Genomic DNA, 72,089 nt, shown 5'->3' on the forward strand with positions numbered 1-72,089 from the left:
GGCAACTCTGGTGTGGACGCCGATTATTTGACTATGATCGTCGTAAATCTGATAGTGGACGACGGTGAGTATCGATGAAGGACGATCAATGAGTATCGACGGAGAACGATGAGCGAAATGAAGAAACGCTGGAACGCATTCGTGGAGTTGATTGATTCGACTCGTCGGAAAGCATCCGATATGGAAATAGAGGATGTGCGACGAGGGTAGGGGAACATCCGATATGGATATGGAAATAGGGAAACGAAGAAACTCCGAGGTTGACTGTTTGGCTTCGCAGTTTAACTGGCCGACGAGGGTAGGGGAAAAGTCTACTTCAAATTCTTAGAAATAATGTTAAGTTAGAGTTTTAATTTATCTTTATTAAACAAATTAATTATTAGTTATATTTAATGATCATTAATAAATGTCATCAATTGATGACATTTTAAAACTGTCACAAATTATAAGAAATCCAAAAACTTCCGCTTTTTCCCGCCAAAAATGCGAATTTTCACATTTATGAAACTTTTCCCTTTTCCCTTTCTCCCTCTCAAATTTACTATACAAATATGTTATGATAGATCAAATTTCTTGTAGTGTTAGCCACACCAACATATAGATTAATAAAGTATAAGATAACATATATATATATATATATATAATGTATTAAATTAATTTAACTTGTCAAATATTCGAAATTAACTTAATGAATAAATATACTCAATGTCTCATATCTTTTAGTTAATTAAAAAAAGAAAGTAATTTGACTCCAAATACATAGGCATCATCAATGGATAACGTACATATCCTGAATAGAAAGCAACCAGAAGGAACTGTACAAAAAAACATCCTCAGTTTATTATTATTATTATTATTATTATTATTATTATGAAAATGAGAGAAGGTTGACCAATGAATAACGTGATAAATTGGAAGAGAAAAGTTAAAAGGAAGACGAGGGTACCGGCCACGGGTATCCACTTCCAACTTCAACTTCCACCGACATCCTTCATTTTATTTATATCAATATATTTTATATCACCAATTACTATTTTTTTCCTTATAATATTTGCTTTCTTTCTTTAAATTCTAAGCAATGTTCAAAATATTGAAGTTTCGATTCTATTAAAATGTCCAACGAAATATTAAAAAAATATCGATATTGATAAATATTTTAAACAGCTTATTAAAAGAAGAGTATTGTTTTAAATAATAAAACTATCCGAAAATATATTAGAGAAAATATTTTCTAATATAGTAAAATGTCGTTGTCTATCAGTGATAGATAATTATAGACATCGATAGACATTTATTAGTGTCAGTGATAAATACTGATAGACAGTGACATTTTGCTATATTGGTAACTAAGTTGGCTCATTTTTCTACATTTGAAAACAATCCAAAAAAATTGAAAAAAAAATATATAAGTTAGTAAATAAATAATTTATATGGTTTTAAATAAGGTAAAATGTTCACCATTTATATTATTCACATTAATAATATATTTTTTTATTTTTTATTTTATTAATTTTTAATGATGTAATGAAAATATTGATTAATCTCTTGTATTGATGTTGAGCTCATAGAAATATGAAAATTTCAATAGTATTTTATGTCTCTAAAACCCATTAGATTTTGTTCTTCCATTCTAAAGTGTCTATTTTAGTTCTTAAAAATTTAATGTCTATTTTATTTTGTATATTCAAACTTTCCCGATAACTTCCGATTGTTTATTTAGTGTCTAAATTTAAAAGAACCATTTTAATTATTGTCATTGTTCCCACCATTGTATATACTCCTATCATATAATAACAATGATTAAAATAATTTTTTTTCTATATATATAAATATAAAGTTTAAAGATATACTAAATATTAAATAGTATATTAATTTTAGAGACTAACGAAAATATTTAATAAATGAAGAATAAAGTTAAAATTAGTCGAAGATAAACTTTAAACATTGTTAACATAAATTATGACTTGTGGTTATGAGTCCTAATTCTCCTGATTAGTATTTTCTTTCTGGTACTTTTTTTTTCCTGCTATCTTTCTTTCTTGTATTATTGATGTTTGTTTATTTTTCCATTCACTTATGTAAAGATGTGTTGATTATGTTTGATTATTCAATAATATACATAAAACAACAAACATATTCTTAATTAAACACATAAAATGTGAATAATCCATATTTACAACAAAAATGGAAGTATATATACACTAAAATCAACTGTACTTCATCATTCCTTCACTTACTAAAAGTGCACATTTAAAAAAAAAAAAAAATAAACCATATAGAAAATTTGATCATTTAATTAAACTAAACATAGTTTTGAAGAAGAAGAGTTGTGTCATTTTCATATCCTTAACATTTATTTTTTATTTTCCAAGTAACTCTTGTTTTACCCTAATGGCTAGTTGTTTAGTAAAGATCTATATTAATGTTGAATTTTTTTTATTTTTTTTTTTTTGAATAAAACCTAAATTTAAATGAGTGGTAATCTATTGTAGGGGTGGAGGTATTCTATTTGAAAGTAATTAATGCTTTGGGATGATGGTATAGGTTTAAATCGTTGTCGATGACATTTGAACTTTAAATCGATCGAGAAATTATTTTAGAATTTTTTTTTTTATCCTCGACATTATAATTTTAATCATGTTGCTCATGGTATAGCTCGTGTCATGTACAAAGAATCATCATCTCCAATGTCAAGCTATTGAAGATCACCTTCCATATATTGATATATTATTGTAAATAGTAATTCGATAACTCTTTAGTGCTTTGTTCGGATTTTATATTATTAGGAAAAAAAAAAAAAAGATGATGCAGTAATTTCTTTCTTAAAAAAAAAAAGGATCATATGACTTTTGAAGGGATTGGAAGAGTAATGAGATTAGGTATTTATGGTGAAGCAAACGAAATAATAGATGCATCATTAAATCATATTAATTTAAAAGGGTCGGCATCTAATCTCATTAATTATGATTACGACTCCTCCAAATTTCTCTGTTTTTTGTTCAATTAAATTATACGTACAGTTTTTTGTTTGAAATCTATGCAAATCTTTTTCTTACACATTTTTGTTTGAAATCTATGTAAATCTTTTTCTAATTAATTAATTTGCATTTACTATCATACGGTTTTATTTTCGTACACATTGTAGAAAAATTTCAGATAGTACATATTCCTTTCCTTTATCGTTTATTATTATTATTATTGCATGTTTAGAAATGATTATGAAATTATTAAAATTATTTTTACGATATTCAAAATCACTTCAAACAACATATTTGATCACCTAATGATTTTTTTTTAGAAGTGATTTGTATTATTATAAGGCCTCTTATTAATGATTTTAAATATTAAATTTTACAGTTTTTAAATATAATTTTTATATCATTAAAATTATGTCGAATGATTAAGAACATGTTTTAGAGTGATTTAAAAATAATAAAAATGATTTTAACTATTTTAAAATCACTTCTAAATATGGCCTAAGCATTGAAAAGTAATATTTATAAGGTAAAATATAATGTGAATAAAAAATGATATTATGATAGTAAGAGAAAAATTTCTTACATGATAGACTTTGCAATTACTAATAGAATATCCATTGATAATTGATATGTATTTTTTTCTTTAAATTTGATATTCAAATCTACATACCCCACATTTGTAATGAAAAAGAAAAAAGTTACGATTTAGCACTTTATATTCCTTTTCTAAATTTTTAACTCAAAAGGAAAGACACTCTCCAAAAAAGAGGAAAAAAAACTAATCTTTGGTTAAAATCCATTTTGATTTCTATACTTTGAAGTTTGTTTAATCCTAGTAATTGTACCTTCAGTTATCCAATTTTAGTCCCCGTTGCTATTTTATTGTTGATTTTTCTTAAAACTTTTTGTTATCTATTAACATTTTTACTATAAATTTTGAAACATATTCACATATTGTATATTCTAAAATTTGAAAACATATTCATATAATACATCTTATGAAAAATATAATTCGGACTAAAATTAAACAACTAAAAATAGGGACTAAAATTGAGTAAACTTTAACCTATGGGGACTAGAAATGATATTCTGACCTTAATATTTTCATCACATCCATTTAGTTTTTGTTATTTTCTATATTTCTATTTTAGTAGAAAAAAACAGAAAAAACTCATCAACTAATTAGAATTAACCCAATCTCACAAGCATGAATGCCAAATGAAATTGAGGAATATTAAAGAAGTATAAAAAATACTTTGGTTAAAAGGAGAGCTAAAAGTTAAAATGAAATAGGATATCTATATAACAACAATTTGTCCCTAATCAAAGCTTCAGCTAAAGGAGTTGTGAAAATAAAATTAATATAATTCCCTTTTCTTTTTTGTTTTTTTTTTTTTTTTTTTTTGGGTACACACAAGTGCTCGATAGAAGTATAATAGTATTTGGTTAGTCAAATCACTCATTATATTTAAAAGTTGATTTGCTAGTAATTCAACTAGTATAAAGCTTACATTATCAAATTCAAGATTAGATGTTCAAATCCCACACTTTACATATTGGAAAAATAAATTGATTTATTGAAATGTCAAATTTAGCTCATGCTTTAAGGAAAAGATCTATATACTTCTAGTATTAAATTTTCATCGACATTTTTATCAACATTTCTATATTTTTATAGGTGCTGCATCGATTTGAGAGGTGTGACATTTTTGTTATATCGTGAAAAAATCCATAAAACATAAAAAAAACAAACAACAAAATATTATTTATATATATATATATATATATATATATATATAATAGAAATAATAATCATGTTAACTTGTTTAAAAATAAACTGTTTTTAAATATAGAAAAATAAGTCAACTTATTTACAAATATAGCTTGACACTGATAAATGTCTATCAGTATCTTATAGACAATGATATTTTATTATATTTGAAAATATTTCTAATAGTTTTGCTATTTAAAAAAGTTACTCTTTTAAAAACATAGGTTCTCTATCAACTTCAATATTTTCTTAATTTTTTGTTTTGATATTTTTTTTAGAAAAATCTATCGAAACCTACATTTTCGTAAAATTAAGACATTGAAATTTGCATCGACACCAACATTTTAAATCTCGCTCTCACTTAATGTTAATCAATTTTGTTTATTATTATTATTATTTTGCCGTGTTGAAATTCTTTTGTCCATAATTTTTTTTCTACATTTTCTTATCATGTCTCATTACATCTTTGTATCCATGATTTGTCCTACTTTTTCTTAAAATCAATGGCTTCCCACCAAACTCAAAAACACCCTCATTCTTTATCACTTATTTTAGTCAACTATCCGATGAAAAATGCATTAAAAAATGTGAATATAGTCTCATAGCTCTATTTAATAACATTTTTTTAAGAACTAAAAACATGAATATATTTTATAAATATTTTTATTTTTTGTTTTCTGAAAAAAATCGAAATAAAAAAAATGTAGAGATTAACCAAATTTATAGCTTAAAATTCAATGGATAACATTTTTAGAGATGATAAATAAGTATATAACCATATTTTAAAAAATTGCAAATATAGTAAAATCTATAAATGATAGATTCTCATATCACTAATAGACTATCTAAATTTTGTTATATTTGTAACATTTTACATTGTGTTATATCGGCTAATACTTTAGGTCTGATTGTTATATTTCTAATAATAAAAGTCAAACATCTCCATTAATATAGTATAGAATCCAAAAAATAAATTGCCCATAAGAGCTAAGATTTAAAAATAGTTAGCGAGTACAGTCGTATGACAAATATGAAGACACTCGACTATTATTGTTGGATATTGGTTGGATGCGATCATTTCCACTCGACGTGGTTAGATGACACGTCAGCACATAATATTTTTATAATTCCACCTATAACCCTACCAACAACTACACAATTCAAAAAGAAGAATTCAAAGCATTCAATGAAGAAAGTCAATGAAAGAGAGTGAGAGGAAAAATGATTGGGCAACAAGAGTGGCCTCAACCCTAATGCATGCCTCTGCCTCCCACAGTTGAATATAAACTTTGAGACAGTGTGGGGCCAATTCCCTGCACCTTCAAAAATAACATCCCTTTTTTACCCCCCAAAACTTCAAGATTTTCTTCATAATTAACCTCTCGATTCGGGGCCACAAAATCCACTTTTATTGATTTTTTTATTTAAAAAAATTATGCTTAATATTATATTTTTTAAATTATGTGTTGAATTGCAACAACTATATAGTTCGAAGATTTCATTCGTAATAATATTTGAACGAAAATAATTTGTACAATCTAAAAAGTTCGATCGTGAAATATGAAGGATATGTTGGTAAATGAGCATATCTCGAGTCTCAACTAACCATAAGGTATATATACCTCCAACCAATAGAACAAAAATTGTTTGTTCAAAATTTCTCTTCAAATATTTCATATTTCAAAATCACTTTTGATTGTATAAAAACAACAGAGTGAATCAGGACATGTTTCACAGGAATTTTAAATATGGTAAAAAGTAAATGTTGTAATCTTAATTTTAAATTTAAAAATGTTTTGCAATTAATTTTTTTTCCTTTCACAATATTCTTCCTAAAAATTGTTAGAAAAAAAATTGAATTTTAATTTGCATTCAACCAACTACAAAGCTCTTAAATTACTGATGAACTAAAAATCTTATAAGTAAAGTAAATTTAATTTTGTATCATATAACAAAAACGTAATATAGTTTGAAATTGATATAATTTTAAAGAAAGATACATATGTATTAGCTAATTTTTATAAAATTATAAATTTTGATAAAATTACTCAAAATTTAATTTTTACCTTAAGGAAATCGTTCGAATCTTGATATAATTAAAATTAGTGAGTTTATAGAGATTATTTACACTACATTATGTAAAAATTTAGTCGGTATGAATTGGCAAAATTTGAATAGAAGGTAGGTTGAAGACCTCACATTAGAAAAATAAAAAAAAAGTCATAATATTTATAAGATAGATGGGCTATATCTTTCATTCATCACTCTCTGTCCCTCTGAAAAAATTTCTAGTACTAGGTTAGTATAGAAAATTTACCATACTACATTTATTTATTATTTGCCACAATGATAACATTTAAAAATTAAGTGGAATCCACTAGGGGTGTACATCAAACCAACCCGATTGTTCAAAATCGACCAAAATAAGGTTGGTCGATCGGGGCTAGGAGTCGGTTGGTTGGTTTTTGGTTTTCCTGGAAAAAATTTGAAGACCAACTGACCGATATATATATTATTTTAAAAAAAAAAAAGTATAAAAGCATGTCCATTACTGCCAACCCAAGCCCAAGACTACTATTTTATTATTGGTTTATTATTATTTTTTATGTTGCCTAATTTTCAAAACAATTACATGATTTATTTAAATTTTTTCATAAAAAAATGATTGATTTAAAATTAAAAATGTAATTTTATTAATCTAACAATAACACATTATCAATTATCTTTTCATTCACCTTGACTTCTCTTAAAAAAAAAAAGGAAAAAAAGGAAAAGAAAAGACCAAACCAACAGACCGACCCGACCGATGGTCGAGCGAATTTCACTCTCTTTTTTTGGTCAGTTTTGGGATCGACCGACCGATGTACAGCCCTAGAATCCACAAAATAAATAAATAATGTGTCAAATAATGAATGAAAGGAATTGGTATTACGGTAGTATTAGATTCTTTTTCCTGGTCCCTCTCCTATTTTCTGCCTGAACGGAGAAATTCCATTTTGAGAAAATAGATATCTCTACCCAAAATACTGTTTAAAATATAAAATTGTGAGCGACTTTGTGATGAGTTAAAGCTATGATAATAGTGGATTGCAAAACGCAGTGCCAGTAATCCCGTTTCCCCGTAGCACGCAACCAGCCATGTGAACAATCAATAATGAAAAAGCCGCTGCCAAATCCGAATCAAAAGAAAGATTCACACAAAGAGAAAGAGACCTAATAATTTTCCTTTAGGGACCAACACCAAATCCCCTTTGCTTTGTCTTATGGCTTCCAAATTGCTACTGTGAATTTTAGTATCTTTTGGTAATAATAACCACCAAAATTGTCACTACAAACCATTTCCAGTTTTCATAAGATCCCATAATCTCATCATGTTCATTTCAGATCCAAATCCAATAATCCAATCCAACCCTCTGTTTTTCCTCTCCCATTCCTTTTTTCTTTTGCTTCTCCTCAAAGAAAACTTGGCTCATTTCTGTCCCCAAATGGATGCCAACTGGTTGCTCCACTTTTCCAATCCATACACATATCTAATGCCTTAAAATGCTTTCAAGGTGTTTGTGAAAAGTCCTCAATGAAAAGTCTACTCTTCAATCTCATGCATGATTGCCCACATGGCTGCAACAACAGAAAGTAAGACATGTCTCATGCTCAAATTGCACTCTTTTTTTTTTCTCTCTTTTCAAGATTTGTTTGTTAATTATTAGTGTTATCTTACCAAACTCAGCTTTTAATGTTATCTTACCAAACTCAGCTTTTAATCTTTTGGTATTTGGTATAGATTTGTGTAGTGAAGTCATTTGATTGAATGATAATGCTATGATTTGTAGGCGTTAAATCTACAGTTTTGCTTCCTTAAATCCCACAAATTTTAGTTTTTTTTTTTTTCTTGGTTGGTATCTTCTTCTTTGAAGATCTATTAATCCTTGTGTTCTGTTGCATAATCATTAGCTAAATCTTAATCTATTGTGAAATCAATTAATCCACTCCCCTTGATAATAGAGAGGTCATTTAGTATGATTATGTTGTTGAGTTTAAATTAAGCATGTTCTAATTTATAACAGTAATGAGAGAAGATGAGAAATAATTTTATATAGTAAAGGAGCTTTGGATAATTCTTATGGATTTTGGAATGGACTGAGGAACGCTACTAATTCAATGACGTTGTTTGATAACTATTTGACATTTATTTTTTAAAATTAAGCTATAACAACTACTTTCACCATAAGTTTGTATACTTTATTATTCACTTTTTACTTATGTAGTTATGTTTCCAAAAACAAAGTTTAAGGGTGTGTTCGGGCCAAGAACTATCCTAAGACCATAATTGTAACAACCCGACATTTTTTAGTACTCTGATAAGGGTCGTTACTCATAATTACACCTTTACATTCAAAACATTTTGACCATTGAGGAGATTAAATTTTATTAAAATAATAAAGACAGTTTTCCAAAATAAATAACAAATAAGTAAAACTTTTGTTCGGGGTCCTAAAATAATGAAGAAAAAAAATCTTAAACATATAAAATTTTGACCAACATCGAGTTTCAAATCAAAACTTTTAAATAGCTTGAAAACGTGAAACGAGCGGAAGCGATTTAGATGTCCCATATGGCATGATCACAAGTTCCTCTCGTCACCTGCCGGTCCGTTCCTATCCTTTCCTGAAAAACATAAATTAAGAAATGTTGAGTATAAAAAATACTTAGTAAGTGATCCCATTAACGGGATCAGGCTATGCATCCACGTGATGGCCCGTGGCTCAAACAACTACATCAGTTTTAGATGATGAAAAGAAATCAAAAGACGTACTGTCTTGCCCAAGGTTTTTCTCAAGATTCCGACAAAGATCAGGCAAGTAGCGGCTAATGGTACATCGCCTCATGGCTACCATAGATAGGCTGTGGATATTGTTGTCGGACGACATAAATTGTTTAGGCTAGCGGCTAGTAGTGAGGGTCTTGCGAGAGTGAGAGAGAAGGAAATTTCTAGTTTTACAGATTTTAGATTACGAACAAACCAAAACTTTAGACAATGATCCAACCGTTCAAAATAAAACTCTATATGTCTCGAACAAACTGACCAAATTTAAGCACGATCCAATGGTTCAAACTCCGGAAATTGACAATTTTGTGAAAGCTGTCGCTAAAAAACCGAAGTACTTTCTCCCTAATTTTTTTTCCTCTTTTCACTCTCATTTAATTTCGAAAAAAATCTCAATTCTTTTATTTTTTTTCAAATTTTTAAAAGATAAATAAAATAATTATCTTAATTTAGGCTTCAAAAACCAAAATTAAAGGTATACTTTTTGATACAAATTAAATCTTCCAAATATTTAAACCAATTCAAAACCGCATTAAATTAATTATCTCTTAATTTTCTTTTTAAGTTGGCCCTAAAATCCAAATCAAACAGAAGCAAAATTCAATATTTTCAATATTTAGAATATCTAATCAATTAAATTCAATTTAACCAATAAATTTTTTTCAATTATTTCAATTTAATCACAATTTTTCAAATGAAAGAAAAATTTAAACTCAATAATTTTAGATAATTAACTTAAATTTTCCTGAAATTCGGGTTGTTACAATAATTACCACCCCTTGCTATACAGTAAATATTATTTTGTATTTTCCAATTGGCTACAATAACACTATTTTAAAATCCCTATTTATAACCGAACTAAAATAATCCATACTCAAACCCAAACTATTATAACTCAACCATAATATAATTTATGACTATAATAACCAACTATTATTAAAAAAAATTGATTAAGAATTTGAGTATTTCTTTATAATTGAAAACCAAAATAGAAAAATTGAGAAAAGCTAGCAAAATTTTTAAAAACATAAAATTAAAAACAAAATTGTTATCGAATAGGGTATAAATAATTCAATGCCCATGAAAAATCAACCCAACCAAACAAATCTAGTTGAATAAATTTATTTAGACCACGAATGATAACTATTTGATATTTTAGTTTTAGTTTTAGTTTTTGAAGATGGTGTTTATTTCCTTACAATCTCTTTACAACATGTAACTTATAATGAAATTCTAAAAACTAGATTAAATTAATTCAATATTTAACTTTTACACTTTTAAATGTAATTTTCAGATTTTTTTTAAACAATATTTTTTTTAATAAATAATGACAAAAATGGAATTAGGAGAAATATTTTAAAAAATAGGTGTTTTGGAAAAGTATTGACAGATTTAGGGTAGTGAAATCGTGTACCCGATACATGATTTCCATGTGGCATACTTGTGTACCAGGTACACGAGTCCATTTAATCCAGTCAGCTGACCACGTCAGCTGACTAGTTGACCGGTCAAGCGAATTCGTGTACCTGGTACACGAGTTCACTTATAAATTTTTTTTTTGTTTAAAGTATAAAAATTACTTTTGAATTGGGAAGCCCTTAGATTCTTATGATTTATGTTTGTATTATTTAGAAGAATGAGTTTTAGAAGGTTTGCATAATTTACAAGCTTGAAATTTGTAAATATTTGAATCTATCTTTGAGATGAGTTTTGAATACTTTTGTACTTCTATTATTTCAAATGACTAGTTTAAGTAAAACACAAAATTATATTTGGCTTACAAAACTAAAATTCATGAATGAAAATTTTGTAATCCAAATGTTTTAATTTATGTATTGGACAAACAATGCTAAAATTAGTATAACTCAACGAACATAAAATTTGTACTTTTGACTCTGTTGATATTAAATAATATTTACAATTAGTTATTTTGAGTTTTGCAATTTGAAAATGATACAATGTGGGACTTAAAAACGACCCACTGGCCCTTACTCCTCATGGGGTTATCTTCGTGTCCTTCTAAATTAGGTTCACCCCGTTGTCGCACTCGTCTACAACGAATACGTCTTCGATCGGTGTTAGCAACATTGAGTCGTCTTGTTTGTTGAATAATACTTTCTACGTTCATCAATGTTTGCTGACACATTGAACCCAATTATGGATAAAAAAAAAATATTAAACAATATTCATATTATATATATGGAAAATGTCTAATTTGAAATATCTTATCATGCAGTAATAGTAAGCGCCGTCTGGTGAGATAAATCGCCTCGTGATCAAATTGTACCAGGGAAAGTAGTCGTCTGATACAGCTGGCCCATGCCAGTAGGATAAATACTCCGCATGGATTTGACGCCAGTCTTGGTCATACTTACCCCTTAAATCGATCTGGTGTAGTTTTGGGAGTGTAAAGGACAACGAAGGTATCATTTGTCGTATCCCGAACTGTCTTATAAGATGGCTATCAGTCAACTAGATGTCTTCACCGGTATATGACTTAGGGCACAATTTCCTTAGTGCATGACTGCCATGCCAGATTGGGCGTGCCAGGTGGCTAGGGAATCGTGTACCCGGTACACGATTTAGGCCTTATCGTATATCCGATACACGATTTAAACACTTATTTTTTGGAATACTTTCCCCCAACTCTATTTTTGTCTTTATATTTATTTAAAAAACATTATTTAAAAAAAAAAAATCCAATTTTCACATTTTAAATCACTCAATATCTTCTCTGGTTGATAGTTGTTAACCTTTCCAAGCCTGATGTGATGTAATATTCAAAAAAAAAAAAAAAAAAAAAAAAACAACCAAAATCCCAAAGAAGAACTCGTAACAAATCACTGTAATATTATTATAACAAATAATGAACTTTGTCTCATGCTTTACAAATATTTGACTTGTTTGAATCATCAAAACAAGTATAGCAACTGTATTGAAGTTCAAATATCAACAAGAATCTTTCAAAATTGACGGTTGAGTTGGCTAGTCGATAATTGTATGGTAATCGGTCGTCCTCTCCCACCGCCACCGCAACTTCTACACGACATCCGACCCGACCCGGAACATGATCGGCACCCAACGTCTCCATCCGACCACCGGGCACATAGGCACGTGACCCGTCCCGACCCATTACATGTCGGACACCTCGGCATCGTCCCAGGTAGTTTCTGGTCGATGACTGACTTCACCACCACGGCACCGGCGAGTACGCTCAGGCCGGTGGCAAGCTGACCCAGAGCAATGGGATCCATTATGTTTAGATTGGAAAAAGGATCTGAAATGAAAGTGGATGAATGAGAAAAGGGGGGGAAATTGGGGTTTAAATAAACAAAAAGAAGAATTTAGAAGAAAGTAAAATTGGAAGTTAGGGAAAGAGGAAAACAAAATTGGTTACTTCGTTAGATTTTCCTTGGAAGTGGGTCTTTAACGAAGGAAGGAACCCAACTTTTAGTTGAATTGACGGTTTCCACAGAAAACTAACCAAAAAATAATAAATAAATAAAAGGATTTGAATCACGTGTGGAAAATAAAGTCCAAATTGCACGCTTAGAATATTCTGCATTTTCCGAATCCGGCTGAGAAAAGGGTCGGCCTTTGGCCGTCGGTGGACGGCGGTGGCCGGTGATGACGACAACGAAAATTTCAAAGGGAAGATTCAAGGATCAGTCAAGTGAACATATGACTCCCATATCGTGATTAGGAAATTTTCTTTTAAGACAACCGCATTAAATTCAAATATGATTCATTATAGTTCATGGTCTTTTTAAAAATAGGCTATAGAAACTCTAAAAAAAGGGGAAAAAATGTTAAAAATCAAATTTTAGGGGTGCACTCAAAATTTCGTAGTTATTTGTCCAAACACTTAAAATTTTGGGGGTCGCACGCGCTTCACTCCTTCAAACACACAAAATCTATATTTTCTTTTTCTCTATTTCTCTTCTTCCCTTTCTTCATCTCTCCACACAAAATCTCAATCTTCTTTCTCTCAAATCTCAACCCTTATTTTCTCAAATCACAACTTTCAGCACTTGAAACCCATATCATTCTCATTCCTCTCTTTATCATTCTCAACTCCACACGATGCCCTAAAATGTGCGCCTGCATTCCACCATTGTCGATTGATTTTCCATCGTCTCCGTCGATTGCAACAACTTTGGTGAGTGTGATTTTCCTCTCTTTACTCATCCTTAAATCCATTTTCATTTTCTTTTTTATTTGATTTTGGATTTTCCTTTTTGCGTTTTTCAATTGGCAATTGATTACTGTTTGTGTTTGGTTGTTGTTCGATTATAGTTTCTGCACTTGAAAGAGATTGAACTAGCTAAATGGAATTCAATTATGTATTGGATTTTGTTTCCTCTAATGGTTGATGATTCTGTAACTTTAATCTAAAAATTTTATGTTAGAACTCGATCCTCGATCCCCACTATGAAGAACTCAATTCAATCCAGAACTCACTCCTCGATCCGATCCAGAAATCGATCCTCGATCCCCATTATGAAGGACTCGATCCGGTCCAGAACTCGATCCAAGTCTTGATTCGATCCAAACTCCCCCACTATGAAGAACTTGATGTTCGCCCAGATCTGCCGCAAAACAAAATCCACTCAATGCTCCTCCACTCCATGTTCGACCGATTCAAACAGGAGAGACTTTTAACGCAGGTAATAACATATAAATGCTCAAATTTTAGTTTAAAACATCTTTTAGAACATTTTGAATTATCGCTTTCTTATTCTTTTGATAACATTTTCTTTTTCTTCTCTCTTATTCTACACTATTTCTCTTCTCGCCTTCGATTGTTTATTACTCTGTTTTTACCATGAGTATTATTTGTAGGTTCGTGACTATAGACAAGACTGAAATCTTTTTGCCAATGAACCACATATAGAAAAGTATTATTTTAGCATGTTAGTCATGCTTATTTTTTGCTTTTTTCTTAATGGGTAAACAAGTTACACTTTGCTCTATTGTTGATTTCAATCTATTATTAGAACATATTTATTCATTGTGCCTTTGTTTCTATTTTACTACTATTTTCATATGTTAAGAGTTCATGACCATTGCTTGTATTATTATTGCCTAATTAGTGGCATTTATTATTTCAATGATCTATGAAGTTTAATGTCAACTTATCCTTCCTGACCAATGCTTATATATATTTGTTACGTTGAGAATAGCTAAAATGAATGATAGACTCATGAATTTAGAGGTAATTAAAGGTTTAATAATTGTGTTTATGTAACTTTGTCGATTATTAATGAACCATATATTTTTAGGTTATTTTGAGAGTCAAAATGACAATTATGTACTTTTTATATAATTTTGACATTCAATTGTGATTTTGGGAACCAATCTGATGCTAATTCACCTTTTATGTAGGTAGATCAAGATCAAAGATGAAAGCTCGATTCCATGATACTATAATCCTCAAAATTTGATGAATTTTGTATTTTTGAACCTTGTATGGTTGAAAATTACATTTGATATATTTTTTGTATTATTGGATAATTTTTTTAGTTTCTATGTAAATTGATTACTAAATTTCAATAATGAAAAAAAGTTATTATATTTAATGCATACATTGTGAATTATTTCATATGTTTTTTTTAACTTAAAACAAGTGTTTGTAATGTAAATGAACATAATTTCAATGTTGTTTGTTATAACATAAGATTAAAAGTGTGTATATATATATATATATATATAATATAGAAGTCTTAAAAAAAAAAGTTATCATATGTCAAATAAAGCATTAAAAAAGACTATTATATAATAAAGATAGCATTGAGAGCAAACTATTATATGTTAAAGATAGCCTTTAATGACTAATACTATCTAATGTTTTCATAGCCATGTATACATGTTATATCTCCATACTCTATTATAGCATCTATTATAACTCTATAAAAAAGCTATAAAAAGTCCCAGATTTTTAATAACATGGACCGTTAAGACCATCGAAAAAGGCTTTATAGCCTTTTTATTAGCTATTGTATCCATTATTTATTGTAGTGACTTACACATTCAAAACCAACGTCGTTTAAATGACATATAGTATATATTAGCAATATAAAAGTTAATCATCTGAATTCACTCCTTCTCGACTATCTATTTTCTTAAAAACATATATTTTTTCTTGGGCAAGTGTGTCTTAATTTCTTTCCAACATGTCATCGTCAAGTAATTTATTGTTGGTATGGGAAAATGTCTTTTATGTCGTTGAGGCTTTAAATTTATCAACGTGTGCATTGTGATTGTGTAAGAAAAGTGTACATATTTAGTATTTTTGTTTCCTAATTTCAAAATTGTTTATTTGTGTTATTCAATTTTGTTTCTTATTAGTTCTTTACTAATTTGACCATGTAAGAAAGGAATTAAAAAATTATTTAATTTGTTAATGAATTCAATTAATAGATTTGTTATTAGAAACAAATACATCATTTAATCATGATCAAATTTTTTTATTATTATTGTAGACAATCAGTAACTTGTTACTGATTGTCGATATAAAGATTTATAACGTGAGGTCAAGATAAAGAGTTTTATTATGATTCGCGTTTGAATTTAAGATCCAAAATTCTTATCCTAGTCCAGAAACTCATGTAGCAACTTTATAAAGTGGAGGCGGATGGGGGGAGGGGGTTCCCCGTCAGGAAAACGAATCTTCACAAGGTCCCATTCTCCATTTCCCTTGTTGATCCATACGAGGATTTCCCTATTAATACCTAATATAGATAAATTAGAGTTGGGTTTGGGCTTGGACACTTTACTTAGGCTAGATTGGACTAAGTTAAAAATTTGACTAAATGTAAAAAGTTCAAGGGAAAAATATCTTTTGATCACTGAGTTTTTAAGAATAAATGTGTTTGGTCATGAATTTGTTAGAATAGGAGTATTTAGTCCCTAATGTTTCAAGTTGGACAATTTAGTTTCTGAATTTTCAAGAATAATTTAAAAGGTCCCTCAACTAATAAATTTATTAAATTGAATATAAAATTAATTAAAAATACGATATGGCAAGATGACTTGAAAAAAATATTATTTTTTTAATCATTCCCACCTCTCCCTTCTCTTCTTCTTATTTTTTCCACTTTTCTCCTTTCTCCTCTTTTCTTGTCCTCTCTTCTCCATTTCCACCTCTCTTTGTCTGTCATTTTTTTTTTCAATTGAAGAAGATGGTAAAATTTGCTCACTTCTCTCTTATCGTTTAAGAAGAACAATCTTGATACAACGTAGTTAATTAATCGATATCAGGTAGAGAGATCTCTTGGCATAGATCAGAAGCAGAAGTTTGAGGTTTTAATAACAATCTGGTCGGTGAAAAATGAAAATGAAATCTTCCAGTATTACTTGAAAAGTAATGATTATGCAATGTTGGACTGGCTTGAACATATCAAATGAAAAGGTTTATTGTAATCAAAGTTTTTACTAGCAAATTCATTTTGATAACCAGATATCTGAAGAATATATCCTACCAACTCTTAACAAAACTATACTATTTGAATGAGTTTCTTTTCCATTATTTGGAACCATCAGTTTGTACAGTCAGTCATAGCCTCTTGTGACAGAAGTTTTTAACATATGAATAAAACATTCAGCTATCCAGTAAACTCCCATAAACCAGCTCTTTTATTGAAAAATGGAGGAGAGGACAAGAGAGAAAGATAAAAGAGAGAGAAGTTGAAGAAAGAAGAGGATGGGAAAGGAGGTTTAAAAACAATATTTTTTTACTAGTCATTTTGCCACATCATATTTTTAATTAATTTTATGTTTACATTCAATAAATTTATTAGTTGAAGGACCTTTAAACTTATTAATGAAAATCTAGAGATTAAATTGGTCAATATGAAACACTAGGAACCAAACATACGTATGCTTAAAAACTCAGGGACCAAAAGGGGTATTTTTCCCAAAGTTAAATATCTAATTGGAGTCGGGGTCAGGATTGGGGCGAGGATACCCTCATTGTCCCCGCCTCGTCCCCGAAAGAAGACCCTAAAGAGATTCTCGATTTGACTCTTATCCCCGACCAAACTAGGGATTCCTTGTTCGCGAGAAATTTTTCCTTCCCTAATAGAAAAAGAAGAAAAACGTCGAGAATATGAGAGATATTGGCAAAATATTGATAAAAAATCATTTATATCGTGATAGTTAGTGGTGAACGGAAAAAAAAAAATCAATACAATAGATTTATAATAAACATTTTTTATTTTAAAATTTATCAATCAAAAAATAGTGTTTGGTAAATTCCAGTATAAATTTAAAAAAGTAGGTTAAAATGTTTGGTAAATAAATACAAAAACATCTTATTTTAAATATAATAACTAAAATAGATTTATAATAAACATTTTTTTATTTTAAAATTTTAAAATTTTAAATAATTGTTTAATATGATAAAATTTGTTTGTTATAGATTAATTTTTAAATACTAAGGAAAATAATTTTATTTTAAAAAATCAATATGGTATATTTTTAAAACTTTGATGCATTTAACTCATGGAAAATAAATAACAGATTTGATTATGTGAGAAGTAGATAAGTATATAAAATAAATATTATTTTTAAAATATAAAATTGAAAACTAAATATCAATTACAAATTTTATATGATTTTAGGAGAATCTAAGAACCCGTTTGGATTGGCTTAAGAAAAGGATATTTTTAAAAGAAACCCATTTTTATTTAAACATTTTTTTATAAAAATAGATTAAAATACACTTGAAAAGTTATTTTGAGTAGTTGTCAAACACTCAATTTTCTTTTAGAATGACTTGTTTTTAAAATTAAACAATTAAAAATGTAATCCAAATATACCCTAAAAACTAGTAGGATACTGCTTTAAAATAGATGTGAACCTTACGTGGTTTTTTGATACGGATAACACAATGACAAACGTAATCTATTACAGTTATGGTTATATAATTTGGAAAAAGTTATAATTTATTTTCTATGATTTTAAAAGTTAGAATTTAATTTCTATAATTTGATAAAAGTTTAAAAAATACAATATTCTTATCAATAATTCATAGTGCAAGATGAGTATTTATGAAACTTTAAAATTATTGAAATGAAATTGAACGAAAATTCAAACTTTTATTATTATCATCATCATTGTGATTATTTATTACTATTATTACATTTAAGCAAACCATATTCAATACTCTGGATTTCAAAGCATGATAGTGTTGGGCTTGAATTGGGAGTTTTGTAGGCTAAGGGGTGTCAATGTGAATTGGGCCTTCTCCATTTTCAATAGCTGTGTACTCAACGTTGGGAAATTTATCAAAATTTATCACTTATATCCTTTTATTTTAAGTAATTTTCAATACAATCCATGATATTTATTTATTGTTTCAAATCGATCAATATATTACTCTCAATATTTTTTTTTCTCCCTCTCCAAGAGAAAAAAACATGGTATAATGTTTTTCCTAACCTTCAATTTTGTATCTAATTTTCTCCAACAACTAAAAAAAATAAAAGATAAAAAAAGATAAATGGAAGAAACCCTTTCTAAAATATGGTGATAGTTGCAATTATGAGTTCAAACTTTAATTGTAAAGATTGACCACCAAACTTATTCAAGTATTAAAACTAGACCCTCAAAATTATATAATTATAGAAATTAGGGGTGTTAATGGGTTGAAAGACTTTTTAGACCTAACCCAATTGCTCGAGTTGTAAATTTCTTCAATCCAAATAACTCTTATTAAAAAATAAACCCAACCCAACCTAATCATGAAATATTTTGGGTTGAATTGGTTCGGGTTAATCAGGTCATTTGTTTAAAATTTTGTTTTAAAAAGAAGCACAGCGTAAATATATAAAAATCATATTTAATTATTTTCATATATTGAATTTAGATTAATAACTCAATTTCAATTTATATCGTGAAATTTTTCTTTCTAAAGTGCAAAAAAAAACTACTTTTAACTTTTAAGAATTGTTTGAAGAATAAATTATTAAAAAATATTGGAATTAAATAAAATTAAAATCAATATATGTATAAATAATTGTGTTATATGTAATGAAAAATATATTTTAAAGTTAATAATAAATTCGGGTTGATTTGGTTATATTAGATGAATCCATGAACCAACTCAATCCATAAAATTTCCGTTTATTTAAACCCAACTCAACCCCAAATGAGTTGATAACCCAACCCAAATCGCACGGGTTGGGTTGGGTTGAATAATCGGTTTTTTCGGGTCATCGAGTTTTTTGAATACCCATAGTAGAAAATTAACAATTGTATAAATTTGAGGGTTCGATTTTTATCATTTGTGGGTGCACATTCTACAACTATGGCAAGTTCAAAGGTCCAATTTTAACACCCATAGAAGCTTGTGTGTCCAATCTTCACAATTGAAGGTTTGAGGGTGTAGTTGCAATTACTATCATACTTCAAGGGTGGTTTTTGTAATTTACCCAAAAAAAATTTATATACTCAAGCTTTTAATTTGGTGTCTCGATATGCCTTTCAATTTTTTAAAATGCACATAGATTAAACATCTATAGATACCAAAATTAAAAATCCATATTTATATCGGACACAAATTTAAAGGCTTATTTAAGGTATATTTGGATTTACTAGAGAAAAAAAATGTTTTTCAAAAGAGTCATTTTTATTTAATCTCATTTGATAAAAAGAATGTTTAAGATACACTTTAAAACTATCTTAAAAACTATTTTGAGTGGTTATCAAATAATTATATTTTTTTTCAAAATTTTGAAAATTAAACACTTAAAAAATTAAATCAAATAGACTAAATACAAAATTAAAAGTTTGATATATTAGTTACTTATTAAAATTTAACCACAAAATGGACACAAACTTGAAATTTTAAAAGGACAAAATTTTCCATTTATCTTAATTAGAAATTAATAATAAATAGAAAAAGAAACTTAATGGAAATTGATTTTGTTTAATGAAAAATTGGAAATTGAGTTCCGTCTCGATATCCTATTATTGAATTATTGGCACATGTGTCATTGATTTTCATACCGACTTCTTTTATGTGTCATAAAAAGTATTAATTAAATCATTTTTTTCTAAAAAGTTAATTAAATTACTTTTGAAAAAGGTATTTGGAGTCTATACGACATGTGGAATGGAACTTTGAACTTTTTTTTAAATAAATAATTGCTTTCTGAAAATTCAAAATATTAATGGTTATGGGTGAATTTGAACTACCTCGAAATTACCACTTTTATTGTTTTTAGTATTTTGTTTTACTGATTTTTAACCAGTTCTGGTTATAGAAAATTCTTCAAAACAATTTTAGATAATTATTTTTTTGAAAAAAATCATTTGATTACTATTAACTTTTCAAATGTTTACCTAAAAAATATTGAATGAATTTGAGATAGAGGAATCAAACCTCAGATCTTGAGATCGATAATACAAGCACTATGTCAGTTTAGTTACGCTCAAGTTGACCTTCATATCTAACCTTAATCTACTAAAATAGAGCGTCTTTAAAAGTCTAAAATCACTTCTATCATTTCAAACATCATTCCAAAACATATTTGTAATCATTCAAATGAAATTGAGTGATATGTAATTACATTTAAAAGTTTAAAATTTTAAAATTAAAAATTAAATTTAATTAATGTGATTAAAATTAAGATGGTTTTTAAACATGACACAAATAGTTTTAATAATTTCACAATAATGTCCATTTTCATCATGCACTAACTTAATTAATGCATGTTTTTGTTTTAAATTTCAATTAGAATGTCACACGTCTAATTTTATTTATTTATTTATTGCATAAATAGCACTTTCCAATATACTTTACAGAACAAGGTAAGCTGGGCCTTTTTCGTCTGTGCCACACAAAAGCCCATTTGTAGAGAGAGAAACAGAGAGAAGAGAGAGAGAGAGGAATTGAGGTTGAAAGTAGCCATTACCGGCAGGTAGTCTTAGCATCACATTCATTCACATACGTAAACTGGCCTCGGTTTCTTCTTCCATTTTAACATCGACGCCGTTATTCTTCTTCCTTTTCCCTTCAGGAACTGTTTTTTCCGACGAACTCGCCGGAATATTGAAGGTTGATAACGGAACCAGTCGGAAAATGGCGCTCAAATTCCATCCTCTAACCTCTCAATCTCCTAAGTTGCCGTCCTTTGCGATGCCGCAGCTTGCAAGCCTCAGATCTCCTAAGTTCGTTATGGCCTCCACTCTTCGCTCCACCTCCAGGTAACTTCCTTTTCTTTTTCATCATTCTTCTTTTAATGCTTTTCAGATCTTTGTGAATCTTTCGGTTCTGTGTTTCCTTGTTTTGCATTGCTTATCATTCTGTTAACTCGTGGTTTTGTTCTTTTGTATCTCGTTGTCTCCGTCCATTACGCCGATTGAGGTTTTGTTGCAAATGAATTTATTAGATTTATTATCTCCTCGGATTGCTATTTAATTGCATGGTTGGCGCGTTTTGTTCTGTTGATTTTTTGCTCTTATGTGTTGCTCTCCTTTGTGATTCTCCGCGCATTTTATCTTCTTGATGCGGTTCCTTCCAGGAATTTGATTTTTAATTAGTTGTTGTGGTTCCATTGGAATTTCATGAATTTTCTTCATGTGGTTATATTTTTTGGCGATTGCGTTTGATCTCTTTTATTCGATTGGAGAATGTATTGAATGGCGATGAATTTGGAGCTTTCTTAGTAGTATTATTTTTGTTTTCTGTCTCTGTCTTCGTTTTCTATTACATATCACTTCGACTGAATGATTGTGGATCATTCCTGCTGGTACGAACAGGTTTCTTCCATATTGTGTTGTAATTCTTCAAAATGAAATTAGATGTTCACTTTTCTTTTTCCTTTGGCAGTAAATTCGAACTGTAGTTAATTATGTGGTTGCATGACTGTCCATTTGGTATTCTTTGGTGTATTTGGCAGTGTTGTGTTCAATGTTCTGTCTTGTTTTGGAGGCTTCTCGGTGCAGGTCTGTCCTTGGAATTTTTCGGTCTTAACTTGATAGCTTTTCTTTATTATGTGGCATCACAGTGGGCTCTTGATGTTCCAGCTCATTTATGAGGATTCCGATCTTCCGCTGCTCATTTATTCCATATTCTGAGCTATCTCTGCTTATATGTTTAAAGACTTTAAGAAACCATATTTTTCTGGTGTAAATCTTAAATGTAATCCAATTCTTTACTTGTCATGACTGTTTAAAACAATCATTCATTTGAAGTACTCGAAGAATTAAACATCTAATTACCTGGTAAAAAGTTGACATATGGGAAATGTATACCTGATGTCTTTATGACGTATGATGTGTCCATTGTGTTATGCAGTTCTGTTCTCCCCATTATTGAATTCACCAGGTCTTTTGTACAGAATGCCTCTGGACAATTTTTTAATTCTGAAACACCTTGTTTGCATTAAGGAAACGCTTTATTGTATAGAAGTTCTAGAAAGCTAGTATGAACTATATAATCTGCCTATGCAGTGATGAAAAATCTTTGTTTGTTTGTTTGTATTGTGTGTTTTGTAAAATTCCAGGGAAGTTGAGACCCTTAAGAAACCATTTATGCCTCCAAGGGAAGTGCATCTTCAAGTAACTCACTCGATGCCACCCCAGAAGATAGAGATATTTAAATCTTTGGAGGATTGGGCTGAAGAGAACATTTTGGTTCATTTGAAACCAGTGGAGAGGTGTTGGCAACCACAGGATTTCTTGCCAGACCCAGCATCTGAGGGATTTCACGAGCAAGTCATGGAGCTTAGAGAGAGGGCAAAGGAAATTCCTGATGATTATTTTGTTGTTTTAGTTGGAGACATGATTACAGAAGAAGCCCTTCCTACTTACCAGACAATGCTGAATACCTTGGACGGAGTCAGGGATGAAACAGGAGCTAGCCCCACCTCTTGGGCAATTTGGACAAGGGCTTGGACTGCTGAAGAGAACAGGCACGGTGACCTACTAAATAAATATCTTTACCTATCTGGGCGAGTGGACATGAGGCAGATTGAGAAAACAATTCAGTATTTGATTGGATCAGGAATGGTGAGATCCATCTAAAACCATTAAAATTTCTTTTTCCTTATAGCCTTACATCAGAATTTTTTTTAACCTTGAAACCCATGAATTATAAGAGTACAGTATACATAAAAAGGCGTATGAATGCATGACTGCCCACGCACTCCTCTTGTATGCTATAGTTATTCCTTGCGTTATTCGGAGTATCTGCAGCATGGTAACTGATAAACCAGTTTAATTTATTTTCCGAGAAGTATGTTCTTTAGAAAGATTTTTTTAGCCGAATTTCCTTCTGCTGGATATCAAAATGCCCATATGTACCACAATTGATTGATGCAACTAGTTTATATTGTGAAATTAGTTTGTATTAAAGTACTTATCTTTGGAGGTGCTATAAATTTACAGATTTTTCGCCCTTTCCATTTTTTGTTGATCCTGATATGTGTTAGATTTTTCAATTTCTTTAATCCTTATTTATTTGTATAATTCTTATGGATTGTGTTTATAGGACCCAAGGACTGAAAATAATCCTTACCTAGGATTTATATATACCTCATTTCAAGAGAGAGCAACCTTCATCTCCCATGGGAACACTGCCAGACTAGCAAAAGAGCATGGAGACATAAAGTTGGCTCAAATATGTGGAACAATTGCTGCAGATGAGAAGCGACACGAGACTGCATATACAAAAATTGTTGAAAAGCTCTTTGAGATAGACCCTGAAGGAACCGTCATAGCCTTTGAAGACATGATGAGGAAGAAAGTCTCAATGCCTGCCCATCTGATGTACGATGGCCATGACGACAGCCTGTTTGATCACTTCTCGGCAGTTGCACAGAGGCTGGGGGTTTACACAGCCAAAGACTATGCAGACATATTGGAGTTTTTAGTTGGGAGATGGAGGGTGGAAAATCTGACAGGACTGTCGGGCGAGGGGCAGAAGGCTCAGGATTATGTGTGTGGGTTACCTGCAAGAATTAGAAAGCTAGAAGAAAGAGCTCAGGGGCGGGCGAAGGAAGGTCCTACCATTCCGTTCAGTTGGATTTTCGATCGGGAGGTTAAGCTGTAGAAGGTGAAAGGAGGAAGAAGGAAATGTGAAGGGGAGTTGATAGGAAAGGGAAAAGAGGAGAAATCATCATATGGTGTACTTTTTATTGTGTTGAGAACAATAATAGTTAGTATCATCTTCATTGCTCTATCTTGTCTGTCCCTCTTTCTTTCTCAAAAAAAGAAAAAAAAAAAAAAAAAAGGAAGAAATTTGTGTGCGTGTGTGTGTGTAGTGTAGATACAATATTGTGCGTTGGTTGTTGGTTAGGTGTGATAGATGTAGAAGAAGGTAATGGCAGTGTTGTTGTGTGCGTGTTTTACTTTTGGTCATTTTCACTTCTCCTGTAAAATTGGTTTCCTCGGTGTATCAGAACAATCTACAATTTTGATCATAATTCCTCTCTCTCTCTCTCTCAAAATCCATATTATTAATATGGATTTTATAACGATTTTAACCATCAGGAGTTGACCTAATAGTAAATAAAAGGGATAGGTTCAATACAGGATGATCATGTATCTAGGATTTAATATTCTAGACTTTTTAGGATCGGACAGATTGTCTTATGAGATTGGTCAAGGTATACGTAAGTTGATCTGGCTACTTACAAATATTAAAACAAATCATGTGTTTATCTTTTTGTTGGTCACCTGTGTTAGAAAGTAGTTATTATGTGGAAACCAAACTCTCACCACTTTCTTAGGTTCTGTAGAATTGGAGCAGATGGAACATCTCCAAGAATTTCAACTTACTTCGGGTGTTGTTTTTTCCCAACATCTTAGGTCCTACTTTGGAGATAGTTTTATCCCATTTGATAACTATTTTGTTTTTTTTGTTTTTGAAAATTTAGTCTATGAACACTACTCCCACCTCTTAATTCAACCATTGTATTTAAGAAAGAGGCAAATCATTGAAGAAATAAGTTTAATTTTTAAAGATCAAAATAAAAAATAAAATGGTGACTAGATAGAATTCAATCCTTGTATTTAAGAATAATGTAAATTATGGTAAAAAACGGGGAGGAAATAGGTTTAAAAATTTTAAAAATCAAAATAGAAAAACAAAATGTTACAAAATGGGCCCTAGTGTTTGATTTTTCAAAAGTTAATTTAATCTCTATCAGAACTAGCATAGCACTGCTTTTATATAAATTGTGAAAATATATATTTTGTGAAGATATTTTTCGGTGTCTTTTCAAAGCTAAAATTATTTAACTAATTGGAATAAAAAGGTTGAGAGCACAACAGATATAAATAAAATATAATATAATAAAATATAAATATAATATAATATAATAATATATAAATATAATATAATATAATAATAAAATAAAATAATTAAAATTATGAAAATTTAGTAGAAAGTTGAAGCGGATTTCTCACCAATGTGTGTGATTTTAAGATCCATCAAATGCCACTATTTATAGGCAAAATGACGAGTAGGATGTGGTCTTCATGAAGATTGATGACACATAGCTTTTAGAACATTAAGTAATGGACATCTATTTATTTTTATAATATTTATAATACTCCCTCTTAAATGCCCATATATATATATATATATATATATATATATATATATATATATATATATATATATATATATAATATGTCTCGTTAAATCTTAGGTAAGACCCAGTGGGAAAAACCTTAGTGAAGGAAAAAGATTATATATTTCATATAATATATACTCCTTAAAGAATACAATATATTTACTCCCCTCATAAAAACATCACTTAAGATCTTTGAGTCGCCGTATTCCAATGTTGTGTACCAATTTTTCAAAAGTTGCAGTTGGTAATGACTTTGTAAATAATTCTGCCAGGTTATCCTTCGAACAAATTTGTTGTATAGTGATGTCGTCATTTTCTTCAAGATCATGAGTGTAGAAAAGTTTTGATGAAAATATACTTTGTTCTATCTCTTTTAATATATTCTCCTTTGATTTGGGCTATGCAAGCTCTGTTGTCTTCGTATAATATTGTTGGAAGATTTTTTATTGGAAGACAATCACATGTTTCACGAATGTGCTGAGTCATTGATCTTAGCCATACACATTCTTGACTAGCATCATGAATTGCAAGAATGTTAGCATGATTTGAGAAAGTGGCTGTTGTGGTCTGTTTCACCAATTGCCATGATATAACAGTTCCTCCACATGTGAACAGATAACTTATTTGAGATCTAGCTTTGTGTGGATCAAATAAATATCCTGAATCTGCATAATCAACTAGGTCAAAATTTGATTTATTTGAATAAAACAAATCCATATCAATTGTTCCTCGGAGATAACGGAGTATATGCTTAATTCCATTACAATGTCTTTTTGTAGGAGAAAACCTATATCTAGTTAATAAATTTACTGAAAATACAATATTTGGTCTTCTATTATTAACAAGATACATAAGTGCACAAATTGCACTAAGATATGGTATTCCAATACCAAGAAGTTCTTCATTATCGTCTCGAGGTTGAAATATATCTTTATTTATATCCAATGAACGAACTTCCATTGGAATATTTAATGGATGTGCTTTGTTCATATAAAATCTTTTCAAAATTTTCTTATATAAGTTGACTGATGAATAAATATTCTATATGCTAAATGCTTAATTTGCAACCCAAAGCAAAATTTTGTTTTTCCGAGATCTTTCATCTCAAATTCTTTCTTAAGATATTCTATTGCCATTGAAAGCTTTTCATGAGTTCTAATTATATTCAAGTTATCAACATATACAGTTATAATAACAAATCTTGATTATGTTTTCTTTATAAAAACACACAGACATATTGGATTATTTTGATCATTCTTTCAATAAATATCCACTCAGGCGATTGTACCACATCCGTCCTGATTGTTTCAATCCATATAGTGATCTAACTTTATTGAATACACTTCTCGAAAATTTGATGTATATGTTTCAGGTACTTTAAATCTTTATGAGTTTCTCATATAAATATCATTATCAAGAGATCCATATAAATATGTTGTGACTACATCCATAAGATGCATATCCAAACTTTCATATAGAATCAAACCAATTAAATATCTTAGTATAATTGCATCTACCACTGGAGAATATGTCTCCTAACAATCAATACCAGATCTTTGTGACAAACCTTGTGCAACTAATCTTGCTTTGTATCTTGTTAGGTTGTATGTCCTAAAACTCACAATTTGTAAAGTTAAACATTTTCTATTATCAATAAAAGATAATATTGACATTTATTCAATAAAGTTGTTGAATATGTAAATTGCATTTGTAAAGACTAAATCCAAGATCTATGACTATTATATGAATACTTGAATTTTATGTGGTGACATAAAGATATATCAAGTTCGAGTAAATAACCAAAACAATCTATAGTATATGAATAAGGTTAAGTACCTTATTCTGGTAACACTATTGGATGCGGCCCGCTTTGTAAAGTACTATAAACAAAGTGATCCTGATTCATTCATGTGAAGATATAAGAAGTGGGGGCGTCCTATGCAATGAGTTTGCAGAAGATCGGACCATGAAATAGGTCATTTTTACTTTATAACGTTGTTTACTGTTTAAGACCGACTGTCTCAAATAGATGACTTAGGTAACTCGACCTTAATCCTGAGCTAACTATGAACTCCTGTTTATTCAGGATTATCCTTAGATTTGCATAGGTGATGGTTAACTCAACAACGCTGGTTCAATAAGCTTTCCATTTCAAGGGTAAGACTGGGTAGATAGCTGGGGATATAGGGTGCAAGACAGAATTCACACCTACCCGATTTAGGGATAGAAGAGAGATTGTTTTCTTAAGTACTGAATCTAGGTCTTGAACAAAGGACCCCACCCTCTCATTGGTCCGAGAGGGACTCGGTTTAGTAATTGGATCACAAACCAATTGTTCATTAGAGGATCAGTGGAACTTAAGAAGCAAGATGTAATTTCGGGAATAAAACAGCATTTGATCCAGCCGTGATTATGAACAACCTATGAAAGACTGGCTTACTAATTATGGTTAAAACAAGTGGACAGAAATATATATACAGTGAGGAGAGTAAAACTATCGAGCTATAGTGAAGTGACTCGGTAGTTAACGAATATTGATTAATTCAGTTTAAAGAGTTTAGCCAATTAATCTCAAATCGTTAGAGCTCATGATCTGTAGGTTCAAAAGATCCCTCTACTAGCTCGTAAAATATGAATACTTTGGAATAGTAAATTGAGTGATTTTGAAATGTTTAAAGTCAAAATTAAAATTTTAATTTGAAGTGTTCAAATTGAATTTAAAGATTACAATTTGAAGTGTTCAAATTTTCAATTAGGGTTTGAATTTGAATTGTTCAATTTCAAATTAGGGTTTGGATTAATATATTCGATATAATTAATGTTTATTTTTTTAAAAAAATTAAACATAATTAGAGAGTTTAAAATATTTAAATGTTGATTTAAATATTAATTACATGAATATGATTCATGTATGAATTAGGTGTTTGGTTAATTTAATGTTTGATATTAAATTATTATTTAATTAATTAAAATCAAATTAATTTTCAATTTTCAAATTGAATTTGGTATATGTTTAATTTTGAATTAAATTGAAAATTAATATATAGTTAGTAGAAAAATCCACAATTTTAAGCTTGCTTGGTGGCTTTACCTTGATCAAACACTTAATTCACTTTCTCATTGCCATTTGAGTTGTCATTAAGTTGAATCTTCTAGTGTATGCATGTAATGGTTACATAAAAACTCAGAATTTTTGAATTTGAAAAAGGAGAGACTGCAGTTGGAAATTACTGCAGAAATTCCCTTTACTTCTCGAACCCTCTCTTATTCCTTATTCAATTGACTTCAAATCTGAGTTCCACCACTCAAATCCAAGGCTAAGAATAGTAGAGAAAACACTCTTGGTGGTCTACTGCTAATTTGAAGCTGAAATTCGATGAGAGCAATTGGATTTTGAGGATTCATCAAAGGTATAAGTTCCAAAACCCTAATCTTGATAAATTGTTACTTTGCATGCTTTTAGAACTCAAAATAAGTATAATTAGGGTGCTTGTTGATTATGATTGCTTCCATTGCATGCTTCTACATTCCATAAAAAAAGAAAAAAAACATGAAGATAGATAAAAGAAAACAACAACATTTAAGTTTAAATATTCTCAAAGTCAAAAGAAACACTTGAAGTTTTATCAACTGTGCCAATCTTCTCTTCGAGAGATTCAAAGAAGTCCACCACATCCAAATTTGTCATATGGGATGGGACAAATATGTCGTTATCCTGGTAGCAAACTTTGCTTCCATATTTGTCTCTTTTTTCCTTCAGGGAGGTTTGATAGAGGTCAACTTAGTGTTTTGACGTACGACAGGTACATGACCAATGCCTAGTCATTCCACATCGGAAGCATTTATTTTCAACACTCTTTAAACTCTTATCTTGTGGAACTTTTCTTTTTTGATTATCATTTTGTGTGGTTCTTTTGAATTTTGAATGATTAGAACGATCACCACGAAAATAATAATTATTTCTTCCTCTGCCACGGTCATGACCTCGATCACTACCACGACCTCGACCTCGACTACGATTATTAACATTCACAACATTCACTTTAGGGAATGGTGTTGTTCCAATTGGTCGATATTTGTGGTTTTTCATCAATAACTCGTTATTTTATTAGGCCACGGGAAGAAATGAAATTAGTTCATAATATTGTTTAAAATCTTTCTCTCAATATTGCTGATGTAGGAGCATATTCGTCAGCAATATCGAGATATAAAATGTAGAAAATGTCTTCTCTAACATATCAACATCAATAATTTTCTCTCCGCATAACAACAATTTTGAACTGATTTTAAATAATGTGGAATTGTAATCACTTATTGATTTAAAATCTTGTAGCCTTAAATGCATCCACTCATAACGAACTTTAAGAAGAATAACTATTTTTTTATGATCATACCTTTCTTTCAAAATTTTTTACAAGATACGAGGATCTTTTATTGTAAGATACACCATTTCTAATCCCACATGGAGATGACGACGAAGAAAAATCATAGCTTTTTCTTTGTTTTAACTGGATGTTGTATTTCATTCTTTAATTGTTTCTCCCAAGTTCATAGCATCCAGGTGAATTTCGGCATTGAGCACCCATGATAAATAATTATTGTCATTAATGTCAAGGGCTACGAATTCTAATTTTGTAAGGTTTGTCATGACAACACTATCACAAAATATTGTATTTATATTAAAATTTTAATATGTGCTAAATATGCAAAATAACATTTAAATTATTAACTATAATAAAGTGAAAAAAAAAAAAGACATATCTTTAGGACCTACCTTCAGCGATGGAAGCAACAAGAGCTCGTATTGATGACGTGTAGTGAAATTGAGGAGCACAACGGAGCACAACAAATATGGAAAAAAATATAATATAATAATAAAAATAAAATAACTAAAATTATGAAAATTTAATAATATACAAATTTAGTGAAAATTTGAAGTGAATTTCTCACAAATGTGTGATTTTAAGATCTACCAAATGCCAGTATTTATAGGCAACGTGGCAAGTAAGATGTGGTCTTATATGAACACCAAGCATGAAAAACTATGAGGTATGTGGATACATGAAGATTGACACATGACTTCTTAGACACTAAGCAATGGACATCTATTTATTTTTATAATATCTATAATCCTTTGGAAATTTTATTTTTATATATATTGGAAGTATAAAAAACCAAATTTAAGACTATTGCAAGTGTAGGAACAAATTGAATTTATTGCAAGTACAATTGAAAGTACACAAACAACTAAATTGAATTAAAACTCAAGTATATTATGAATATTATAATAATATATAAATGCCCATTGTTTAGTGTCTTAAAGTCATGTGTTTCCCTTCATATCGTCCATGTGCCTTGTAATTATTCATGCATGTTGTTTATGTAAGTCCACATCCTACTTGCCACTTTGTATATAAATAATGACATTTGGTGGATCTTAAAATTATATATACGTTGGTGAGAATTCCACTGATTTTCATATTATCCAATTTTATAATTTTAGTTATTTTATGTTATATTATATTTTATATATTTAATATTATTATATTATATTTTCTCTATATCCATGTTCCTGTCGTGCTCCTCGAATTCACAACACGTTATAGCACGAGCTCCTGTCATTTTCCCCGCTAAAGATACGTCCTAAAGATATGTCGGTTTTTCCTTCTTCGTTATAATTAATAAATTTAATGTTATTTTGCATATTCAATATCTATTAAATTTCTAACATAAGTACAATATTTTATGATAGTGCTACTACGACAAATCTCACAAAATTAGAATTTGCTGCCCTTGATATTAACGACAATAATTATTTATCATAGGTATGTGATGCCGAAATTCACCTGGATGCTGTGAACTTGGGAGAAACAATTAAAGAAGGAAATACGACATCCAGTCAGGACAAAGCAAAAACTTTGATTTTCCTTTTCATCATGTCCACGAGGGATTGAAAATGAAATATCTTACAATAAAAGATCCCCGTATCTTGTGGAAAAATTTGAAAGAAATGTATGATCATAAAAAAAACAGTCATTCTTCCTAAAGCTCGTTATGAGTGGATGTCCTTGAGGCTAAGATTTTAAATCAAGTGATTACAACTCTGTATTATTTAAAATCAGTTTGAAATTGTTATTATACGAAGAGAAAATTACCGATGTTGATATGTTAGAGAAGACATTTTCTACATTTCATGTCTCGAATATGTTCCTACAACAACAATATTAAGAGAAAGGTTTTAAACAGTATTCTAAATTAATTTCATGTCTTCTCATGGCCAAACAAAATAACGAGTTATTGATGAAAAATCATGAATCTCGACCAATCGGAGTTACACCATTCCCTGAAGTGAATGTTGTGAATTTTAATAATAATCATGGTCGAGGTCGTGACCGTAGCAGAGGAAGAAATAATTATTATTTTCGTGGTGGTCGTTTTAATAATTCAAATTTCAAAAGAATCACACAAAATGATTATCAAAAAGGAAAAACTCCAAAAGATAAGAGTTCAAAAAGTGTTGAAAATAAATGTTTCCGATGCAGAATGACTGGGCATTGGTAACGTACTTGTCGTACATCAAAACACTTAGTTGACTTCTATCAAGCCTCATTGAAAGAAAAAGAGAAAAATGTGGAAGCAACTTTTGCATACTAGGATAATGATATATTTGACCCATCCTATATAAAAAATTTGGATGTAGCGGACTTATTTGAATCTTCTGAAGAGAAGATTGGCATAGGTAGTGGAACATCAAGTGTTTCTTTTGATTTTGAGAATATCTAGACTTAATTTTATTGTTTTCTTTTATCTATATTCATGTTTTTTTTAGTAACTTTTGTATATTTTAAGTGTTGTTTTTCTTATTGTAATTATTTTCTTTTAATGAAGAAATATAGATCATTTTCATATGTTGGGTGTTTCAAAAATGAGCAAAGAAGATCTATGTTTGTGCAACTACACACACAATACTTACAAATAAAAAATACTTTTCCAATATTACAATGCTGAAAGCAAAAGTAAATACAATACTAAATTCTGCAAACTTGATCGAAGGTTTTGGAAAAGAAAATATTATTTTGCTTAGAGGAACAAAATTTACAATAGACAATGTATTGATCTCTAGTCAATCAAGGAGAGATCTTCTATGTTTTAAAGATATATGTTGCAATATTGTCATATTGAGATTGATAGTAAGAATAATGTGGAATATTTATATTGTAGGATTGTATCAACAGAAGCTTAAGGATCATCTAAGCACTCAAATTCACTAATGTTGTCATAATATAAAGCATGCTTCTGCAGAAAAAATGGGTTTCAAGACATATCTCTTGTAGAACTTCTTCAAAGCTCCTTCTTCAGTTGCAATCTTCTCCATATCTTGTTGTAGACCACCTCAAGATCTTCCCCACTATTCTCTTGGTGCTCTAGATTGAGTTGTGGGACTCAAAACAAGTTTGAATCAAGAGATGAAGGAGAAAAGCTCACTGCAGCAACTTTGTTCAAGAACCATTCTTCAAACCAATTTTCTCTAAAAAAACTCTATGGATTGCATGCCCGATTTTCACTTCAGTCTCTTCATTATATTACAAATCAACATGCAAAGAGAAGAGTTGCATGAGTTGCAACTCATACTTGGAGAAGACAAAGGTAAGAAGTTGCTTCATGTGTGAGCTACTTCAAAGATGGATAATGGAAAAACCCATTTTTCTATTTTGTGTTTTAGTTTTTCAATTTTTCAATTTTATCTAAAAATCAAATTTTGATTTAAAAAATCTATTTGATTTTAAAAATGAAAAATTAATTAATTTCATAAATTAATTATTAAATAAAACTTAATTAATTTAATATTAAATATTAAATTAATTTTAATACATATCCATCTTTATATATTTAAATATATAAATTCTTCTATTCTATTTAATTCTAAAATTAAATATAATTATATCTCATATAATTACAATTTTCCTTAATTCTAATTTGAACGTTTCAAATTAACTTATCACGCTATCTAAAGCTAGTCCGAGCCCGAGATTAATTGGTTAAACTCATTAGACCAGATTAATCTCTATTCGTTAACTAATGGGTCATTCTACTAAAGCCCATAGTTGCACTTCCCTCACGGTAGATATATTATATCCATATGTAACGATTGAGTCAAATATCTATTTTACCCCCAAGATTACATCTTATTCCTCAAGTCCCTACTGATCCTCTAATGAACAACTGGTTTGTGATCCAATCACCAAACCAAACTCTCTCAGCCCAATGAGAGGATGGGCCCCTTGTTCAAGAATTGGATTCAATACTTGAGAGAACAACCTTTCTTCTATCCCTAAATCGGGTAGGTGTGAACTCTGTCTTGTACCCTATGTCCTCAGTTATCTATCCGGTCTTACCCCTGAAATCGGAGTCTTATTGAGCCGGCGCTGTTGAGCCAACTCTCGACTATGCAAATCTAAGGGCAATCCCGAATAAATAGGAGTTCATAGTTAGCTCAGAATTAAGATCGAGTTACCTAGGTCATCTAGGTGAAATAGTCAGTCTTAAATAGTAAACAACATTATAAAGTAAAAGTGACTTATTTCTTGGTCTTGATCTTATGCAAACCCATTGCATAGGATGCCCCCACTCCTCATGTCATAACATGTACGAATTAGGATCACATCATATATAGCACTTTACAACTCTTTGTTTGTAGGCCGCATCTAATGGTGTTATCAGAATAAGGTACCCAATCTCATTCATGTACCATAGATCATTTTAACTATTTACGCAAACCTGATCTACTCTTATGTCTCCACATAAAGTTCAAGTACTCATACAATAGTCATGGATCTTAGTTTATTGGATTTAGACTTTCATACAATTTATGAGATCAATAACAAATATATCGATAATAGAAAATGTTTATCATTTTACAAACTGCGAGTTTTTAGGACATAAAACCCAACATATATATCATATCCACTGTCTTAAATTAAAAATGTATATTGAAAGAGTTGTCTGCTTTATCTTCTAAATTGTATTATACTCATATACAAGTAATTGAAACATATGCAACAATGAACCTGAAGTTCATGAATCCAGACATATTTACAATTTGGTATGACCGATTGGGTTATCCAGGATCTATAATGATGAGGAGAATTATTGAGAATTCAAATGGACATCCATTGAAGTGCCAGAAGATTCTTCAATCTAATGAATTATCATATGATGCTTGCTCTCAAGTAAAATTTATAATTATACCATCACCAACTAAAGTAGAAACTGAATCATCTGCATTTTTAGAATGAATTCATAATGATATATGTGGACCTAATAACCCACCAAGTGGTCTATTTAGATATTTTAGTATGTAGCGTGACTTGTATGCATTAGGCTAGTAGTTTATTAGAAGTACTCACCATTACAATTAGTTTATGGTCATGAGCCAAATATTTTCCATTTGAGAGTGTTTTTTATGTGTAGTATATGTTCCAATTGCTCCACCACAACGCACTAAGATGGGTCCTCAAAGGAGGTTAGGAATATATATTAGATATGATTCCCATCAATTATTAAATATTTTGAGCCCCTGATGAGTGATGTATTTACTACATGATTTGCTGATTGTCATTTTAATTAGACAAATTTTTTAACATTAAGGTAGAAATTAAGAAGTTGGGAAAAGAAATTACATGGAAGCATCGTTATTGTCTCATTTAGATTCTCGTATAGATCAATGTGAACTTAAAGTTTAGAAAATAATTCATTTGCAAAATATAGCAAATCAATTAGCATATGCATTTATAGATGCAAAAAAAGTAATTTGGTCACATATACCAGTTGCAAATGTTCCATCGAAAATTGATATCTCAACACAACAAGTTGTCACTAATGAGTATGGAACACACTAGAAGACCAGTGGGTTCCAAAGATAAAAATCATCAAAAATGAATAATAAATAATAGTGAAAAATACTTTGTTGAGGATGTAAATATTCATAAAGAAATTCTCGACATGGCTAGTGAAGAAGGTGAAATACCTAAAGATAATAATGAAAGTTCAATAAACTATGTCATGACAAGAAAAAAGATGGAATCGAATTAATGTAACTATTGACAACATTTTTTGTGTATAATGTTGCTTTTGATATTATATTTGAGAATGAGGATTCTGAACCAAAATCCGTTGAAGAGTGTCGACATAGAAAAGATTGGCTTCAGTGGAAAGAAGCAATTGAGGTAGAATTAAACTCACTTTCAAAACGTTATAAGAAATTTATATAGATCTCTTAATAATGATATTTATATGAGAATCTCAGAAGAATTTTTTAAGATATCTGAAACATATACATCAAATTCCTGAGGATGATATTCAATAAAGTTAGAGATCACTATATGGATTGAAACAATGATGTGGTACAATCGCTTGAGTGGATATTTATTTATAGAATGATATCAAAAGAATCCAATACGTCCGACTATTTTTATAAAGAAACCATAATCAGGATTTGCTATTATAACTGTATATGTTGATGACTTGAATATGATTGGCAGTCTTGAAGAGCTTTCAAAGGCAATAGAATATCTTAAGAAAAAATTTGATATGAAAGATCTCGGAAAAACAAAATTTTACCTTGGTTTGCAAATTGAGCATTTAGCAAATGTAATATTTATTCAGTCAACTTATACTGGAAAATTTTTTAAAAGATTTTTATATGGACAAAACAATCAATTAAATATTCCAATGAAAGTTTGTTCATTGAATATAAATTTCGACCTTGATCCTAATTGGTGCACTTATGTATCTACTCGGGTAGATTGAAAAAAAGAATGTTGCGACATAGAAATGATTGACTTATGTGGAAAGAAATGATCCAATAGAAATAAACTTATTTTTCAAATCGTGAGATAGAAGTGAATATTCTTATTTTTCAAATCGTGAGATAGAAGTGAATGTTTGTAAGAAAAACAAATACAATGAGGTCACATTATATAACGTGAGACAAGTTCCACAATAAAGCTCGAAGAAATACCATGAGATATCAAATTTATCTGGTTGTGTAGGAAAAGCTTAACATATCTTATGGATGTAGTCATTATACATTTATATGAATCTCTTATATCCTCGAAGGATTAGATGTACCAAATTCATATAATTCAAATATTAAAGAATTATATATAAAACATTCCTAAAGAACGTGATAAAAGAACCCTTATTTGTCCATATGCTTTTATAAAAAAATCACAAAATGGAATTTATTATATATGTTATCTATATATATGTCGATAGTTTAAGCATAAGCTCCTAAAGAGATTTCAAAGACAAATAGAATTTCTTAAGAAATAAATTAAGATGATAAGTTTTGCCCTAACTTGCAAATAAAGCATAAAGCGATGAAATTGCATTAATATATACATATAAAATCTTACATGGACTAGTTCCACCATTGAACATTCCTAGGATGGTTCATTCTTAAACATCGCTTATAATGAAAAACTTTGGGTCCCAAAGAACCATAATTTTTGCATTTATATCTTTACCAGTTTATACACTATCTGTCATAGCATAAATGTAATATTCCTCCAAAGAAAGATATTGGAGTAGAGTTAAAAATATGTTATGTTTATTTGAGAATTAATTTACATGGATTTATTTTATTATGTTATGTTTATTTGAGAATTAATTTACATGGATTTATTTTATTCTCATAAATGTAATTGTGATCTAGTTGATTGTGAAAACCCATAAGAGCTAGATCTTAAACAGGTTTTGTGTATTGTGGCAATTTATGAATCAATTCATAATCATGTTAAAATCTTGATGATGTACGAGGCTAACCAACAACATTTGAAAAGTTAATGTACTATTTTTCTTTACGATTTTTGGGTTTTTTCCTAATAAGGAGGTATTTAGTTAATATAATATAGATATATGAAGGGGAGTATTATAAATGTAATATATTATAGTATATTATTTATGGTAGATATCCATAACCTACCTAGGTTATCTAATATCATAACCACTATTCCATATCCTATAAATAGTGGTATATGATGCATCACAATTGATCTCAATATTAAGTCTCTACTTTTTCCATCCCATTGCCCCGATCTTCACAACTCACATGGTGCAAGAAACACACCAACATCTCTGTTGTTATGGAGGGGGAGAATATTAAATTTGTTGAGACCTTAAACGAGTGGACTCTATTTAGGGATGATTTTGCACCTAAAATGTTTTCCCATAGGCAACAATCATGATTGTTTTTTGATTTTTTTTTTTTTAAAGAAAAAAGAAAAAAAAAAGCTGCGATTTCTACAATAATTGGAAACAATGATAGGGTGTGGACTAAACCAAAACACCATCGAATATAAGGTCAAGAGTATTTGCCATTTAGACTCATGTAAGTTCTTAAAACAATATACACCCACACCTATTTTCTTATAAATTCTAATTTGGCTTCTACGTGCAAATTTGTTTCGGGAAATGGAAGACCTAACCCATTATGATATGATAAATATTTTATGCACATTTTCATTATACCATAAATGATGCATATTATATAAACATGTTATATCATTTATTTAAAATATATTTGGTGTTTAGAAATAGAAAAAAAATATTATGTAATTGAATATTAAAAAATTGAATTCAAAATTTTATAAACTTTTGTTTTTATTATATAAATACTTTGTAGAGAATTTATTATATTTTAAAATACTTAATTTACGTAAACACCTCTTAGGGTGCACAAAATTTATTAGTATTTTCTTTAATTTAGCTGTTAGCACTTAATGCAATGGTTCCAACTAAAAAGTAATTTTGAAAAAACTAAGTGATTACTTCTGAAATTATTTTGTTAAATTTCAATTTCGCTATTTACTTCCAACTCCGATCTTGAATATATTATACAATTTATTCTTAATATTAATAATTATGTGGTGGAAGTTCCATTAATAATGGAAAAACAAATTCAATTTTCCAGTGGAGAAATTATCCATATTAGCATTTCCATTGATTACATCGTAGAATCAGCCCTCTTTCACGTCATTTTCCTTCACAGCCTCCAGACAGACAGAAGAGATCATTTGAGCATTGAACGATATAATCTACAAAAGATGACTCTCAATCAAAGGAAAATCCACACATTCCATCCACTAATCCAACAACTCAAATGATCCATCTCAATTCTAAATTCAATGGAAATATCGAAAATCTACGGAGACAAGAAAAACTTTGAGAAATAAGAAACATCTGGGAGACCAGAAATTGAAAGTAGTAAGACTTGAAAACGATTTGCACAGATAACGAATTCGAAAAATCGAAAGGTTCAAAAGCAAGAATTATGGATGAGAAACCAAGTTAGAAGGAAGAATCAACGAGAGAGAAACCAGCAGAAACATTGAACAATAAGAAACAGCTATAACAGAAGAACAAACTTACTACAGATGGATTACCAAAGATTTTGAAACTAAGGATGACGAACGAATTCGAAAAAAAGCCTAAACATCACGAAATCTTTTAGATCCGCAACTGTACTAAATATTATTTACTAGAGTACGAGTTCAGATTCGACCTTCTAGGTCTAATTTTGAAATTTTTTGAATGAAAGCAGCAGAGATTAGAAGATTTCGTCAGAAATATAGATTAACAAACTACTTATCTACGAGAGTGTTAACTCATAAAAAAAGAGAAACAACAGAAGAAGAATAAGAGATCGAATGAATGTAGCGACTTGTTCGAGGCCATGATCAAAACCAAAAGATTTGCCAGGCACGGAGAATCGCTAACGTTAGTATTGCCAACCTTCAATGCAATTCACGCCATTATTATCATAGACGCCCTTGCTCTGCAAATTGGCTTCACTCTATTTTTCTTCTTCCATTATTATCATAGACGCCCAGGCACGGATAAACAAAATAAATACGAAAACATGGAACAGAGATTTACGAAAAGAAAAAACCCTAACGAAACCCTATCAAAAAGGACGACATTGACGAAGACGAAACCCTAAAAATATAGAGATGGAGAGCTCACTGGAAGCATACTGGATCGAGATGTTGGGGGCGGCGTTTTATAGACTGTGAAGAAGATGAACGAAAACCCTAATTGCATTCGCGCAAGATATGAAATTACAAATGAGACCTTCCATAAAACTTGGTCAACTCACACAACAGATGGGCCTGCTTTTTAAACGTTCTCCATTTCCTTGGGCTTAATTCCATTGGTACGCAATTTTTTTAACGTCGTGATAAAGTGGTAAAACAACATTTTTTTTTACATAATTATAAATATAGATAAATCTATATAATAGATTCCTATTCGTGATAGACTCTGAGCGATAGGAATCGATTGGTGATGGAGTTCGAGAGCTGAATTTAAATTTTATTGTATCTGTGGATTCTTTTAGATTGTGTTATATCCACTAATGTTTTGAGTCTAACTGTTATATTTGCAATTGTCCAATATATCTACCACTATCATAATTATATAATTAAAAAATTTTGTTAAAATAAACATAATATAATTGACATTAAGCATGTACATACGCCTCGAGTAAGAGATTCAATCTCCCACCCTACATATTGTAAAAAAGAAATTTCAAAAATTAGATAAATTATACAAACTACTCTCAACCCCATCCTCACATATTGTAAACATAACAAAATAAATTAGATAAATTATACAAAATACTTTTGAATTTAAGGTATTTTGTAACTGAAGGAAATCAGACATGAGGATTTCCATGAGCAGCGGAATGATCGTTCCAAATTTCATTAGAAATTGAATAATAACAATTACAATCAAGAAATGGAAACTAATCGGTCATGCACAATACGAAATTACAGCATGCTAAATAATGAGATCAAGGGATAACAAATCCATACCTTTGAAGACTCATGCTTCAAACTTCCTCGATCACGAACGCTTGTTCAGTCTCCAAGACAACAATACACGAACGCTCGAACACTACAACCGCAACACAGCACGATCAATCAACAAACACGAACTCAACGATCTCCAAGATCACAAACCCAACGAACGATTTCCAAAACCTCAAACTCAGTCGAGTTAAGTAAGACACCACCACAATGGCTACCTTGGTATTCTCAATGTGAGAATCTAGAAGTGTGGACTTGATTAGAGGAAGAGACCGGAGAAACAACAATCGTGTAGACGATTGAGCAAGTGGGAGATGAGAAAAGTCTATCGTATAGATGAATGCTCAATCGTTTAGAAGAAGACAAGCTATTGTATAGCAAAAGCCCCGCGATTGTTTAGCTACGATCAGCTAAGTAAACTATCGTGTAGTGTCACTCCACAATCGTTTAGTCTCTCTTTCGTCTATCGTTTAGTGAAAACAATTCTCACTTGACAGCAATCTGTGAGTACTTGTCGAGAATAGAAACTCTTACAGATCTCAAATCTACTAAATTTAGGAAAATATTTTTCCTTTTATATCACAGTTACCATGAAACCACCAATAACCTCCCACTCAATTGGTTATTAGAGAAAAATATATAATTATCCAATAAATAATATTATTATAAATATATATTGTAACGACCCGGTCTTTTTTAGTACTCTGATAATGGTCATTACTCATAATTACACATTTACATTCAAAATATTTTGACCATTGAGGGAAATAAATTTCATTAAAATAATAAAGTCAGTTTTCCAAAATAAATAACAAATAAGTAAAACCTTTGTTGGGGGGCCCTAAAATAATGAAGAAAAAATAACTTAAATAGATAAAAATTTGACCAACATCAAGTTTCAAATCAAAACTTTTAAATAGCTTGAAAACGCTGAGCGGAAGTGATTTACATGTCCCATATGGCACGATCACAGGTCCCTCTCATTACCCGTCGGTTTGTTCCTATCCTTACCTGGAAAACATAAATTAAGAAAGGTTGAGTATAAAATACTCAGTAAGTGATCCCATTATCGGGATCAGGCTATGCATCCATGAGCAAAGAAAGATGGGCCCGTGGCTCAAACAACTTGAAGGTGCACTTTTTACTTCAAGAGTGAAACATAATCCCTAAATCAAGACATATGACCCTTTATAACCTTTTCCATAAATCTAAAATTCCATTCCAAATTTGGAACTATAGTAGGGTATCCCCACAAGATAACATTGTTTTTAAACTTCAAAACGTTTATCCTTCCTCTTGGTATGGTTAATTAAACTTGAACCTTTTCATTGCAACAAACACATAGTTCAAACCCAAATACCTTAAGAATTTTCAATCTAATAACTCGTTTTCTCCCATCTAAAGGCAACATTCAACCATCTTGTCATTCCTTGACCAATTCATCTTACCTAGGTCTTGTAAAGAGTTTCTCATACTATCGTTTTATGCTCTATCTAGTAATTCTTCTTCCTTTTAGACACGTTACATAAAGAACCAAAACACCCTACATTACTCGCTCCACCAACTTCGATACCATGAAAGTGATCATGACCTATTAATCCTTTCAAGACTTTAGTATCTAGTATTCCTTAATAGAATTTATAGTCTATTCTTCACCTCTTTCTTATCTTATAAAGAAACTTTAATCTCGTAACTAAGAACGTGTGCCTTGTGATAAAGTTCCTTGTAGCACCACTAGTTTTATTCTCGTAATTCAAAACTTAACATTATTCCCATGTGAATTTCTAATTCGCCTACCTTATTCTATAGCTTAACCAAATACATCCATTTCTTTCTTTAATGTCAGAAGTGCATAATACTTCATAGTTCTATCAGGTTTCAATATCCCTGAATAGAAATATATGTCTATTTCTAACAGTCCTTCCATGAATTAAATTAACGCTAAATGGCCTTATTATGATCCTTCTTTCTTTTCATAACACCAAAACAAAATAGCCATCTCATATTAACTTCTTTCAGGTCGTTAAACTAGCAATAACAATCAGTCAATACATAAAGCTTAGACATGAAGGCTTTTAAACACATTTTCTATAAAACATTTAATGAAAGAATATACCTGGCGAGGATGAAGGATCCGTGAATAGCCATGAAGTACACAAAACCAAGACTTACATCATAAGTCAGTCTACAGAACCTAAAACTTAGTCTTTGATACTAACTGTAATGACCCAACGTTTTTGAATACTCTGATAAGGGTCATTCTCATAATTACACATTTACATTCAAAACAGTTTGACCATGAGAGAAATAAATTTCATTAAAATAATAAAGTCAATTTTCCAAAATAAATAACAAATAAGTAAAACATTTGTTCTGAGCCCCTAAAACAATGAAGAAAAAATAACTTAAACAGATAAAATTTTGAACAACGTCGAGTTTCAAATCAAAACTTTTAAATAGCTTGAAAACGTAAATTGTGCGGAAGCGATTTACATGTCCCATATGGCATGATCACAGGTCCCTCTCGTCACTCGCTGGGCCGTTCCTATCCTTACTTGAAAAACATAAATTAAGAAAGGTTGAGTATAAAATACTCGATAACCTAATTCCTCACATGTGTATATATATATATAAATAAATATAACCCTTTTTCTTTTTGCTTAATAAATTCTAATTCCAATTCCAATATTCTTCTCATTTTCCTTCTTAAATATCAAATTTTTAATCAAATGAACATCCCAAATTAAAATACCAATTAAATCCAAATCATTCAATTATCCCCAAAATCCAAGGGAGATAATTAATAAAATTATTTAATCAATTAAATTCAATTAACCAATGAGGCTTTACGATTATCTCAATTTGATTCCAAATTTCTAAAATTAAAGGAAACTAAAATTCAATAATTCGAGATAATTATCTTAAACTTAATGGAAACTCGGGATGTCACATTCTTCTCCCTTAAGAAACTTTCGTCCTCAAAAATTCTAATATGAAAAATCTCTAAATACCGAGTCCTCATCTCGTCTTCTCATTCCCATGTCACTTCCTCAAACTGATGATTCTGCCATAACACTTTCACTAATGCTATTTCCCTTTTGCGTAAAAACTTCACTTCCCTTGCAAGAATTTGGATAGGTCTCTCCTCATAACTCAAGTTTTTGCTCAACTGTAAAGGTTCATAGTCCATTACATGAGACGGATCTACCGCATACTTCCTCAACATAGAAACATGAAAAACGTTATGAACTGCAGAGAGAGACGGTGGTAAAGCTAACTGATAAGCCACAGGACCAATTCGCTCTAAGATCTCAAATGGCCCAATGAAACGAGGACTTAGTTTTCTTTTCCTACCAAACCTTAGGACACCTTTCATGGGGTCACCTTCAGGAACACTTTATTACCTACCTCAAATACAAGGTCCTTATGCCGAATATCAGTGTAACTCTTCTACCTACTTTGGGTTATTTGCAACCGATTATCTTCTGTATTGCTTTATTAGAAGTTCATACTGATGGAACTCTTTACTAAGAGAACCAATGAGCGAAAGCAGATCTTTCCAAATCCCATTGTGACATGACATCAACATTTACAATCTAACACAAAATAGTTATGCATTAAGTCTAAATTACAGCATGCTTCATAAAAGAAATACTAAAGTTCGAGTGCACATACCCTTGAAGAACTTTTCTTCTCGTATCCCTCGATCAAAATCAGTCCAGGGTCCAACAGCATGAACGTAAACCAGTGAACAACGCGAACTGTAGAATCCTCGAACACAATCGAGTAACACTCGACCCTTGACCCTTGAACAACAAGCAGACACTACCACGAGGCTACCTAGGTATTCTCGGTGTGAGAATTCAGGAGTTGTGGGCTATTTATGGATTTGGTAGAGGTAAGGAGGAAATGAACGATCATGTAGACGATAGAGTAAGTGGGAGAAGATAGGAGTCTATCGTGTAGACTTGGGTATTCGATCGTGTAGCAACAAGCAACTATCATATAATATACTCTTTACTCAATCGTTTACTCTCTCAAGGCTATTGTATAACTTTTGGTTTAATGCACGTTCGATTATGAAAAAATGAAAACTATTTTCATTTTATCCATCAGTTACCTTAACTTATTACAACTTCCCATTAAGTTGGTTATTAGGAGAAAAAATCGAAACCAATTATCTCATAATTGATTTAATTATAAATAAATATTATATTTATAATCTATAGTTTTAATATTACATCTCATGCAATATATAAACCATAGTTCTTTTTCTCATTTATGGCATTTAATGTTAATTTCTCCAATTAATGTGTAATGTATCTAATACATCAAATCAATTATATTACATATAATTGAGCATTTTAATTATATCATATATAATCAAATTCCCTCTTGTTAATTTGAACACTTCAAACTAACCAAAAAACTGATTCTCAACATGAATCCATTGAGCTACCACAGGGACCTCATGTACCTATAGTTTGAAGCTTCAACGGTATGTGAATAACTAACTAAACTCTTTAATCACGATATCCACCATCTGTTAACTGTCAGACATTCCACTAAAGATCGACAGCTGCACTCTTTGCGCTACAAATATATTTATGTGTCCATTGAATATAACCAATCAACAGTACGATGACCCTTCACAAATCGCTCGTAAGTATAACTTGACCAATTTACCATTTTGCCCCTGTAGTTACATCTAACTTCTTAAATACCATTGATTCCTCTAATGAACAATACATCATAGTCCTACTATGAGCAAACACTTCTCGGGCCAAGAGAATGGGTGATGCCACATTGTTCAAGCCCTGGAATCAGCCCTTAAGGGAGCAATTTATCTACTTACCCCTGAAGGAATTTTTATGCAAGAGTACCTCTGAGCAAAAACGGATCGTTCCAAACTCATTGTGACAGAATTACCACATTTACATTCTAACAAGATATGCATTATACTACAAATTACCGACATGCTTTCAAAACTAAACAACAAAGAGAAGAGATATGTACCAGTTGAAGAACACTTCTTCACCAAAAACTCGTTCTCTCCAAAAGAACAGCTGCTCTTGCTCTCGCTGGAACATCCAAGCAATCGTTCACCAAAAACCATCGGTCGTCTACTCACGAACGACCTCCACACGAACAGAAGAATGGGGATGACACCACCACTTAGAACCCTCGGTATTCTCGGCGTGAGAATCCAAAGTGGGGCTCTGTTGGAATTTGGTAGAGGGAATGAGGAAAGAAGATCGTATACGACGATCAAGTAAGTGGGAGAATGCTTAGTCTATCATATAGACGATGCTTGATCGTTTAGAAGAAAGTACACGATCGTGTAGTAAATAGGTTGAAACGCTCGGGCGCTAGATGATCGTTTAATAAAACTTAGGTGCTCGTTTAGAAATAGACAGACGTGTATACGATTGTGTAGCGATGATGAGCTATCATGTAGTCTCTCAGTTTACAATGTGATAGGTTGTATACAACTCATGAGCGAATTACGTGACCTCTTGCAAAATGAAAATGATTTTCATTTTATTCTTCAGTTACAAAAACTGAATGAAACCTCACACTAACACACGGTTACAAAGAAAACGTTAGCCCAATTATCCCATAATTGTCAAATTAAAAATAATAAATATAATCATATTATATTCAATAACCTATGGTTTAATATCACATATAGACCATAGTGTTTTCTCCTCCACTAGATATAAATCATATTTATATCCATTTTCCTCCAAATAATGTATCTCATACATAAAGTCAATCATATTATATATAATTAACCAGTTCAATCATCTCATATATAATCGAACTCCCTCTTGTCAATTTGAACATTTCAAATTAACCCAAAAACTGATTTTCAACTTGAATCCATTGAGCTACCAAGGGAACCTTATGGACCTATGGCTCAAAGCTCCAACGGTACGTGAATAGTTGACTAAACTCTTTAGTCACGAGATCCACCATCCGTTAACTGCCAGGCATTCCACTAAAGACCAATAATTGAACTCTTCTTACCACATATATATTTCTGTGTCCATCGAATATAACCAATTAACATTACGATAACCTTTCACAGATGCTCGTAAGTATGGCTGGGCTAATTTACCATTTTACTCCTGTAGTTACAACTGTAAGAGTATATCAGCATGCAGCAGAAGCAACAAGGATCAATAAGCACTCTAATTCATTAATTTTGACAATAACTAAAGCATGCTCATCTAACATAAGAGGGTTTGAAGTCATATCTTTGTAGAACTCTTCAAGATCTTGATTCTCAACTGCAATCTTCTCCAAAAATTTTTGTAAACCACCTCCAGATCTCCCTCACTATACTCTTGGAGCTTTAGAGTCAGTTATGGGACTCAAGAACAGCTTGAATTATCGGAAACTATAACTCACTTGAAGAATAATTTCTTCAGCCCAAATTTTACTGTAAAAACTCTTTGAATGCATGCCTCAATTCCACTCCAATCTTCTTTATTTATTGCAGGTTATCATGCAAGGAAGATGGCTGCATGAGATGCAGCTCATGCTTGGAGTTATTGAAGCAAATGTAAAATGGGTTTTGTTTGAGCTAGTTGAAGATGATAATGGAAAAACTCATTCTTCCATTTTGTGTAATTTTTTTAATTTTCCAATTTTTCATCAAATGATTTAAAAAACAATTTGATTTTAAAATTGAAAATATTATTAATTTTATAAAATTAATATCATAAATTAATTTTCTAATAAAATTAATAAATAATTATTTAAATAATTCAATTAATTCCAATTAATTTAATATCAAATATTAAACTAATTTTTACACAAATCCACCTTCATATATTTAAATTATATTTAAATATAAATTCTCCCATTCCTTTCAATTCTCATTTAAACGTTTCAAATTAACTTATCATGCTACTCTAAAGTTAATCCATTTACGAGCTAGTATGGAGACCTCGCGGACCTACAGATCATGGGCTCCAATGATCTAAGATGAAGGAAATCGTGCACGAGGATTTCCATAAGCAGCAGAAAGATCATTTCAAATTACAATCATAAATGAACTTTACAATTACAGTCATAAACAAAAACATACAGTTATGCAATCATTATAGAAATTACAGCATGAAACTACAAATAATCAAGGAGAAATGCTATACACATTTGTAGACTCATCGCCAAGGTCCTTGATCACGAACGCTCAAACACAGCAACCTCGAATGTTCGACCAACACGATAGCTACATTGCACGAACACCGCACACTCGAACTCAGCGATCGTCTCGGTCACGAACACCCCGAACAACACGAATGACCTCCATAGAACCTCAACGGTGTCGAGTTGAGTATGACACCACCAAGAAGGCTACCTTGGTATTCTCGGTGTGAGAATCCAGAGGGTGGGCTCTATGTGAACTTGGTTTGAGGCAGAAGACGAAGAAAACAATAATCGTGTAAACAATTGAGCAAGTGGGAGAAGGCTGAACCTATCGTATAGGTCGATGCTCGATCGTTTAGCAAAAACTAAGCGATCGTCTAACAAAAGTTAAGTGATTGTTTAGCTCATCGTTTAGCTGCGTGTCTGTCGCCTACAAACACTACACGATCATTTAGCTCACTCCAATTTTTCGCTTAGTAAATCCTATTTACTTGACAACTTCCGTGAGATTCTGGGAGAGAGAAAAAAATCTCAAATTCAAAAAATTTAACATTACCAAAAATAGGAAAACAATCTTCCTTTTATCTCACGGTTACCATGAAACCATCAATAACCTCCCACTCAATTAGTTATTAGAGAAAAAAATTTAATTATCCAATAATTAATATTATTATAAATATAAATGACAACCAACTTATCATACTATATTTATAACCTATAGTTTTAATATTTCTTTTCATGAAACATATAAACCATACCTCTTTTTCTATTCCATGGTACTTAATGTAAATCTCATTTACATTAATTCTTCACTAGATGTATCTCATATATAACCCCGATCATATCATATATAATCGAATTACCTCTTGTCAATTTGAACATTTCATATCAACACTAGGAACTGATCCTCAACTGAATCCATTGAGCTACCAAGGGGACCTTATGGACCTGTAGCTCGAAGCTCTAATGGTACATAAATAACTGACTAAACTCTTTAGTCATGGGATCCACCATCCATTAACTACCAGGCACTCGATTAAACACCGACAGCTGAACTCTCCTTACTACAGATATATTATATGTCCATCTTAACCAATCAGCAATGCGACAACCCTTCACAGATTGCTCGTAAGTACAGCTCGACCAATAACCGTTATGCCCCTGTAGTTACATCTAACTCCTTAGGTACCATTGATCTCTCTAATGAACATAAGTCATAGTCCTACTATGACTAAGTCCTATCTTCCAAAGAGAAACTGTGGCCACTATGTTCAAGCCCCATAATCAGCCCTTAAGGGAGCAATCTCTCTACTTATCCCTGCTTCGGGAAAGGAGTGAATTTCATATTATGAATTGAGTTCACAGCTCCCAGATCAAATAAGTCCCCAAAAAGGTAGGCATGTCGAGTTGGCAATCTGGCCACTCTCACCCATACTAATCAAAGGACCACCCTCAAAGGCAGGAGTTTCCAAAACACTCAGGATTGAAGTTGTGTCACCTATGGTCGTTTAGGTGAGATGTAAGTCTCTAGTATCAACGGCGTTATATACAGAGTCTAGTCATCTCGTGGTCTGGTCTAATACAAACTCTTTATAATAGGACACCCTTGCTCGCACGTCTCCACATGAATGGTCAGGATCTACCATCTGTTGTAGTTTACAACAATTGCAAACCTCTACAAAGCGGGTCATATCCGTAGTGTCACCAGGATCAGGTATCCAACCTTATTCCTTATACTACAGACCTATTTAGGTTATCACTTAAGGCATGATCCACTTGTATATCACATATACATGCTTAAGTTCACGTAAGATAACTAAGGAGCTTTGTTTATTGGATATGAGTAAATGCTAGAATGAAATAACATTTATTTTATTCATTAAATAATGTGTATCATTACAAACAACGAGACTCCGGGAGAATTAGGACACCAATCCCAACACGAGATTAATTGACTAAACTCATTACACTGAATTAACAGTCATTCGTTAACTAATGGGTCACTCTACTAAAGCCCATAGTTGAACTCCCCTCATTGTAGATATATTTTGTCCACTTGATATAACCATGATCAGTAAGTTGATCCTTCACAGGTCGTTTGTAATCACATCTGGGTCAAGATCACCGTTTTACCCCTGTGAATACATCTTGTTCCTTAAGTTCCTACTGACCCTCTAATGAACAATTTTGATTCATAATACTTATGAATCAAATCTTTTCTCTATCAAGAGAAGGTGGGGCCCCAATTGTTCAAAACCTGGAATCAGTACTTAAGAGAACAACCTATATGCTAACCTTATATCGAGTAAGAGTGAGTTCCATCTTACAGGCTATGTCCCCAGCTATTCATCCAGTTTTATCCCCAAAATGGAAGGCTTATTGAGCAGTGCTGTTGGACTACTCTCACCCATGCAGATCAAAGGATAATCCCAAACAAACAAGAGTTCATAGCTAGCTCAGGATTAAGATCAAGTTAACCTAGGTTACTTAATAATGAAATAGTCAATTTTAACAGTAAACGGTCGTTATAAAAAAAAGTGACTATTTTCGTGGTCCAGTCTATATGCAAACTCATTGCATAGGATGCCCCAATTCACATGTCTCTACATGAATGATCTGTGGATCAAACCATTTGTATTACCTACAAAATGGGTCGCATCTAATAGTGTTACTAGGATGGGATACCCAATTTCATCCATATACTTATTAGACCATTTAGGCTATATACTATTAACTTGATCCTGTTTATGTCACCACATAAAGTTAAAGTATTCACACTATAGTCATGGATATGTTTATTCGACTTTCATAATAGAATGCAAAATCAACAATTTTATTGAATAAGTTACTCAATAATATTTTATTGATAAATAGAATGTTTAATACAAACTGCGAGTTCTAGGACATTCCCAACAACATTTAACTCCTTAAGTACCATTGATCCCTCTAATGAACTATACAACATAGTCTTACTATGTGTGGACACCTCTTGGGCCATGAGAAGGTGTGTGGTGTCACATCGTTCAAGCCCCGGGTTCAGCCCTTAATGGAGCAATCTATCTACTTACCCCTGCTTCAGGGAAAGAGTGAATTCCATCTTGTGTAGCTGAGTTCCCAGCTCCCAAGTCAGACGAATTTCCAAAGTGGTAGGTTTGAGTCAGCGACCTGGCCAATTGCACCTATGTAAATCAAAGAACTGCCCTCAATGGCAGGAGTTCCCAACTCACTCAAGATTGAGGTCATGTTACCTATGGTCATTCTAGTGAAGTGAAGTCTCTGTCATGAATGGCGTTATATAATGAGACGTTAACACTTCGTGGTTAGGTCTTATACAAACTCTTTGTATAGGACGCCCCCGCTTGCATGTCCTCACACGAATAATCAAGATCAGACCATCTGTAGCAAGTCACAACACTTGTCACTATACTACAAAACGTGCCGCATCCGTAGCGTTACCAGGATAAGGTTTCTCTCCTATATCCATATACTACAAACCATTTTGGTTATCACTTAAGACATGATCCACATGTATGTCTCCACATACATGCTTAAGTTACATAATGACAATCAGGGATTTTAGTTTATTGGTTTGTGGTAAAGCAAATAAAACATCCAATGTTCAAAGACAATAAATGAAGAAAACATCATATATTATACATCACAAGCGTTTGTTCAAAACTGTGTTTACAAACTACAGGACACCAAAGTTCAGGGTATCATCCCCAACAACCCCTGCTTTGGGGAAGGAGTGAATTCTGTCTTGTATAGCTAAGTTCCCAGCTCCCCAATCAAACAAATCCTCAAAGTGGTAGGTTTGAGTCGACAATCTGGCCACTCGCAACCATGCAAATCAAAGGACTGCCTTCATAGGCAGGAATTCACAACTCACTCGGGATTAAGGTATATCTGGAGTCTTGGTACCATGGTTATACATCGGGATGTGTTTTTTGTCTTTTTGCTGGGTGAGACTATTTATGTGTTCAATATAATGTTATTTTCCACTTACTTTCCTTCTTCATGTGTGGTTGTGCATGGACTTTTTCATTTTTATTGATGACTGGACCTTGTCACCTGTTGGCCAAACCATCATGTGCACCCGTGGACTTTAGAGTTCATTCCAGTGTATATATTCTGATCTTGTTTCATCTTTAGGAAATGACAAAGTATGCTTTGTAAAAATCAACCGAAAACCCATTAGGCCTAGGATCCTTTCCAGACTTCATCGAGAATAAAGCCTTCTTAATCTCATCCCAACTCATTGGGCGACCAAACACCTCCACCCCCTCCTCGGACCAGCTGAATTGCACAATATTCCCAATTCGGGCAGTAAGATCCCTATACCCCACTGGCTGAGACCCTAAACAACCCCGAAAGAAATCTACTGTCACCCCTGCCACACTGTCATGCACCGTCTAGTGAGTCCCATCATCCTAGTGAAATGAAAGTCTTTGTCATGAACGACATTATATAACGAGACTAAACATTTTGTGGTTCGGTCTTATACAAACTCTTTTGTATAGAGCATCTTAAGTCGCATGTCTAATGCATGAATGGTCAGGATCAGACCATTTGTAGCACTTCAACATTTGTAACACTACAAAGCGAGACAACTTACAACGTCATTAGGGTAAAGTTTCCCTCATTTATCCATATACTACAGACCATTTAGGTTATCACTTAAAGCACGATCCACTAGTATGTCTTCACATACATGCTTAAGTTATAACGACAACCAGGGATCTTAGTTTATTGGTTTGTGGTTAATGCAACTAAAATATCTCATATTTCATAGACAGAAGTGAATAAAACATCTCATATTATTACATCACAAAATGTTTGTTCATGCAGGTATTTACAAACTACAGAACCCTACAAGATTTAGGGCATCAACCCCAACACATACTAGTTCGAACCCCAACAACTTTCATTCACCAACCTCATCTCAATAAACAGAGGATATGCAACCCTTCCCATACAAGGCCTCAAATGACGAATGCCAATAGTAGCCTGATAACTGTTGTTATAAGCAACTATCAGATATAAGTGAGAGTCCCAACTCCCTCAAAACTCCACGCTTAAATGCGTAACATATCCTTTAATGTTTGATTCAAATGCTCCGTCTGCTCTTCTGTCTGTGGGTGAAATGTTGTGTTGAAATCTAACCCAGTACCCAACGTTGTCCGGAGACACTTCCAAAAACTAGATGTGGAACGACAGTCTTTGCCAGACACGATAGACACTGGCACCCCATGCAATCTCACCACATTTTTCATGTATAATTGTACCCACTTATTCACCAAGTAAGTAGACTTTCTAGGAATGAAATGTACCAACTTAGTGAATCTGTCTACAACCACCCAAATCACAGTAAAGGCTTTTTTTTTTTTTCCAGGGCAACCCTACAATGAAATCCCTAGATACATTTCCCTATTTATATTCCGGTATGCTTAAGGGATGCAACAAGTCTACTGGCTTCTGCCTCGAAGCTTTCACTTGTTGACACACCAAGCCCTTACCAATAAATTCTACTATCTCTCTTTTCATGCATTCCACAAGTAATAACATTTCAAGTTTTGGTACATCCGGTACTATCAGGATGTATTGAAAATGGAGAATTATGAGCTTCTAATAATATTTAATTCTTAAGGTCACCATCTGTAAGTATGCATAAGCGTCCCTGATAGAAAAGACCATTATCTGCGGACATTGAGAACTCACCACCCCGTCTTGACTCCACCTTGCAAGATTTCACCACAAGGTAAGGATCACCCCATTGAGCATCAATAATCTTCCGTCTTACGGACGTTTGCACCGTCAACTATGCCAGCTTTGTAATGACTTCCCCCACTGCTATTACAATCTCAGCCCGTTCAAGATACTTGCATAGATGAGTCTGTCTGAAAATCAGAACTGCTTAATGGGTTGCCTTCCTACTTAGAGCATCTGCCACTATATTTGCTTTTCTTGGATGATACAGAATCTCACAATCATAATATTTTACTAACTCCAAACATCTGCGTTATCTCATATTTAACTTTTTTTTAGTGAAGAAGTACTTCAAACTCTTATGGTCCATGAAAATTTGTATCCTCTCTCCATATAAGTAATGTCTCCAAATCTTTAATGCAAAAACTATCGCTGCCAATTCCAAATCATGTGTAGGATAGTTTGGTCCGTGGTTCTTCAATTGACGAGTGGCATAAGAAACTACCTTGCCTTGCTGCATCGGCACGCACCCCAATCCTTTCTTAGAGGCATCATTGTAAATAATGAAACTACCCCCCGTCTAGTATTATAAGAACTAGCGCAGAAACCAACTTATGTTTGAGATCTTGAAAACTATCTTCACAAGCCTTACTCCACACAAAGGAAGCTCATTTTCTGGTCAACTGAGTCAAATGAGTGGCTATGCGAGAAAAATCCTTCACAAAACGACGATAATAGTCTGCCAACCCCAGAAAACTACGCACCTCACTGATTGTGGTTGAACGAAGCCAACTCGTTACTACCTCAATCTTTGTAGGGTCAACAGATACTCATTATTTCAATACTACATGTCCTAGAAAGGAAACTTATCTCAACCAAAACTCACATCTAGAAAACTTGGCATATAACTTATTCGACCTTAAAGTCTCCAAAATCTTTCATAGATGCTCCGCAAACTCTACCTCTATCTTGGAGTAAACCAAGATATCATCAATAAAAACTATCACAAAAGTGTCAAGGAATTCCTTGAATACCCTATTTATTAGGTTCATAAACATTGTTGGGACATTTTTCAGGCCAAACGACATTACAATGAACTCATAATATCCATATATGGAATGAAATGCAATCTTGAGAATATCACTATTTATTCTCAGCTAATGGTATTCTGGATCGATCAATCTTAGAGAAAATAATAGCCCCTATAACTGATCAAACAAGTCATCAATCCTGGGAAGAAAGTACTTGTTCTTAATGGTTACTTTGTTCAACTTCCTATAATCAATGCAAAGACGCAACAATCCATCTTTCTTTTTCATGAATAGGATTGGTGCACCCTAAGGTGAGACACTAGGGCGTATGAAACCCTTATCCATTAACTCTTGCAATTGAATCTTGAGCTCCTTCAACTCTACTAGAGTCATTCTATATGATGCTTTCGAGATAGAAGTTGTGCCTGGCTCCAACTCAATAGCAAATATCTCTCTATGTGGTGGCAAACCTAAAATATCTTCCGAAAAAACATTGAATAATCTCTTGCCACTATCTCTGAAGTCAAGGATACCTCAACTTCTCTAATGTCAACCACACTGGCCAAGATACTCCAGGTACCTTGGTTAAGCAACCTATTAGCCTTTATAGTTGAAATTACTTTAGACAGGACCACAATCTTGGCCCTTTAAACTTAAAATTAACTCTCATAGAAGGGTTAAAAATCACTTCCTTATGGGAGTAGTCTATAATGGCATGGTTAGTAGCCAACCAATCCATGCCTAATATTACATCAAAATCACGCATGTCCAAGACTATTAAAGTCATATCTAGCATACGATTCGCTATTTTGACCTGACATGCTTTTATCTTTTCTTTCACTAACATAACTTCTCCAACGAAGTAGAAACTGATAAAACATAGTGCAAAGACTCTAACTCTAACATGTCATGCTTTACAAATACGGATAATTTGAATGAATGAGATGATTCAGAATCAAATAACACCAATGCATGATGTCAGAAGATTGGATGTGTACCTATTGAACGAACTCTTAAACAAGAGTACCTCTGAGCAGAAGCAGATCTTTCCAAAGACATTGTGACAGAATTACCACATTTATATTCAAACATACAGATATGTATCAACTATAAAATTATCAGCATGCTTTAAGATTAACAAACAGAAGAACAAGAAAACTTACCAGTTGAAGACTCTCTTCAGCAAAAATCACGCTCTCAACAAGAGAATAGACTCCTCTCGCTCTCGCTGGAACGTCAAGCTATCATTTAGCAACACTACCGGTCGTCTACCATGAATGGTCTCCACACGAACAAAAGGATGTGGACGATACCACCACTTGGAACCCTCGGTATTCTCGGTGTGAGAATCCAAAGAGTGGACTCTACTTGGATTTGGTAGAGGGGAGGAGGATAAGAATATCGTATATAACGATCAAGCAAGTGGGAGAAAGCTTAGTCTATCATATAGACAAAATGTTTGATCGTTTAGATGAAGTACACGATCGTGTAGGAAAAAGGCAGCGATCGTCTATACGATCATTTAGTAAATGCTCGGGCGCTAGACGATTGTTTAGTAAAACGTAGGTGGTTGTTTAGAAGATGCGCGTGCGTGTAAGGGATTGTGTAGTAAAATTCAAGCTATCATATAGTCTCTCAATTTACTAAGCGATAGGCAGCATACACTTCGTGAGCAAATAACCATGATCTTTGCAAAATGAAAACAATTTTTATTTTATTCTTCAGTTAAGAAAATCGATTGGAACTTCCCACTAACGTACGGTTACGGAGAAAACGGCGTGCACAATTATCCCATAATTGTCAAAATAAAATAATAAATATAATCATATTATATTCATTAACCTATAATTTAATATCATATATCAACCATAGTATTTTCTCCTCCACTAGATATAAATCATATTTATATCCATTTTCCTCCAATTAATTTATCTCATACATAAAGTCAATCATATCATATATAATCGAACACCCTCTTGTCAATTTGAATATTTCAAACTAACTCAAAAACTGATTCTCAACTTGAATTCATTGAGCTACCAAGGGGACCTTATGGACTTATGGCTCGAAGCTCCAACGATACGTGAATAACTGACTAAACTTTTAGCCATGAGATCTACCGTCCGTTAACTGCCAGGCATTCCACTAAAGACCGACAGTTGAACTCTCCTCACACAAATATATTTCTATGTCCATCAGATATAACCAATCAACAGTACGATAACCCTTCATAGATGCTCGTAAGTACAACTGGACCAATTTACCTTTTTGCCCCTATAGTTACATCTAACTTCTTAAGTACCACTGATCCCTCTAATGAACAATACAATTATTGGGGTTTATGCTCTAAAGTCTCGTGTCCTGTAGTTTGTAAACAACTTTGTAAGAATGCTTGTAATGTATAATATATATATGATATTTACTTCACTTCTTCACTTTGCATATTTAGATGTTTTTTATTTTACCACAAACCAATAAACTTAATATTCCTGGTTGTTTTTATGTAACTTAAGCATGCATGTAGTGACATATAAGTGGATCATGTCTTAAGTGACAACCAAAATGGTCTGTAGTATATGGATATATGAGGGAATTCTTATCCTGGTAACACTACAGATGCATCCCGCTTTGTGGAATTATTACAAGTGTTGTGACTTATCACATATGATCCGATCTTGATCATTCGTGTAAGGGACATGCAAGCGGGGGCATCCTATACAAAGCGTTTGTATAAGACCTGACCTCGAAGTGTTAACGTCTCGTCATATAACTTTGTTCATGACTGAGACTTCATTTCATTAGGATGACCATGGGTAACATGACCTCAATCCTGAGTGAGTTGGGAACTCTTGCCATTAAGGACGGTCCTTTGATTTGCATGGGCTCGAGTGGCCAGAGCGCCGATTCAAACCTACCACTTTGGAGATTCGTCTGATTTGGGAGTTGGGAACTCAGCTTCACAAGATGGAGTTCACTTCTTCCCTGAAGCAGGGTTAAGTAGATCGATTGCTCTCTTAAGGGATGATCCCGAGGCTTGAACGGTGTGGCGCCGCACATCTTCTCTTGGCCCGAGAGGTGTTCACACATAGTAGGACTATGTTGTATTATTCATTAGAGGGATCAATGGTACTTAAGGAGTAATATGTAACTACAAGAGCAAAACAGTAAATTGGTCTACTGTAATTACGAGCATCTATGAAGGGTCGTCGTACTGATGATTGGTTATATCCAATTTACATAGAAATATATCTATAGTAAAAAGAGTTCAACTGTCGATATTTAGTAGAATGTCTGGTAGTTAACGGATGGTGGATATCGTGGCTAAAGAGTTTAGTCAGCTATTCACATACCGTTGGAGCTTCGAGCCATAGGTCCATAAGGTCCTCTTGGTAGCTTGGATACAAGTTGAGAGTCAGTTTTTGGGTCAGTTTGAAATGTTCAAATTGACAAGAGGGAGTTTGATTATATATGATATAATTGAACTAGTTATTTATATAAGATATAATTAGCTTTATGTATGAGATATATTAATTTGGAGAAAATTGGATATAAATGTGATTTATATCTAATGGAGGAAAAATACTATGATTAATATATGATATTATTTCATAAGTTATGAATGTGATGTGATGATATTCATTGTCTATTAATTGGACGATTAAAGAGGTAATAGGACGACGTATCTTCTGTTTTCATAACGGATGAGTAAGTTGAAAAATCACTTTGAGACGCTTAAATAGCTCACGGTGTGTTAAGCATGAGATATGTGGATATTGTATTGAAGAGTTTCATCGCTTAGAAAAACCTGTGCCTATACGATAGTGCTTGAATGATTGCTTACCTATACAATAGTGCTGAGCGATCACTTAACGATTACACCCCTACGCGCTATTTACTAAACAATCGTTTACCTTTTCCTAAGCGATTGTTTAACATCTGATATTTACTAAACGATCGTATAAACGATCGCTTAGTTTTTTCTACACAATCGTTTAGACAATCGCTTACCTTTTTCCTACACGATTGTATACTTCACCTAAACGATTAAGCATTTTTTTATGAGATAGACGAGCCTATCTCCCACTTGCTTGATCGTTGTATACGATCTCCCTTCCTCTTTCTCTCTACCAAATCCAAACAAAGCCCACCTTTGAATTCTCACTCTAAGAATATTTAGGGCTCTGAGTTGTGGTGTCATCCCCACTTTCTTCTGTTCGTGTGGTGACTATTCGATGTAGACGATTGGGTTTTGCTGAGCAATAACCTACTGTCTCAACAAGAGCAAGATTTGCTGTGAATAATAAGTCTTCAACTGGTATGATCTCTCGATCTCTTATTTATTGTTCTTTTGAGCATGTCAATAATTTAGCCTTATGAATGCATATTAGTATGTTTGAATGTATATGTGAAAATTTTGTCACAGTAAATTGGAAAGATCCGCTTCTACTAGTAGGTACTCTTAAATAAGAGTTCTTTCAACAACATAGTCTTACTATGTGTGGACACCTCTCGGGCCATGAGAAGGTGTGTGGCGCCACATCGTTTAAGCCCCAGGATCAAGCCTTAAGGGAGAAATTTATCTACTTACTCTGGCTTTGGGGAAGGAGTGAATTCTATCTTGTGTAGTTGAGTTCCAAGCTCCCATATCAGACGAATCCCCAAAGTGGTAGGTTTGATTGGCGATCTGGCCACTCGCACCCATGCAAATCAAAGGACCACCCTCAAAGACAGGAGTTCCCAACTCACTTAGGATTGAGGCCATGTTACCTATGGTCATCCTAGTGAAGTGAAGTCTCTGTCATCAACGACGTTATATAACGAGACGTTAACACTTCGTGGTTAGATCTTATACAAACTCTTTGTATAGAACGCCCTTGCTCGTATGTGCCCACATGGATTAGGATCAGACCATCTGTAGCAAGTCACAACACTTGTAACTATTCCACAAAGCGAGCCGCATCCGTAGCGTTACCAGGATAAGGTTTCCCTCCTATATCCATATATTACAGACCATTTTGGTTATCACTTAAGACATGATCTACTTATATGTCATCACATACATGCTTAAGTTACATAATGACAACCAGAGATTTTAGTTTATTAGTCTGTGGTAAAGCAAATAAAACATCCAATGTTCAAAGATAAGTAGTGAAGTAAATATCATATATTATACATTACAAGTGTTCGTACAAAACTGTGTTTACAAACTACAGGATACAAGACTTTGGGGCATCATCCCCAACAATCTCCCACTTGTCCTAAAGCGAGTGGGGTGTACAAAAACTAGTACAAAACAATAAACTAGTGCACTAAGGCCTAGTACAATAAAATCTCCCACTTATCCTAGTCCAGCCACGGGCGATCCCGTAGACCTAGACTCTGAAAGTGACCCTCAAACATAGTAGCCGTGAGAGCCTTATCTCACGGATCAGCAATGTTGTGCTCTAAAGCGATCTTCGTGATGATCACGTCCCTTCGATACATTATCTCGCGGATCAGATGATACTTCGGCTCTATGTGTTTGTTGCGCCTGTGACTCCTGGGCTTCTTGAAGTTCGCCACAGCACCACTATTGTCACAATAGAGGGTGATGAGCCTAGACATATCTAGAACAAGTTTCAATTCTATCAGGAACTTCTTGAGCCAAACGACCTCCTTAGCACTTTGCAAGCCGCTACATACTCGGCGTCTATAGTGGAGTCGGCGTGCACTCCTACTTAGTGCTTCGCCATACTACAGCTCCTCCATTAAGAGTAAAAACTGACCCTGAAGTGGACCTCCGAGAGTCCCTATCAGTCTGAAAGTCAGAATCTGTTTAGTCAGTAAGTATCAAATCCCTAGATCCATACATGAGCATGTAGTCCCTCATTCTCCGAAGATACTTGAGGATGTTCTTAACTGCGATCCAGTGACCTTGGCCTGGGTTAGACTGATACCTACTGATTCTAACAGCATAACAAATGTCTGGCCTAGTACAGAGCATCGCATACATCAAACTGCCAAGACAGATGCATATGGGACCCGTCTCATCTCCTCAACCTCTTGAGGCACCTTAGGACACATGTCCTTAGACAAAGTGACTCCATGCCTGAATGGCAGTAAACCCCTTTTGGAGTCCTGCATCGAGTACTTGAGAAATATCTTGTCAATGTACAATGCCTGAGACAGCGCTAACACTTTGTTCTTACGATCCCGAAATATCTATATACCCATAAAAAACTGAGCCTCTCCCAAATCTTTCATTTGGAATTGGGTCGCTAGCTAGTTCTTAACTGCAGTAAGTAGTCCTATATCATTTCCAATGAGTAGGATATCGTCTACATACAACACTAAGAAAACTATTGAACTGTTGACGATCTTCTTGTAGACACAAGGCTCATCAACGTTTTGGTCAAAGCCATACGGTTTGATCACAGTATCAAACCGAATATTCCAAGATCGAGATGCCTGTTTTAGCCTATAAATGGACCTATTCAGTTTGCAAACTTTTTGCTCTTGACCTTGAGCAATGAATCCCTCGGGTTGCACCATGTAAATGGTCTCCTCAATATTACCGTTTAGAAAGGCCATCTTGACGTCCATTTTCTATATCTCATAATCATAATAAGTGACAATAGACAGGAGGATGCAGATCGACTTTAACATGGCAACAGGCGAGAAGGTCTCCTCATAGTCGACTTCCTCCACCTGGGTATAACCCTTTGCCACAAGTCAAGCCCTGAAGGTTTGCACCTTCCCATCGGTACCCCGTTTCCAACTTCCCATCGGTACCCCATTTCTTCTTGTAGATCCATTTATAACCTATAAGTCTTACCCCATCAGGCTGATCTACAAGATCCCAAACTAAGTTGAAGTACACTGACTTAATCTCGAGATCCATGGCTTTGACCCATTCATCCTGGTCAACATCCTCCATTGCCTTCTGATAAGACAATGGATCCTCAATGTTGCCATCGATTACCATAGCCAGGATTTCCATGAAACCCAGATAGCGAACAAGTGGGTTTGCAACCCTCCCATTGCGTCGAGGTTTCCTCAACTCTTGAGGTGGAACCGATCTACCAGATGAACTATCATCAACAACTCTTGTTGATGAAGCAGTCCCTTCAATAACTCTTGTTGAAGTTTCAGTAGTTTCGTTGGAAAGCTCACGTAACACGAATTCACTACGTAGACTGTGCTCCCTAATATCATCCTCCTCCAGGAAAGTAGCGTTCGTGGAAACAAACATCCTATTTTCCGACGGATCATAAAAATAAATCCCCCGTGTACCTTTGGGGTAGCCTACAAAAAAGCATAACCTCAATCGTGGTTCCAACATCTTGGGATTAGCATCAAGCACATGTGCTGGGAAACTCCATATGCCAAAGTGACGTAAACTATCTTTACGCCCGTTCCACAACTCCAGAGGTGTTCTCCAACACTCTTGGAAGGAACACAGTTGAGTATGTATACTGCAGCCTCTACAGCGAAATCCCAAAATGAGTCTAGTAAGGAAGCGTAACTCATCATCGAACGAACCATGTCTAACAAGGTTATGTTTCCCCTCTCCATTACACTATTTTTCTGAGGTATACCCGACGCTAAAATTTGGGAAACAATTCCATGTTTTATCAAATAGTTCTGGAACTCCGAATCCAAAAACTCTCCACCTCGATCTGATCGAAGTGTTTTAATCTGTCTATCTAATGCATTTTCAACTTCAGCCTTGAACTCTCTGAACTTTTCAAAGGATTCAGACTTCCATTAAATCAGGTAAACATACCCATACCTAGAGTAATCATTAGTAAAACCGATAAAATACTCATAGCCTCTTTCGACTCGCACATTCTTAGGACCACAAAGGTCAGAATGTACTAACTCTAGAGGCTCTTTTGCTCGATAACCTTTTCCAGTAAAAGGTCTTTTAGTCATCTTACCCTCAAGGCAATATTCGCACACTGGTAAAGAATTTTCTTCTAACTCACTTAGAAGTTCATTCTTCATCAATCTATCGATCTTATTGATATTGATGTGCCCTAATCGAAGGTACCAAGGTTAGGCATTTTCTTTTGGAGAAATTCGTTGACGTTTAGATTGAGTTACGACAAATTAAACATCTCTATGTTATGGAGGAAACTTAAGGCTAACGGTCTTAGCACATACAAATTATTTTCCAATTTAGCTATACAAATCTCAACTTCATCTTTATGAATAAACAATTTATCTACATTAAACGAAAGAGTATATTTACATTGTAACAGACACTTTACAGAAATTAAGTTCCTTTTCAACTCAGGAACTACAAAAACATCTTTTAAAACAAGAAATCTATTCTGTAAAGTTAACTAGATTCTTCCCACTGCCATAGTTGAGACGACGTATCCGGTGATTACTCACATTGTCATCTCACCAGCCTCTAGTTTTCGTTAGGTTCTAATCCCCTGAAAAGAAGAACAAATATGTAGTGACGCCCGAATCAATTATCCAGGAAAAATCATCATTCTCCACTAAACAAGTTTCTAACATAAGTAAATCATATTTACCTTTGTTCGCTTTGGCCTTAGCCTTGGTTGCCTTCCTTTTCTTCAGCCAACGAGGAAAATTCCTCTTCCATTTTCATCCTAGTTGCAATGGAAACATTTTCCTTTTTCAACCAGCGGCAGATCCTCCTCTGGGCGACAGGTGAGCATGCACTTTCCCTCTCCCCTTACCACCTTTCTTCTTCTTCCCTTTCCAGAGTTAGAAGTAGAAGCTGCAGACTTTGTCCCTGAGGTCGAACCTCGATGGAACGTCTTTGAAGATGAAGCAACATTTGCCTCACCTCCCTTCTTCTCCTTACTTTTCAGTAAGGAGTGATAGGTCTGCAACTCGTTAAGGAGAGTTGTAAGGGTATATTCCAGTTTGTTAAAAATCACATTGCTAACAAAGTGGAGAAAGCTCTCCGACAATGAATGCAGGATTATACTAACCTGACTGCCCTCATCGATTCTAGACCCATTCATCTCTGCCACATTGTAGTGGACCATCATGTTAAGCACATGTTCACGAATAGAGGTGTCTTCCTCCATTTTGGAGTTGAAGATGTATTTTAAAGCCTCATGCTTGAGCTGTCCAAACGGTTTTCTGAACATCCCTTGCAGGGACTCCATGATCTCACGCGTTGAGACCATGGGCTCATGCTTCTTGGCCAACACGTCACTAAGACTGGCCAAAATATAGGTTCGTGCCTTCTCGTTTGCCCATGTCCATCGCTCATACGCCTCCCGAACATTTCGAGCGACGTTTGGAGTTAGAATAGGAGGACAGACCTCTGTAAGGGCAAACATGAGATCTTCGATGATGAATATCATCGTGATCATATGTTTCCAACTTGAACAGTTGTCGGCAGTTAGTTTTTCGGCGCTTAGCAATGCAAAACTGGTTGAAGCTTTTTTAAAAATCGTTGTTGAAAAACAAACAAACTCTTATAAGACTTTGCTAAACCACATTTTAACCAATTAGTTTTAGCAAAATAGTTTCTAGTGATGAAGACTTTTATCTTGCAATGATGCCTCACCGAAGTAGGACAAACGTCACCGGTGGAATGATCAGATGTCCCTTCATTGGAATGAGTCATTCTCAACCATTAGGCAGAACCAACTCTTGGAACTGAACCTAACAGTCACCATTTATTTGGTCCAGAATTGTTAACCTTTAACAATTCCGCGTAAGTGTAACCCCTCGTTTTCGGCCCTAGAGTCCCGCTCTAATGCGTCCACCGTAGGGAGGAAGAAGATTAGGACAAGAGACTAAGTAGCATTATCCTATACAGAAGATCAAATTAAGAAATGCGCAAAATTTCCATCCTATAAGGGGACACTCCCAGGGTGCCTCAAGGCAATGCGTAGAAACTTTATTCAACCTAACGAGAGAGACAGTGGGATATGCTATTGCAATTCGCGCTCCCACTTACTATGAACATTCTCTCCATCCACCTTGATATTGACCTACTCAAACACCATCCTTTAGGGGGACACTCCCAGGGTGGCACAAGGTCGAGAGTAGATCTCACAATGTAGACAATAAGGAAGAAACGTAAGAGGTTAAAATAAAGCATCAAATGCCCCAAGTACCTCCCACTGAATACTCTACCTAGGGGTTCATTAACCTAGACAATCCGGCTATTGATTTTAGTCTAAGTCATTTTTAAGTCCGATAAAAAATAACTTATGTCTTTGAAATAAAACAAGTTCAAGTAGTCACATTAAACTCTTTAATGGATTGTCCTTAATCTTGCACACATGCATCAAATCTATCTAATTCACCTTTCCAGGTAGGTTCCTAGGTAGGGGCGTTTCGTTTTCGTTACCTTAAAAACACCAGCCTAGACATAACCCACCTTAAACAAAAGATCCCTTATAGATAGATTTGCTACACTTTAACCTTTTATTAGACAATTTAATCCTATTGAACTGATTAGAAGATTAAAGCCTACGGTTGCTAATCATATTAGAACCATGATCTTAAGTCTATCTCATCTAAATTTTAAAACACTTTTAAAACCATGATTTAAACCTAAGTTGGCATACATGTCTTTCTTATTGATTTTAGTTCTAATTTCCTTATTACTTTTATAAAAGAAATAATTAAAACCATACATTGCCACATAACGAGGTATTTATAACGCTTATAAATTTAACCTATATGTCATGCTTCATGCAATGTCCGATCATTACTATACATAACTTTTATATACAAGTAACAACCAAGCACACATGTTTTCCATATACCCTTATACTATAACAATTACAATAAAAAGATGATGCATGTCAATGCTTTATGCATGCATAAATATAACTCTTATATTATATGATGCATGAACATGCTCTTACATAATTTAAATCATGCTTCTCTAAATCATAACACTTATAATAAAGAGATGATGCATGACCAATGCATAACCTAAGGTGGGATTTTTCTATATGGCATACCCTATGACATATTAATAAAACATACATCCTATATATATTAACATAGATTAATGGACTGGGATGAACCACCTCAAAATCGGAATGAAAAACTCTATCTATTACGTTTTTCCACCGAGCAAATCGGTTTACAGGCGAACCATGTCTTGAATTCTCGGGTGAAGCTCCCACCGTTTAGTAAACGCCTCTAGGTAAACAATCGTATAGCGCACAAGACGAAAACACACGCAGATGCTAAACGATCATTTAGACGACAACGAAGTCGTGAAGCCCAATCTTCTAGACGAGCACTTAACATGCGATATGTAAACGATTTACTCCGCAATCATATAATCAGTAACTAAGCGATGAATTTTGCTAAGCTATACGATCGTCTAGTGCGCGCACGTAAAACAGCTCCCAAGTATCCGATACTCAACGATCATCTACCTCATCGTCTACACAACCCGACCAACGTTTAGTCGTCTTCATCCGTGAAGAACAACAACCCTTGCTACAAAGCTTCTTCACGAATGACTCGTAAACTCAAACTACTTTGAAATTACAAACTCGATAGTAGTTAATATGCCTAAAAACACAGGGGTATTTACAATTAACTTCAAATGTAAAAGGATTAAACAAACCAGAGGTTTCATCCCAGAAACTCCATTAATCCACACATCCACAAACGATTTAATGATTAAACAGAGAGTAGACATGTTTCACCCATCGAGAATATAAATGCAATTCTTTGTATCAATGAATTTGGAATATCAGAAACCTGGCTCTGATACCAATTGAAGGAACTCTTATACAAGAGTACCTCTGAACAAAAGTGGATCTTTCCAAAGACATTGTGACAGAATTACTAGATTTACATTCAAACATACAAATATGCATCATACTGTGAAATTACCGGCATGCTTTAAGATTAACAAACAGAAGAACAAGAAAACTTACCAGTTGAAGAATCTCTTCAGTAGAAATCTCGCACTCTCCAAGCGAGCAAACTTCTCTCGCTTTCGCTGGAACGTCAAGCTATCGTTCAGCAACACCACCGGTCGTCTACCACGAACAGTTTTCACACAAACATAAGGATAGGGACGACACCACCACTTGGAACCCTCACTATTCTCGGTGTGAGAATCCAAAGAGTGGGCTCTGTTCAGATTTGGTAGAGGGGAGGAGGATAAGAAAATCGTATACAACGATCAAGCAAGTGGGAGAAAGCTTAGTCTATCGTATAGAAAAAATGCTTGATCGTTTAGATGAAGTACACGATCATGTTGGAAAAAGGCAGTGATCGTCTATACGATCGTTTAGTAAATGCTCGAGTGCTAGACTATCGTTTAGTAAAATGTAGGCGATAGTTTAGAAGATGTGCGCGCGTGTAAGAAATCGTGTAAAATTCGAGCTATCGTATAGTCTCTCAATTTACTAAGCGATAGGCAGTATACACTTCGTGAGCAAATAACCATGATCTTTACAAAATGAAAACAGTTTTCATTTTATTCTTCAGTTATGAAAACCGATTGGAACTTCCCACTAACACACGGTTATGGAGAAAATGGCGTGCACAATTATCCCATAATTGTCAAAATGAAATAATAAATATAATCATATTATATTCATTAACCTATAGTTTAATATCATATATCAATCATAGTGTTTTCTCCTCCACTAGATGTAAATCATATTTATATCCATTTTCCTCCAATTAATGTATCTCATATATAAAGTCAATCATATAGTATATAATTAACTAGTTCAATCATATCATATATAATCGAACTCCATCTTGTCAATTTGAAATTTTCAAATTGACTTAAAAACTGATTCTCAACTTGAATCCATTGAGCTACCAAGAAGGCCTTATGGACCTATGGCTCGAAGCTCCAACGGTACGTGAATAACTGACTAAACTCTTTAACCACGAGATCCACCATCCGTTAACTGCCAGATATTCCCACTAAAGACCGGTAGCTGAACTCTCCTCACCATAGATATATTTCTGTGTCCATCAGATATAACCAATCAACAGTATGATAACCTTTCACAGATGTTCGTAAGTACAGTTGGGCCAATTTACCGTTTTGCTCCTGTAGTTCATTTAACTCCTTAAGTAACACTGATCCCTCTAATAAACAATACAACATTGTCCTACTATGTGTGGACACCTATCAGGCCATGAGAAGGTGTGTGGTGCCACATTGTTCAAGCCTCGGGATCAATCTTTAAGGGAGCAATGTATCTACTTACCCCTGCTTCGGGGAAGAAGTGAATTCTATCTTGTGTATCTGAGTACCCAGCTCCCAAATCAGACGAATCCCCAAAGTGGTAGGTTTGAGTCGGCGACCTGGCCACTCGCAACGATGCAAATCAAAAGACCGCTCTCAAAGGCAGGAGTTCCCAACTCACTCAGGATTGAGGTCATGTTACCTATGGTCATCTTAGTGAAGTGAAGTCTCTGTCATGAACGACGTTATATAACGAGACGTTAACATTTTGTGGTCAGGTCTTATACAAACTCTTTATATAGGATGCCCCCGCTCGCATGTCTCCACATAAATAATCAAGATCAGACTCTGTAGCAAGTCACAATACTTATAATTATTCCACAAAGCGAGCAGCATCTGTAGCATTACCAGGATATCCATATACTACATACCATTTTGGTTATCACTTAAGACAGGATCCACTTGTAGGTCACCACATACATGCTTAAGTTACATAATGACAACTAGGGATTTTAGTTTATTAGTTTGTGGTAAAGCAAATAAAACATCCAATTTTTAAAGATAAGTGGTGAAGTAAATATCATATATTATACTTCACAAGTGTTCATACAAAATTGTGTTTATAAACTACAGAACACGAGAATTTAGGGTATCATCCCCAACACCTATCACAATAGTGTCTGACTTCTCGACTTTCTGGCGGGTGGCTGAGTAGACACGACGTGCTATTACTGGTGTCTGCTCAAATCCCTCTGTTCATGACCTGCAAACTGGCTCTCGTAACCTGATGTGTTTCTATTAGTGTATTTATCAACTATGTGCCCCTCTTGCTTGCAATGAAAAAATATCCTGGCGCTAGCCAAACATCGTCCCCAGTGACGTCTTCCGCATGAGTTACACACTGATCGACTTCTCTCTACCATTCCCAACTTAGTGGCATGCTGCTTAAAGTGTCAAAATGGCCTGTCTAAGTTCTGGCTCTTTTGATGGGAATGAGGCTCGAAAGTCTTCTGATTTTCCTTCCTCATTTGACTCAAGGAAAGTCCGATGCTAAATGCCCTTAAGTGCTCATTCATTGACTAGAAGTCCATCTCAGCCACCAAACGAAGTGCTTTAGGGTGAGTGGTCGATTTAAAGGCTCACACAATACCTCGTATACCATTCTTCAAACCCTGGACGAAACTTTCTGCTCTCATGGCCTCTATAGCAATCAAGTCTGGAGCAAACGGGACAGTGTGTCATACTCTTCCACAGACATGTACCTCTGCGTTAGATCCAAGAACTCCTTCTTATTATTGTATCTCAAGTTAGCAAAGAAGTACTTTGCATAGAAGCAATCCTTGAACTGTTCCCACGTCACTGGTTCACCTCCCACACCCATCATCCTCTCCGCCGACTGTCACCAAATTTATGCTTTATCAGTGAGTATGAAGACATCAAACTATACTTTCTGATCTTTTGGGCATTTCATATAATGGAAAATTGTCTCAATAGTCAACAAATATAACTCTAAAGGAACCATAAGGTCCACTATGGAAACGGGATTGGTGACAATTCCCAATTTTCATAGAAAACTAAAATTATAGAACCCTAAATCATGCATTCTAACAATAAATTACAATATGCTTTAGACATTAATCGAAGAAGAGATCGGGTTAGAAAAATGCTTACCCTTAAAGAACAACTTCTTCATGAATTCCCTCTTTGATTTGGTCATGAACTCTCCAAAGAAACTTGAACAAAAACTGCAACCCAATATAGACACCAACACCAGTGAACCTCCTGTATTCTCCTTTGGGGTTAAGAATTGGCAGGAGGTGTGACTCTGCTACTTTTTAGAAGAGGTAGAGAAGAAATTTGAGATGGAATTTTTTTCTCTGGGAGAATATGTTGGGCGATCAAAATTACACGCACAAAAACAGAAAGAGACCCTGTAAATCTTCTATGAAGAAGATGAAGTACGTAAAACTGAATCTCCTTTCCACTTCCACGAACTGAGAGAATTAAGGGGGGAAGGAGTTACAACTCCCTCCCAATATTAAATTTCTAATAAAAAAATAAATTATTCAATAAATTATTTAATTAATATATAAATATATGATATCATATATTAAATCATATGTTATATCAAATATAACACATAACCTATAGTTTTTTTATTGTATCAAATACAATATAACCTATAGTTTTTAATTCTCTCAATCATTTGTGGTATTTAATATAAATCATACTTATATTAAATTTAATTATATGAATCCAATCCATATAATTAATATTTGAATCATATTCAAATATTTAATGCCTCTCAAAATAAACTTTATATTATAATGTATCAAATATATTATTCTAATTATATTATATATAAAAAATTTCTCAATTAATTTGAACAATTCAAATTAATCCAAAATGAATTCTCAATAATCTCAGCTAAGCTACAGAAGGACTAACATGTAGATTGAAACACCAATGGTACTTGGATAATTAATTAAACTCCTTTAATTAAATTATCCAACATCCATTAATTGTCGGTCACTCCACTTAAGACAATAGCTATACTCTTCCCACTAAAGATATATTTATGTGTCCATTGGATATAACCAATCAACAGTACGATAACCTTCATAAATTACTCATAAATACAGCTAGACCAAAATTACCGTTTTGCCCTTATAGTTACATCTAACTCCTTAAGTACCACTGATCCCTCTAATGAACAAGAAGTCATAGTCGAACTATGACCAAATCCGACTCGGATCAAGAGAGGGTGTGGCACCATATTGTTCAAGCCTCGAAGGGAGCAATTTATCTACTTACCCCGACATCAAGGAAGGAGTGAATTTTGTCTCATGTAGCTATGTTCCCAACTCTCTAATCAAACGAATCCCTAAAATTGTAGGCATATTGAGTCAACGATCTGGCCACTCTCACCCATACAAATCAAAGGATCGCTTTCATAGGCAAGAGTTTATAACTCACACAGGATTTAGGTCATGTCACCTATGATCATCCTGGTGAAATGTAAGTATCTATTATTAACAGTGTTATATAATGAGATTATTCATTTCGTGGTCCAGTCTCTACTCACATGTCTCTACATGAATGACCAGTATCATATCATCTATAGCACTTTACAACAATTGTAACATCTATAAAGCGGGTCGTATTCATAATGTCACTAGGATAAGGTACCCAACACTATCCATCTATTATAGACCATTTAGGTTATCACTTAAACATGATCCACCTGTATGCCTCTATATACGTGTTTAAGCTATAGAAGATAACCTTAGATGTTAGTTTATTGGTTTGTGGGTAAATGTCGAATAAAATACCTCCGATTTTATTAAATAAATAAATCGTTTGTACATTATAATTACAAACTACTTAACTCAAGAGATTTAGGGCATCAACCCCAACAAACTCCACATTAGTAGGGTCCTTCAGTGACCTGTTGAAGGTGCTAGGGTTAACAAACGAACATCCCAAATTAAAATATCGATTAAATCTAAATCATTCAATTATCTCCAAAATCTAAGGGAGATAATTAATAAAATTCTTTAATCAGTTAAATTCAAGTTAACCAATGAGACTTTATAATTATCTCAATTTGATTCCAAATTTCTAAAATTAAAGGAAATTGAAATCCAATAATTCGAGATCATTATCTTAAATTTTCTGAAAACGCAGGATGTCACATATGTTTTAATTGAACTATACTCATAGGTTTTGACAAATTTCTTACATTTTTCCAATATAAAAAGAAGTTTTGAAATTGTTACCCGAAAAAAAAACTTTGAAGTTATTTGCATTAAAAATATCAGGTAAAAAGTATTTGTACTTTTATACATAACAAGCTATTATGTGAGCGGAAATCAACTTTGTTTTCCAAATTTTAATTCAATTTCCATATCATATGAGTTGCCACTATAATACCATATTATTGCCTAAATTATTCACAATAATTTGGATCATTAAGAATAATTTTCAAAGCTATCAATC

At 32.9% G+C, this 72,089-nt stretch overlaps 3 protein-coding genes, 1 long non-coding RNA gene and 1 other non-coding gene across 6 annotated transcripts; 2 read left to right on the top strand and 3 right to left on the bottom strand.

Moving 5' to 3' along the window:
* The first annotated feature begins 13,355 nt into the window (after positions 1–13,355).
* Positions 13,356–15,079, top strand: LOC120076852 (uncharacterized). The gene is made up of 3 exons (XM_039030799.2): positions 13,356–13,733; positions 13,984–14,241; positions 14,960–15,079. The coding sequence occupies exons 1-3, from the start codon at positions 13,668–13,670 to the stop codon at positions 14,978–14,980; spliced, it is 345 nt and encodes a 114-aa protein (XP_038886727.2). The 5' UTR covers positions 13,356–13,667; the 3' UTR covers positions 14,981–15,079.
* Positions 15,080–21,359: 6,280 nt separating this feature from the next.
* LOC120075646 (acyl-[acyl-carrier-protein] desaturase, chloroplastic) lies at positions 21,360–25,005 on the top strand. Of its 2 annotated transcripts, XM_039029230.2 has the most exons (4): positions 21,360–21,498; positions 21,598–21,784; positions 23,086–23,590; positions 24,072–25,005. In XM_039029230.2, the coding sequence occupies exons 2-4, from the start codon at positions 21,660–21,662 to the stop codon at positions 24,630–24,632; spliced, it is 1,191 nt and encodes a 396-aa protein (XP_038885158.1). In that variant the 5' UTR covers positions 21,360–21,498; positions 21,598–21,659; the 3' UTR covers positions 24,633–25,005. The 2 variants fall into 2 exon arrangements, with proteins under 2 accessions (XP_038885158.1, XP_038885157.1); XM_039029229.2 differs by lacking the exon at positions 21,360–21,498 and having other exon boundaries at positions 21,513–21,784.
* Positions 25,006–39,045: 14,040 nt separating this feature from the next.
* Positions 39,046–40,197, bottom strand: LOC150036497 (uncharacterized). The gene is made up of 2 exons (XR_016529284.1): positions 39,955–40,197; positions 39,046–39,257 (listed from the first exon to the last, which is right to left on the bottom strand). It is a non-coding gene; the product is annotated as an uncharacterized LOC150036497 (long non-coding RNA).
* LOC120076926 (small nucleolar RNA snoR86) lies at positions 39,873–39,998 on the bottom strand. The gene has a single exon (XR_005481673.1). It is a non-coding gene; the product is annotated as a small nucleolar RNA snoR86 (small nucleolar RNA).
* A 3,864-nt stretch (positions 40,198–44,061) lies between the features above and the next one.
* LOC150036498 (uncharacterized) lies at positions 44,062–44,406 on the bottom strand. The gene has a single exon (XM_090313147.1). The coding sequence runs from the start codon at positions 44,404–44,406 to the stop codon at positions 44,062–44,064; it is 345 nt and encodes a 114-aa protein (XP_090169273.1).
* Positions 44,407–72,089: the final 27,683 nt, after the last annotated feature.

The sequence above is a fragment of the Benincasa hispida genome, chromosome 4, assembly GCF_027475165.1.
Source record: "Benincasa hispida cultivar pf3 chromosome 4, pf3_genome.v1.1, whole genome shotgun sequence".
Classification (NCBI taxonomy): Eukaryota; Viridiplantae; Streptophyta; class Magnoliopsida; order Cucurbitales; family Cucurbitaceae; genus Benincasa; species Benincasa hispida.

Excerpts from the sequence above, each read along its gene's own strand:
- LOC120076852 (XM_039030799.2), top strand. The coding sequence starts at position 13,668 with ATGTGCGCCTGCATTCCACCATTGTCGATTGATTTTCCATCGTCTCCG. Across the intron at positions 13,734-13,983 it reads CGTCGATTGCAACAACTTTG|AACTCGATCCTCGATCCCCA; the intron begins GTGAGTGTGATT and ends ATTTTATGTTAG. Across the intron at positions 14,242-14,959 it reads AGGAGAGACTTTTAACGCAG|GTAGATCAAGATCAAAGATG; the intron begins GTAATAACATAT and ends CCTTTTATGTAG.
- LOC120075646 (XM_039029230.2), top strand. The coding sequence starts at position 21,660 with ATGGCGCTCAAATTCCATCCTCTAACCTCTCAATCTCCTAAGTTGCCG. Across the intron at positions 21,785-23,085 it reads ACTCTTCGCTCCACCTCCAG|GGAAGTTGAGACCCTTAAGA; the intron begins GTAACTTCCTTT and ends GTAAAATTCCAG. Across the intron at positions 23,591-24,071 it reads ATTTGATTGGATCAGGAATG|GACCCAAGGACTGAAAATAA; the intron begins GTGAGATCCATC and ends TTGTGTTTATAG.
- LOC150036498 (XM_090313147.1), bottom strand. The coding sequence starts at position 44,406 with ATGAAAGGTGTCCTAAGGTTTGGTAGGAAAAGAAAACTAAGTCCTCGT.